This window comes from Rhinichthys klamathensis, unplaced genomic scaffold, assembly GCF_029890125.1.
Source record: "Rhinichthys klamathensis goyatoka isolate OS25496 unplaced genomic scaffold, OSU_Roscu_1.1 h1tg000206l_1, whole genome shotgun sequence".
Taxonomy (NCBI): Eukaryota; Metazoa; Chordata; class Actinopteri; order Cypriniformes; family Leuciscidae; genus Rhinichthys; species Rhinichthys klamathensis.
In genome coordinates, this window is record NW_026606731.1 from 367,749 (window position 1) to 428,696 (window position 60,948).

At 39.7% G+C, this 60,948-nt stretch overlaps 3 protein-coding genes across 13 annotated transcripts in view; all 3 read right to left on the reverse strand.

The window, feature by feature from the left end:
* Window positions 1-4,726, reverse strand: part of tpst1 (tyrosylprotein sulfotransferase 1) — a 361,312-nt gene extending 356,586 nt beyond the window's left edge. For all 6 annotated transcript variants that reach the window (XM_056263309.1, XM_056263312.1, XM_056263310.1 and 3 more), the window contains exon 1: window positions 4,385-4,726. The gene's annotated coding sequence lies outside the window, so the exon portion shown is untranslated. The remainder of the gene's footprint in view (window positions 1-4,384) is intronic.
* Window positions 4,727-36,393: 31,667 nt separating this feature from the next.
* Window positions 36,394-53,920, reverse strand: aldh3a1 (aldehyde dehydrogenase 3 family, member A1). 5 transcript variants are annotated; one of them, XM_056263301.1, is made up of 11 exons: window positions 53,827-53,918; window positions 44,625-44,800; window positions 44,295-44,526; window positions 43,540-43,625; window positions 43,241-43,449; window positions 42,791-42,908; window positions 42,562-42,703; window positions 42,299-42,465; window positions 42,107-42,206; window positions 41,447-41,706; window positions 36,394-36,589 (listed from the first exon to the last, which is right to left on the reverse strand). In XM_056263301.1, exons 2-11 carry the CDS (start codon window positions 44,778-44,780, stop codon window positions 36,578-36,580), a joined length of 1,482 nt encoding a protein of 493 aa, XP_056119276.1. In that variant the 5' UTR covers window positions 44,781-44,800; window positions 53,827-53,918; the 3' UTR covers window positions 36,394-36,577. The 5 variants fall into 5 exon arrangements, 2 of the variants coding, with proteins under 2 accessions (XP_056119276.1, XP_056119275.1); XM_056263300.1 differs by having other exon boundaries at window positions 36,394-36,592; XR_008808216.1 differs by lacking the exon at window positions 36,394-36,589 and adding an exon at window positions 36,879-37,000 and having other exon boundaries at window positions 41,062-41,706; window positions 44,625-44,806; window positions 53,827-53,920.
* Window positions 53,921-54,309: 389 nt separating this feature from the next.
* aldh3a2a (aldehyde dehydrogenase 3 family, member A2a) lies at window positions 54,310-60,526 on the reverse strand. Of its 2 annotated transcripts, XM_056263304.1 has the most exons (11): window positions 60,223-60,526; window positions 59,870-60,063; window positions 59,561-59,792; window positions 59,219-59,301; window positions 58,921-59,129; window positions 58,631-58,748; window positions 57,956-58,097; window positions 55,690-55,856; window positions 55,521-55,620; window positions 55,196-55,434; window positions 54,310-54,439 (listed from the first exon to the last, which is right to left on the reverse strand). In XM_056263304.1, exons 2-11 carry the CDS (start codon window positions 60,029-60,031, stop codon window positions 54,425-54,427), a joined length of 1,467 nt encoding a protein of 488 aa, XP_056119279.1. In that variant the 5' UTR covers window positions 60,032-60,063; window positions 60,223-60,526; the 3' UTR covers window positions 54,310-54,424. The 2 variants fall into 2 exon arrangements, with proteins under 2 accessions (XP_056119279.1, XP_056119278.1); XM_056263303.1 differs by lacking the exon at window positions 60,223-60,526 and having other exon boundaries at window positions 59,870-60,188.
* Between the last annotated feature and the right edge of the window lie 422 nt (window positions 60,527-60,948).

Consider the following 60,948-nt stretch of genomic DNA (forward strand, 5'->3'; position numbering starts at 1 on the left):
AGGCCTTTATTAACACCATGGAGCCGTATGGATTACTTTTATGATGGATGGATGCACTTTTTGGGCTTCAAAATCTGAAGGTACCATTCACTCCCATTTTAAAGCTTGGAAGAGCCAGGATATTTTTAAATAACTCCGAATGTGTTTGGCTGAAAAAAGAAAGTAATATACTGGCTTGAGGGTGAGTAAATTATGGGATCATTTAATTTTGGGGTGAACTATCCCTTTAATACTTTTATTTAGCAAGGACGCATTAAATAGGTCGAAAATGACTGTAAAGACACTTATAATGTTACAAAAGGTATCTATTTCAAATAAATGCTGTTCTTTTGAACTTTCTACTCATAAAAAGAATGCTGAAAAATATATTGCTGTTTCCACAAAAGAATATGTAGTAGACAACTGTTTTCAACATTGATAATGGTTAGAAATGTTTCTTGAGCAGCAAATCAGCATATGAGAATGATTTCTGAAGGATCATGTGACAGTGACACTGAAGAAGACAAAGGAATTCAATAAGTGAAGCCAACAAAGGAATAAATTACATTTTAAAATATATCAATAGAGATTTTTTTTATATTACACTTAATAATATTTTATATTTTTGACAGTTTTTTCTCAAATAAATGACACCTTATTGAGTATGAGACTTTCTATAAAATAAAAAATAGAAATTTTACCAACCCCAAACAGTAAATGTATCAGCTATCAACCATATTAGAGATTAACTTAAATGCAATTGTTTTTTTTATTATTATTATTAATTATAAAAAAAAAATTGTATTTTATTTTTTCTACACAAAATACTAGTATATCATTTTGATGTTTATTGCTCATCGGCCACAACATGAAAATAATTAATTATTGGCTTATAGGTTTCACTCACAAATATCGGTGGCGGTGCATCCCTAAATCTTTTCCCTTTAAAAACAAAATTGGATGTTTAGAAAGCCTGAGAAAAGGGGTTTCTTAGACTAAAGAAGGTCTAAAAATTCAGACATGAGAAAAGATCAAACTCAGTAATATTCCCTTTCATACAACTCTGATCCTTCCTAAGAAGGTTCAGTCTGGGCCACTTGAACAAAACCCTTCAGAAAAGAAACCTCTGGAAATTAAATTCAGCACCAGTGAATGAGCAACAGACAAAGTGAGCCGGATACTTTTCATTTTAGATATGAAGGCTTTCTGTTCAAAGAGCGAGGAGAGAATGCAACATTTGATGAAAAAAGTGCTCCATGAGCAGATCCACGCTATCATTCTTGAATTTGACAGCCGTGTGTTGATGGCATTTCTGAGCGATTACAAAAGACACAAAAGGAGTGCTCCGGTCACGTGTCAACCATTCCTTAACAATCAAGCACCTGCTGTCTCACCTGTTCAATGCAATTCGCCTTTGGCTAAGCCACACCCTAGAATGTAGATTGACCAATCACAGCGCAGACAAGAACGAGCTCCCACAGTGGTCCGACACTTTTTTTCACAACGCTCCATTGCTTTAACACAGGCGTCTCATATTTTTGGTCTCGGCAGGCTATTACCGTCGTAGTTTTATCAAAAATATGGTTAAACGTTGTGCCTGGGGCATTTGTAACACAGATACGCGTTTCCCAGAGAGGTTGGAGGGGGGTGTCCGTTTTTTCCCCTTCCCAAACCGAAGTCAAATCCTGAGAAGTGTCGTCTAGCACATGCTGCTAATAAATACAACGTTATACTCGCGTAGTCGGTTTGCTTTGTAATAACGATTATAGAAGTGAATAGAGACCTAGTAGTACCCAGCTTTGCATGAACAGTTGCTCCATGATATTGTTAGTCCCAGCCTCCGTCTCGATTAGTAGGATATGCGGTCGTTCATTTTTTGACTGTGACCGGTATGCTTTTGCCTCTATTTGAATGCCTTGTTGTTCCTTGCGTTTCACCTGTATGTCGTGAATATAGCCTTCGAACGTATATTGCAGCCCCTTTTGCCTACTTCTATCGGACACTTTATTTGCTGCTTTATAAAAGTTTGATAAAATTTCAGCAGGAAGAGCTGTCACAGCATAAGCCATGTTGATACCAGAGCCCAGATGAAGTTTGCTTGTCGGACGTAGCAGCAACAGTAACTAAGGGGGGCGGGGCTTAGCCAAAGGCGAATTATGCAACCATTTCAGTTTCCACAAAAAGCACTTAGAAATTACAATTTTAGGTGTAGTAGAAATGCACAATTTAACTGTACCATCTCGATAACTAGGTTTTTTTTTTTATATCAGTTGGTATCGGTATTCTTATTTAGATTATTTTTGTTACTAGCCATTATTTTTGTGTTACCACTAATGGTAGTTAGGCTCTTCATCTAACCCTCACTTAAAGCTAATCTTTAAAAACACTAATTATTTTTGTATACACAAAATAGTACAGAATTGTAATAACAGCCATAGCATCCAATTATCCACTTATTGGTATCAGAATTGTAATATCTGCACATCCCTAAAACATAGGAAATCCAAAGATGTTTCACTGAAACATGTTGGCCATTGGTTAAACCTGATTCTTCAGTCAAGGATGGGACACAGAGTGGCATTATGCCACTCGCTAATCTCTGATGGTCTTATTTCTTACGACCTCCGACCCCAAGGCATTCTGTAGAAAGCCTTTTAAGATCACATTACTTCATCCACATGTTGACAGCAATATTCTACATTTCGAGAGAAGCTTTTAGGTTCTTGAATGAGCTTGAATAAATCGTGCGATACCGAACACATTTTGCAGCACATTTAAAATGATCTATGACAATGTCGACTTGAGAACCAAGAGGCCTAATCTAATATTCAGATGTATACCATCTAGAGTGTTTCATCTAAGATGCCCAAAGTGCGGTGTTGCAGTGCTAAAACTGATCTGAAGTGGCAATCCAATCAGCTCACAAGCACAAAACCTCCAGAGTAATTTCTCCGTAGTTCAGAATTGGCTGACAATCTCGAAATAAAAATATCTCAATCCCCATTGCCTTCTAGTGGCTGGGTCAGAACTACAAAAGAAACACAAAATGAATCAGGATTTAAAATTTGGTCCGTCAATGTGGCCGTGAATGTAGGTTTTAGCCTCTTAAAAAAGGACACGACCTTTCTGCTTCCATGCATGTTGAAAGTCCATATTTCAGGTCTCTGTACATAATCATGATTGCGCAAAACGCAAGGACAGATCAATACACAAGTGCTTGTTAGATGAAACCACAAGAGAAGTTAGTGTCACAGCAGAAGTGTTATCAGAAAAAGACTGTCCATCAAACAGATATCAGTTGTTTAAGCAGACAGGGAACACTAGTACAATCCTAATCTAATGCTGAATTCTTGATAAAGAAAAAAGTACTTAACTATGAAATGTTAATGTTAATGTTCAGCCTATACAACTGAAATAAACATATTAAACAAATAAAAATACATTTGAAAAACTTTTCAACAGTCTATGAGACTAGTCAACTTCAGGGATCTCACAGATATGTTTACAGCAGTGATATGTCTAAAACTCAGTCGAGAACCCAGTGAAAAGTCAATAAACAGAGACACATATACATAAATATATACATACACAGACACACACACACACACATATATATATATATATATATAGCCTAGAGAGAGAGAGAGAGAGAGAGAGAGATCTGAATTTATGTGTCATGCATCACATCTAACGGTCAGTAGCCTACATCAGGTTCTCTCTCAGGTCTGACAAGAAATCACTCAGTCAGACTCAGTCATTCTCATTGGAATAATGCTTGGCCAAAGCACAACCTCATTTCAATGAAAGGTATTTCTATTGTCCAAAATAATCTTTTGAATCTCAAGGGGGCTGTCTGGCCATAAATTATTAATTTGTCTGAAGTGATTGCCAGGCCACGAGACTACAGACAGCTCTATTCAATAAAACCTAAAGAGAACATATTTAATTTTGTCACACTTAATAACATGTTATTCCTGTTCACGACAAAAATCAGCGAAAGAGCTTAGGCTATATAAAAACCACTACAAAATCTCGTGTCTAACTATAGCCGCATTATATATATTTTGTTTTTATTTCCTTTGACATCCACATCATCATCATCATCATCATCATCAGGGTTTGATAAAGACTAAGCAGATGAATGACAGCTGGACAGTCGTCCTAAACAGTTCAATTCATACGCTGGCACGTGCCAAGTCCGCATCATTTTCCCCCACTTCAAAACATACGAGAGGCAAGACCAGTTTTTTTAAAGACTCAAAAACTTAAGGCGGTCTACAATAAGGAAAAATAGTGTTTTTTGTTCTCGCCGAAGGAAAGTAGAATGATATGCGGTTGGTACGGGTGTTGTTGTAAATACATTGTAACGCTGCAACACTTTGGGGTTATATTTAAAGAAACGTACCTGGTTTGGTAGATCCGTCACAATAGACGATTACTGGGCTACACAAGAACTCTTTGTAGTCGGGGACCAACGCACAGACGAGCCATTCGCTTAAGCTGTTCCATTCACCGCTTAAAAATGCGACACTCTTGACGTCTCGACGCTGCACTCACCACAACTGTATCACATCGAAAGCTCGTCACCTTTACTGGGTTGCCAGATGCCCATTATATCGCTTTAACTTCACACAAAGATATTTATTTGTTCACTATATCAAACAAGCACGACCTGATTGTCGTTGGATTTTACTAGGCTAATATAAAAATGATACGATTATTTGGAATGTATTATTTTATATATAAATTACTGAGAGTAGGCTAGTAAATCTCCTCTCCGAATCTATACCACTGTCCTTCGTGAGGAGCTTTTATATCACAGGCAACACGATTACTGGTTCACCGTCTGAAGAAAAAAATTATAATAGCAACACTCTGATTGGCCCAGAGTCGATTTGACGTGAGTGTTTCGACGTCTGCTATAGGTTAATGCACTCAGTTTGCTTTAACCCCGCCCTCTTTGGTTGTGTTTTGCAAGGGAGCACCGTGGTGCTACGAGGTTCTTAAAGGGAAAGCGCATATGAAAAAGGATATGTGACAGAGAAACACTTTCCCCTGGAAAGTCGGTATTCCAGTAAATATCGCTGACATTAACAGAGTAAAATATTAAACACTTTAAATAAATTGTAGCCTAGTTATATAAAAAAAAAAAATGCATCTTTTATTTTAGAATTAGCCTATATATTTTTTCAAATAGACAAATTTGAACTGAAATAAAAGTTTAAAAGTTGCTCAAAAGTTACTGTTCATTATTATCTAAATAGTGCTTCCTGAGCACCACCATATTTGCATGACATCGAATTTCCTATTTCTGAGCCCTTTTCCAAGTTGTAAGTCCAGCTTCAGGTGACATTTTATTCCACTGTTCCTTGTAGAAATTTGGAAACTCGACTTCCCGAGTTGAAACCTGGTTGAAACGCATGCAGCATTACTGGCAAAATAAGCTTCATGCAGAATAAGTTGAATTTAACAGCCATTACTGCACTAATAGACCATAACATGAAAACAGAGCACTCAGCTTCTCCAGAGCCAAGATATTTTGAGCCCCTAAAAGCTCCCGTCACCATAGTTTCTCAGCCCATGTTTCATGTTTCCTACTAATGCGGTGGTCAAATGCGCTAGATGTGAAGCTGACATTCTTCAAAATAGGGACGTTTTTTTTTTTTTTTACATATTCAGCACCCATTTGTGCCACTAGTCTTGTATATACAGAAAAATACATATATTTTTATGCTACAACAGACAACTCTTTAATTTGAAATATATTATATTATATTATATTATATTATATTGTATTATATTATATTATATTATATTATTATGGACAGCACTTCAAGATGGATCATAGTCTTTTTCCTCTTGTCCCTTTAAAATCGATACATCACGGTCAGATCTCTTTAAACAGAGGCTCTTAAAAGGGAGATGTGTACCTGTGAGTGTAAATGATCTTGTATTGGTTATAAACTATAGACCCATTCAGATCTTGGTCACTTCAAAGGACTCGTAAACCGGTATCCAAAAAACACAGATGATCATTAGATCCCACAACTTGGAATTTACAAGCTTAATTATGATTTTTCCTTATGTTCACTTCAGTAGGAAGCTCTCAACAGTTCGGCGTTTTGTGAAAAATCATTCTCACCATCCTTTTCAGTGAGATGACAATCAAACAAAAGTCACATTCCCTCTGGGGGCCATTTTTCCTGGTCTGTAGCTCCGGCTATTCAAATATCATCTGTGAAAGATGACAAAAATATGGCCGCTATATAATGACTAACAAGCAGGTGGGTCAGAAATGGCATCTTTAACAATATGTCCCCGGAGAGTGGAATGGATGGTGCTGAGAAAGCACACCAAAGTGTGGGAACAGATGGGTCCTGAGAGAATGGCAGGAAATCACAGCCTGTATGGTGCAACATAGTGTGTCGCCGTGTGGGCCTGTTCAAATCTGCAGTGGGACAGGCTCCGGGGCCACCCCCAAGTGTGAACTCATCTGTGCATTTTGCTTCATGTGGTTGCTTGCATAAACACTCGCTGCATTCTAAACACATACTTTCATGGAATGAATCTTTGCACTAGAGAAAGACACTGAACCCCTAGATGTTCAAATGTGATGTACTCTGTAATTTGCACATAAACTGAAAACTGAAAGCTGCCTTGAATTTAAAAGCATTTGCTAAATAAACACCCTGGGGGAAAAAACCATTAGGAGGATTGAATAAATAAAAAAATAAATATATGGCTTGCTGTCATTTACCACAGAAACTAATTGACTAATTTAAATTGAGGGATATGTTTTAATTAAGTTAATTGTATGTACATTTTAAACTACTTTCTGTGGTTATTGACATCATGCAACCAATGCGGCCAGTACAGTTTAAAGCAGTGGTTCTCATTAGTGGTAACATAGCTTCAATTCCATGATATTTTTCGACCATACAATGGAAATCAATGGCAACAAAAGGAAACTGTTAAGTTACATTCTTCAAAATATCTCCTTTTGTGTTCTACAGAAGAAAGAAGCTCAAACAGGTTTGGAACGGTATGAGGGTGAGTAATTGATGACCGAATTATTATTTTTGGGGTGTACTATCCCTTTAAAAATAATTTATTAATGTAAAAACTTTGAAGTCATCTTGTGCCCCCCCTGGTTTTGAACCACTGCTTTAAAGTTCACTTAAAAAGGAAAATTCTGTCATTAGTTACTCACCCTCATGTCGTTTCAAACCTGCATGACTTTCTTTCTTCGGTGAAACACAAAAGAAGATATTTGTTTTGTCCATAAAATAAAAGTCATTTTGAATGTCATTTTGGACCCCATTGACTACCATTGTATGGGTAAAACAGTTTAACCTTCTATTCTACAATATATCTTCTTTTATGTTCCACAGAAAAAGATCAATAAATGATGACCGAATTTTTATTTTTATGTGAACTATCTCTTTAATTTCCAGAACCTCAAAATAATCTTTAAAAAGTTTTTGAGCTCTATTTAAAGTTTCTGACTTGACCATAAAATCTAAATTACTGTGCTAGCTGTTGTCAGAGAAACAAAAACACTGACTGCGGCTTAAGAAGATGAATCACAGCTTTTCTGTCAGGTCTGATCTTAGCAGCAGGTTGGAATCCACAGTCCCATTCAGATCCACAGTCATACCAGTGAACAAGTTTAAAAGCACAAGCACACAACCTCATTCTTAATTAAAACCATTACGTTGCCCATTGAGGTCTCCAAAAGAGGTTTGATGCAATAACGAAACTGGTTGGCTCTCGTTTACCAAGACGCATTGAAAGAAAAGGACCATGTGTCTGCAGACGTTAGCTTCAGGTTAGTGGCAATACTTAATTGGATACACATGTTACAAGAAACCACAGATTTGGAAGTATTTGGAACTATTTGGAAGTACATTGTGTAAAAAGTTTTGATTATTTTGTGATGTGCCCTGTAATTTCTGAAACAAAAGATTGGATGTGGATGAATGTGCATGCGTGAGCTTTCTGTCCTCGTCCTCCTCTCCTGCAATCAAATTCTTAATCAGTCACACAGTGTCTGGCTTGATTAGGTGAAAGCCTTCAAGCTCTGCCAAAAACAGAAGATTGGGGGACAAAGGGGAGGGTGATGAAGTGCTTGGCCCAGATAATGCGCCTGTTCATACTCAAGGGTACCCAGAATAAAAAAAATAAAAAACAGTTCTCTGTTTTACACCAATTATTTGATTAAACTGTCTCAGTTTGTGAGAGAGCACCGCTAACAGCCGTAGAAGTTTGTACAAATACATGGCCAAATGTACGCCAATTTGTCTTTGAACATTTATTTGCAGATCCGTGAGCATTAAAAGATGGTTACTCCAAATTCTGCTATGCTTCCACTTTTCTGTGAAGGCATTCCAGTAGACGCTGGAACACGGATGCTGGGATTTGCTGCCATTCAGACATAAAAATATCAGTGAGGTCAAGCTCTGATGTTGAGCGACAGGGTCTGGCTCACAGTCTGCATTTCAATTCATCCCAGAAGTGCCTAATAGGGTTCAGGTTGGAGTTTTGGGAAGGCTAGTCAAGTTTTTCCTCCAGATTCTGCGCATTTTTTTTTTTTTTTTGGATCTCACATGTTTGTTTGAATCTGTTCATTTCAACCAAAGATAAAGTTAAGCGTTAAACCTAATGTTTCATTATCCCTCGCACAATAAAATGACTGAAAATGTAAAATGTAATGTATATAACAATATACATCAATATTGATTGTTTTAATGTATGCACACAGTAAGCATAAAATAAATAAACATACTGTTCAAAAGTTTGGGGTCGGTAAGGTTTTTGAAAGAAGTCTGTTATACTGTAATTATTACAAAGAAGTGGTTTCTATTTTCTATTTTAACATTTTATTCCGGTATAACTGAAGTTTCAGCATCCTTACTCCAGTCTTCGGTGTCACATGATCCTTCAGAAATCAATATGCTGATTTCCTGCTCAAGAAATATTTCTTATTATTATCAATGTTGTGCTGCTTAATATTTTTGTGGAAACTATGATACATTTTTTCAGGATTTTTTTCTTTGATGAGTAGAAAGTTCAAAAGACCAGCATTTATTTGACATATTAAATATATTTATATATAAAAATATATTAATTTCTTTCTTTTTTTAACTTATTGACCCAAAACTTTTGAACAGTATTGTAAAGATACTAAACATGTGATTATAGACCAGGTTAAATTTGCAATACTCATACAGCATGTAACTGAAAGGGCTGTCCACATACTTTTGGTAATATAGTGTAGAAGCCAAAGAAAGAATAATGTGCGGCCTTGCTGCTAGATGTGGTTCCATAACTGTTTTAAAGCACTTATACCATTGTTTATTAAAAAACGGCTGCATCTAGTGCTCTAACACAATTTAGCAGTGATGTCCAGCTGGCCTGACTGTAAGCTAGTGTTTAGCTTGTGTATTGCTCAGTTGTGAATGTTATATGCACTGAATTAGCAGGCTTGTCCCCGCAGTTTAATTGAGGTGAATCGGGCTTGGCAGGGAGCCTGGTCTGATTTTTAACTAAGCTGATTTTCATTGGCCACTGTTTAGGGTTATGATCCTGAGGCAGATGGTACTGTATATCTAGTGGGATTTAGAGGTAAAGCAACATAGCCATAGACAGTTACAATGAATACAAACAGGCTTGTTGCGTACTGGATGCCTTGAGTAAGAGCTGTTAGCAGGAGCTGTGTTTCTTAAGTAAAGGATACCGCTTACATGGATGTTGTGTCATCAGGGCTTACTTACATGCTTTCACAGCTGGAATGATTTAGTCAGGGTCAATAGGTTGCATTGTAAACAAATTGTTGATAAAAGTTACTTAAAGAAACAAGGCAACTTGACATTTCTGCATTCTATAGCTCAAAAAGTAGAGCATGGTGCAAGGCAACGCCAAGGTTCAACTCCCAGGTAATGGAGGAAGAATGTATTAGTTTTATGCAGCAAGGATGCATTAAATTGATCAAAAGTGACAGTAAAGACATTAATAATGTTACAAAAGACTATTTCAAACAGATGCAGTTCTTTTGAACTTTACCTTATTGAACCTTATTCATCAAAGAATTCTGAAAAAAATATATCATGATTTATATCACAAGTCTTTTCAACAAATGCTTCTTGAGCAAATCAGCATATTATAATGATTTCTGAAGGATCATGTATTTAACACTGAAGACTGGAGTAATGATCATGAAAATTCAGCTTTGCCGTCTCATTTCAAAATATATTGAAATAGAATAGTTATTTTAAATTGCAATTGTATTTCCCAATATTTCTGTTTTACTGTATTAATGCAAGTCTTGGTGAGCATAAAGACTTATGCAAAAACATTTTAAAAAATCTTACCAAACCCAAACTTTTGAACAGTAGTGTTAGCAGACAGACGTTAGTTAGAGAGTTGATGTTTAGATAGCTGTGCTTGTGGTGTCAAATTACAATTTACATTGTGTGAGACGATCTTCAACAGACTGGACTCTCATTATTGACTTGTCCCACTGACGACCACTGTATAATTCACAAGCAACCGCAAAGCAAAGTTATTAGCAATAGTTCAACATGGACACGAATAAAGCTCAACCACAAACGCCTATTACGTTGACAAGTATAAACACACTGAGCAAAAAGATGAGCTCTTAACATCACTACACAACAAATAAATAATGTGATTGGCGACAATAACAGCATAAATCATCAAAATACAAAAGCCTATAATCTATGTGCTGCTGCAATGCATGCTGTAGCTCACAAATCTGCATTGTTCAATAGAAAGTTGTTTATTCGGATAACTGTTAAGCTAGTTGGAACAACATTCAGGGAAATATTGTTAGTCTAACATGTCTTTGATGTAGATTCAAAGTAATAATGAATATAATAATAATAAAATGTAATTGCTTTTTGTAGTGTGTACAAAAGTCCTATAAACTGGCAGACTGTCCTTCCTAATTTATCGCTCTAAAGCATTTCGTTTTCTGATGCCTTTAAGGGATTTAGCTTTTACCGGGAGCAGCAGCAGAGACTGGGCTCTCTAAGTGGGGGGTTAGTGGGACAGCGCATGCCGGACACGGCTGCAGGAAACGGCTGTATCCGGCCCATACAGCCAACTATGTGTGCAAAGGAGAAGAAAATTGGTCCTTCATTTGTTTAACATTCAGTCAGGCAGAAAAGTGAACAAATAGCCCTTCCGAGGTCACTGCCATAAGCACACACTGTACAGTGTCTGCTGATATGTTAATGTTTAGCAGGAGTTAATTGGGCTGAAATAAGTTGTCTGACAAAATTACGACCATGAAAAATAACGTTTTAGGTGATTCCTTTTCACATTGAGTCTTCAGCAACACATATAATGAGATCACAGCATGCAGGATCGGAAGACGTCGAAGAATGTTGCATTATTCAGCTTGTGTGGTAACACTACCTCACTGCATGACCATACATCTTAACCAGTTGGCGGTGGAACATATCTGAGGGTCAGGAGACCCGTGGCCTTACTACTGCATTGTGCATTCCACTGGGCCCTTCTGAAACTGAGAGGGCGTCCTTTCAAGAGCCATCCAGACACGGGACCTCTGACCTCCTTATACTTCTGCAGGGTTAGGAGCAGAGAGCACTTTAAAGGCAATAGACCAAAGATTTAGAGGAAGGTTTCATGTTACCAAAAAGGAGGAACATTTGCATCATACCACAACTTCCTGACTGTTCTCTGAAACCCTTCTCTGCAAATAAACTGTTTCGGAGACTAATTATTTCCAGTTACAAGGTGTATAATGTATGTGTGAATGTTCATTAGTTGCCAGCAAACAGACATTCCCTTGATATTCCCATATGGTTCCTCTTTGTTTTATTTTGTCCATTTTCATGTCATCATACCTAATTTGCTAAACAGCAACTCTTCCTGTCATATCTTTGAAATGGACAGTAGTAGGCTACTGCAGAACTTTTTGAGACAATTATCTGAGTGCTAACAAATCTGGGGCAAGACAATGATGTCATGGCAGCACCGGTTACCTGAGCACCCCATGCGCCATAGAAAAAGCGCAACAAGCCCCAAAACCTACATTAACAACTATCCTGAATTTTGGCATGAAAGGCTGCAGATTGGGAGGAAAAAAAAGTACAGTCTGTTTCACGCTTTTAAGAGCTTCTGAAAAGAAATCTGGTACAACATCTACTATAATATAATGAAATATTATATATTCAAGCAATATTACATGAACAAAAGTGCTGTTGTAGCTGCACAATTGTTTTTTCCCCCCCCAACAGTTAACTTATATTATAGACACGATATTGTGAGTTATTTTGTTTATTTTTACAGAATCATTTCCAAGCGATTGAATGAATCAGTGGTTTTGAACAAATTGGTTGATGGAAAAATTCAATGACTCACTCATAAGTCAATGGCTGCATCCGAAATCGCAAACTCTGTCGAGAAGGTAATTATTTTGAATAAATCAGTACTTCACAACCTACCACCTGTGTCGCTTAACTGCCATTCACAAATCCTCAGAATTCGGCCAATCAAATTCGAGGACTGTTCTCCTGTTGTATAGCTTAATGTTGCAACCAAATAATTGTATTTAAACAGAACGCTGATTTTCGATAGCTGTCAATGGAGAAAAATTATTGTTGCAGGCAAATGGTTTAGTTATGACATCTACCAAGGGGGACTAAAAGGCCATGTTAAAGGTACAATATGTAAGAATTTGTAATAAAATATCCAAAAATCACTTGCACAGTGTGATATATTTCCTGCAGTTGTGTACTTATCCCAAAAGTCTCCAAAGACTTTTTATTTCAGAGAAATTTCAATTTTAAATAAGTGGCCGTCCCGGAAAAAAATTACGCCTGTCAATGACGCAATAGCAATATCCGTGCTATCCTCGGTTTCCGTTCATACTGCCGCCCTTAGCCATGACGTAACCAAGGCGACAGACGTAGACAACTGCGTAGTGCGTAACGTTTAGCGGCACGCAGTTCTTGTTTCTTTCAAACATAGACTATGGCAAGCAGACTTTGGGAAAAACAAGGAGAACTAAAATGAGGATCAATCTCAGTGTGGCGTTTTTGAGATGCCGAGAGCTCCACGTCCGCGACTAACTTGGACTTGACAGAGCTTTACGAGTCACAACTTGATTAGACAGGTGAGCATATGTACATAAAACAAATCAATGTTATATAACCTTAGCTCAACATGATGAAATGTTGGTGAGTATGGTGAGTATGTTATTCTAATGTTGATCTAGCTTAATGCTAGTTTCGTATAGCAAACGAACTAACACGTAGTTTAACATTATAACTTTCAACACACATTTAAAATTGTTTAGTGTGATAGTGTAACGTTAGACCAAGTGAAGCAGCGCTGCGTTACAAGTGTAATTCATCTAATAAACTGTGAGTAGCCTAATCCAGCACTTGCGGGTAGTTCGGTAGAATTAAATGTCCTTATTCCTTTATATCCGCGGGACTCGCGTGTGATATCTGTTTTTTTAGCAATCGCGACCTGCTTCATACCACTGTAATGTTAAAAAACATGAATGTTTGCACTCATCCATAAACATAGATCCATCAACTTGACAGCAAGTCCCATCATTCAGCTCATTACTGCGTCATAAACCTACGCCTTTGTTATTGTTGGAAACTGCGCCTTCTTGTGGCGAAAAACCCCTACATATTGTGCCTTTAACCAGCCAAATCCTAACCCCTTGGTTTAAACATCAAATATGGTTTGATTTTCTTTTCTTGAAAACACAATAATGGGCACATTTAATTAAACTATACAGTACACATTTCCATTTAAAAATGCAGCTCAAGCCTGTGAAGGATGCCAGTGCAGAAATAGTAAATCAGTTAGGCTGACAGAGAAACCAACAACGGATATTCTCTGCGGCTCACAGTTCATAAAAAGATTTGGTGACCTTAGGTCTTGCAGAATAGACTCTCTGCATAGTCAAATAAAGCCTTACTTGTTATAGAGCAAATAAACGCCAAGTCTGGTTCATTAAAGTGAGCAGAGCTACAGTAATTCAAAGCTAATACCGCAGCTGGCAAGAGAGCGGCTGTCAGAGCCTCAGAGATATTCTTCATCTCCTTTCTTAGCTGTGCAACACACAAACAATGCATCTCAAACAGCAACCTCGTCATCCACCCACCATCCATCACTTTGTTTAAGCATCCCTTGTAAGTTGATGCAATGATTAAATACTGTATGGTGGGGTGTTATTTGACACTGTTTTATTGTCCAAAAACTATTGTTGAAAATAAAAAACTAATCTCATAAGCAACCTACTTGTGAATTTGTTTATATCCTTCCTTTAAGTTGGGTCATAGTCAGGACAAAGTCTGCTAATCTGACATTTAAAGAGGTCTGGGTTCAGTGCAAGTTAAGCTCAATCGACAATATTTGTGGAATAATGTGAAAAGCTTGCAAAAATGCTCTGATGCAGTGAGGAAATAGTTGTAGTTCAGACCAAATGGAAGTAAATAGGACCAATCCGTAAATTAAAAACAGACAAGACCTAAACAATATTATCATGTCTTTAGTCTGAAAAATTGTTCCTTTCTAACCTTTTTTTGTGTAAAGTTCTAAAATAAAATAAAAATAAAGAAAGATTTACAGCTCAAATAACATGTTTTAACAGAAGACATGCTTTTTCTTAAAATCAGCCCTATTCAATTTTATTATTATATCCTGACTGTAACCTAAATTAAGGCTGTTTTTTTTTTTTTTTGACAGGTCAAAATATTCTTTGTGGTAATCAACATTAGATTTCGCCACAAATGCTGTCAAATGAGCTTAACTGGAATTGAAGCTGGAAAATTCCTTTAAAAATCCCACGCAAACATCCTCAAATCACACGCATATAAGCTTGAATTAAACAGTCATTGCTTTTGTAGAATCAAACAAAAGCCAAACGCTTTTTACAAGCCTTGTGCAACATTTTGGCTCAAAGACTGCACATATGGTTATGGTGTCTATTATCCGGACACAGAAGAGGAGTGTGAAGTAGAAAACAGCACATACACACTCAAGATTTGTACTCCCAACGCTCTTTGCCTAAGCAAATAAAATGGAGTGCAAATGGAAATTTATCTGAAATCACATGCTGCAAACGCACTCTGCATTTGGCTAATGAAAAGCAAAAGATCTGTTCTTTAATAAGGTTTGACACTTAATTGTCTTTCTTCCTCAATTTATGAACGACCGAAGGATTCATTGCTTCGGCCGATGCCTGTGTGGCGAAATATGAGACCAATCAAGGGCCGAGACGGTTCTGGAGACTTCATAAATGTGCAAGGTCAGACATTCTGCTGGTCAGTATCGAGGACAATAGCACTCTCTCGTCTGGTATGTGCTATAGTATCTGCAGTCTCAGTGTCTGCTGTATCCACAATCCCCTGCTGTGCGGGGTCCTGCAGTCCCAGGCTCTATACCACCCAGGGAAAGGGGATTTGTCACTTTGTACAGAAGCCCATCATTGCTCTTCTCCAGTGGGCTCTGGTTACACTGTCTCAACGCCATCTGCACTCAGCGGCACAAAGTCAGTGGGGTCGTCCGGCTGCTGAGATGGCAGAAGTATGAATGAGTTAACATTAGTTTGGTTAATGCATTAGGTAATGAACTAACAATGAACAACATATAGAGCATTTAATCAATGTTAATGGAATGTTATATACTAACACATTTTAACCTTGGTACATCATTTATGCAAAGTTGCATACGTTAAAGTCCCCCTGTGGTGAAAATTACACTTTTAATATTGTTTATATGGTGTTTTTAATATACTTCAAGACAAACCATGTGTAAATTCATAAGTCAACACCATTGCTGAGTATTTCTCCTTAAAACGGCAGTGTCTTCAAAAACGAGGTTAAAAAATCACTGGTGTGTCAACGAGTATATAGCCTACAAATAATGTCATTTTGGTGATCAAAAATGAGTTTTAAGGGATAATATTATCTACTAGGGGGACTTTAAGTTCATATATAATGAACGAAACATGAATTAACACCCCACTGTTTAACTAGGTTTTTTTTTTTTTTTTTTAGTTTTGGCTTATTCAAATTCAGTTAATAATAATAATAATAATAATAATAATACAAATCTAGGGCCGAGTTTCTTCAGTGTGGCTGCTGAACTGTTTAGTTTAAAATGGAACTGGCCCAAAAACTGTTAACCACAGGGGATCTACAGTATCATCCACAAGATTCTCAAGAGGAAATAACTGCAGGCCTGGAATCTGACCTCAGTGAAATATTTTTTCTCCTTTCTGCTTCATGCTGCCTAAGGGGTCTTTGATGAAAGTTGGCATGGTTTTAATGAGGATGACTGCAACCCACACCGCTTCTGTCCATACACGTCCTAGTGATGCATGAACACTCATCTGTGTCTGCCTGAGTCTGCATTTTTGAACACCAACTCAATGAGGACATAAAAACAATGCCAGCGCATATACGTTTTCCCATATTTTTAACAGAGCAGTGTTAATGTACAACTTACTAAATCTGGAGCTGCCATGTGTCATGCTCTGGCTTGGATGCAATGACCAAACTGAAGTAAAACTCAAACAGGTAGGTTTATTTGCAGATATGGTAGGAACACAACGCATAAACAGGTAAGTGTTGATCCTGGAGACAGTTAGCAGATGAAATAGACTTCAAATGGTGAGAGTCTTTGGCTTAGAGAACTGTTAGAGAGCACAAACACACACATACAAAAGGGATGACTGGAAGATGACTTGGATGAACAGCAGTGGTTAGCAAGGAAAATTAAGCAGGAAAGTAACAAGGTAGTCTGTAGCATAAGATGAGGTCAGACAACGGCCAAAATCGCATACTCGCTTGAGTAGCTATAGGCTACTTATTTTGAATAAGTAATTACTTCACGATTGCTAAAAAGTATATGAATGTAGTGTGAATGTAACCCGAACATACTGCATTCGCCATGCTGTCATTATCACGTGACCAGTGTCAGTTACGTCACTTCACTGCCATTCATAAATCCTCTCCTATGACCTCATGGGTTGCCGTCGCATCATCCAGGTGGATGCTGCACAATAGTGGTGGTTGAGGAGATTACCGCTTCCATGTAAAGTGCTTTGAGTGCCCAGAAAAGTGCACTATATAAATGTAACGAATTGTTATTATTAAAGTCTCTATCGTATGCAGAATCTCGCTGGAAATAGTAGTTCAACCAGGTACTTTATGCCTACTCTGAGTACTGTGAATTCAGACATACTCCTTTTGTCACAGACTGTTTTTCGCCTACAATATAGCAGGAAAGTATGCAATTTCGGATGCAGCCAATGACTGAGGGAGTGTGTGTGCTCTATAATAATATAAAGTGCTGGTGATGAGGGCTAGATGAGTTCCAGGTGTGCTTGGTTAGGTAGGGAAGATGATGGGAGATGTAGAGTATGACACGCTACTCTAGTCTTGACCATATAGTATCGAAACGCCGTATTGAAAAATACACCCACCCAGCTATATGATTTGTGTTATGATTCTTCATAGGAACATATATGATGCATGCAAAACCCATTTGATGCAGTTTTACTTATCGCCTGTGGTTCCGACTCATGACAGGGATCTTTTAAAGCGGGGACCGCTCCATCTTTCAGTTTCAAACGATCTGCAAATCCACATGTTTATAAAACATTCATCACCGAAATTCCGGGAACAAACAAACACACTTGCACAACTCTGTTGCTGCCCGGAAATAACAAACTGCATCCACTGTTCCCTTAATGCTGGGTTCTTTGGGAAGCTGGACAAGGTTATCTTTCCCTCACAGTCACAACCAATACAATTCTGTATTTGACACAGAAATACTCCTTCATACGTCCAACTCTGGGTTGTTTTAACTGTGGTAAAAATTCACAGGAAATTGTGGGTTTTTTTTATGTAGTTTCGGTGTTCAAAGATGAGTTATAAGGGATAAAATGATTGACTACAGGGGGATTTTAAGGGCCAAACAGACATACAGAGATATAAAAAAAGAGACGCAAAGGAAGATGTCTGAGGATTCAGAGGCTTACAGCAGTCATTTATGATGACAGGTTGACCTCACAAGGTTGACAATAAAGGATAAATGCACCTCATTATTTTTCCTGCAACAGCACATATGACTGAGACTCAAAGGTTGAAAGACACTGAAATATACAGGCGTCTCCACAGTATTACATGCCCCTTTATTGCTTTTGGTCTTTGACAGACAGTACTAAAAAACTATGGAAGAACATGAGAGGTTAATTTTCATATTGTAATATCAGTGAAACCACTATGTATTTAGACAGCTGCTCTGTTTAAATGCTTTTATTTCATTCTGAGAATCTCACAGTTTACCCATTGATATCATCCCTCAAGGCTCATTTCTGTTTGAACAAGGGTAGAAATTAGTTAGACGTAATGGAAACATCATTGTTTACAGCCTATAGGAAAGGTAATCAAGCACTTAGATAAACAGAAAGCACAAATGGCTCCTTCTCGCATTGATAATATTACGTAAATGGACACCCCCAGTTGGAAACTATAGATCAATACTGTCTGGAAATATCAACATGTGAGTTTGGGCATAATTGCGGTGGTGAAAGGTGCTTACTTATCTGAAATCCATATTTCCATCTCAACATTGACATTAAGCCTGAGATGGCACCAGAAAAAGGAAATGCTCAATGAAAACAAATGACAACAGAAACCAAAGTGGAAAGTGGGGCTGGAGCAATATATCTAAATATTTGAACTTCTGTGCCAGATCAAACTGAAGCCAGATGTCAGCTGGAAATGACCAAACGTTGAGGTTATTCCCTGAGATGATCATATCTGCTTCTAATTTAGCACAGCCATTTTGGGATTTCTCAAGAATTTATTCATTGCGTTTAAGCGAGGTTGACGCAAGGTTGACCTCAAAAATACAATATCTCTATTTCAGCCTTCGTCTATCAGAATCAGGTTTAATGTTTCCTGCAAGAATATCCAGCTAAAGATGCTTTGGAACATTGTAGCTGCTTAGAACAGAAACCAGCTACCATGTTCCAAAACAAAGCTACAGGTTTAAAGGCCATTTACTAGGCAATTTTCAGTCATAAGCCTAATTTAGATAGTTGCTAGAGGCTTATCTCATTAAATCTACGGATTGACCTCTGTATCCCGATCTAAATCATAATGTTGAGTGAAAGATGGATTTTTCAGGGTGGTTAAAGGGAAATTTTACCCAAAAAATGTTATTCTACACACCCTCATGTCTCATGTCATGATCCAAACCCATACTGTACTGTAATTTTACTGAATTATGTAACAGCTTTTTTCTATAAAAATTAAATGCAGTACATTTCTTATTTCAATTTACAACATCAATATGGTTACTTTAAATTCACTCTTTTTTACATAGGCATAAAATAATGGGTTGAAACAATTAGATTGAAGATTCATTATTTAATTTATTTTAAATCTTTTTAAATTTTTTAGATGTATTACATTTAAAATAAATAAAAGATAAATGAAATAAGTAATGAATCTTTAATCCAATTATCAGAAGAACATTATTGTTCTGTGAGCTACACACATCGACTTAAAATACATTATATTGAACGATATATAAAACAAGCAATCACTTTAGAAAGGATATAAATCAAAATAAAGTTTTATTTAAAAGAGCAGTCAACATTCAACAAGGATTCTAAACCAAAAATAGATGACCCAGGTAAAAAACAGAAGAGAAGACAGATTTTAGCTAACAAATAAAAACAATGGCAATAAAAATAAATAAAGTATACCCCCTTACAACATGAAAACCTAAGACCTGAGATTAAATGGGTTTTTTTTGTTTTGTTTTTTAAATGCACTACTAAGAACATGTAACATGCAACAAATGTAACATTTTAGTGGGAAAAAAAAACATTTGTTTAGGGTTTTTTCCCCCACTTATTAAAAAACATATTCTAGTGAGAAGGCATGTACCTTCTAAAAGAGTCCTAGGTGAATGAAAATTGAATAATTTTACACCCAACCAACCATGATGAACATCACCTGGCTGCATGTTATCTCCTGATGTATTCCAGGGTACCACTGAACAGCAGCAAACAAAATGTTTATCAAAATAACTCTAGAATTAGTGCTTTATTAAGAATCTACCTGATCAGTTTCATCATCTCAGCATCCGGGATAGCTTAGATGAACTTGATATTGCAACAGAAACTTTTAACTCTCTCTTTTCCAGCACTTTAGACACAGTTGCTCCGTTGCGCTTAAAGAAGATTAAAGAAAATAGTCCAACGCCGTGGTACAACAAGCACACCCGGGCCCTTAAGAGAGCAGCCAGAAAAGATTTCAGATTTCATGGAAGGAGAGCTTGATTGCATACAGAGAGGCCTTAAAAGCTGCTAGATCTGCTTATTTTTCAACCCTATTAGAAGAAAATAAACATAATCCTAGGTATTTATTTGAAACAGTGGCTAAACTAACGAAAATGAAAGCATCAAGCCCAGAAGTTTCCAAGCAACACAGCAGTAATGACTTTATGAACTTCTTCACTTATAAGATCGATAATATCAGGGACAAAATTATAACTATGCAACCATCTACTACAGTATCGCATCAGGGAGTGCATTGTAATATCCCTGAGGAAAAATTTGACTCATTTGTTGCGATAGGAGAGGAAGAATTTTGCAAACTCGTTAAATCATCTAAATCGACAAGACCCTTTACCGAGTAAACTACTGAAAGAGATGCTTCCAGATGTCATAGATCCTCTTCTTAATATCATTAATTTGTCTTTGTCTCTAGGATACGTACCAAAAACCTTTAAACTGGCTATGATAAAACCGCTTGTTAAAAAAACGCAACTTGATCATACAAAATTAGTCAATTACAGGCCGATCTCGAATCTGCCTTTTCTGTCAAAGAAATTAGAAAAAGCAGTATCCTCACAACTGTGTTCCTTTCTTGAAAGAAATTATATCTGTGAGGATTTTCAGTCCAGATTTAGACCGTACCATAGTACTGAGACTGCTCTCATTAGAGTCACAAATGATTTGCTCTTATCATCCGATCATGGTTGTATCTCTTTATTAGTGTTACTTGATCTTAGTGCTGCATTTGTTACCATCAACCACAACATTCTTTTAAATAGACTAGAAAACTATGTTGGCATTAGTGGAATTGCACTAGCATGGTTTAAATCATACTTATCTGACCGTTATCAGTTTGTAGCAGTAAATGAAGAGATGTCTTCAAGTCACAAGTTCAGTATGGCGTACCACAAGGCTCAGTACTAGGACCGCTGCTGTTCACTCTATGCTACCATTAGGAGATATCATTAGGAAACATGGAATTAGCTTTCACTGTAACGAAACTTACCAATTCACAAAATTAACGGAATGCATAGCTGATATAAAAAAAATGGATGACTAGTACTTTTCTACTACTAAATTCTGAAAAAACAGAGATTCTAATTATTGGACAAAAAACTTCCTCACGTAATAACCTAGAATACTGTCTAACACTTGATAAGTCTTCGTCGTCGGTTAGGAACCTGGGTGTGCTCTTTGATACCAATCTTTCATTTGAAAGTCATGTGTCTAGTATCTGTAAAACCGCATTTTTCCATCTTAAAAATATATCTAAATTACGCCATATTCTCTCATTGACAAATGCGGAACAATTAGTTAATGCGTTCATGACCTCAAGGCTAGATTATTGTAATGCTCTACTGGGTGGTTGCCCTGCACGCTTAATAAACAAACTAGAGCTAGTTCAAAACGCAGCAGCTCAAGTTCTTACCAGAACCAGGAAGTATGACCATATTAGCCCGGTTCTATCAACACTGCATTGGCTGCCTATTAAACATCGTATAATTTTTTTAATATTGCTGATTACTTACAAAGCACTAAATGGTTTAGCTCCGCAGTACTTGAGCGAGCTCTTAACGCAGTATAGTCCTTCATGTCTATTGCGATCTCAAAGTTCCGGCCAGTTGATAAACTTTGGAACAGTCTTCCTGCATTGTCCGGGAAGCAGACACACTCTGTCAGTTCAAAGCTAGACTAAAAACACATCTCTTTGACCTAGCATTCACATAATACATTATCGACTTTTATAATTCAATGTTAGGCTGCATAGATTAGGTCAGCCGGAACTGGGAACACTTCCCTTAAATCCTGATGTACTCGTTACATCACAAGAAGAATGGCATCTACGATAATTTTAGTGTCTTTGTTTATCCCTAAGTTTTCCCGCAGCCTGCCGGATCCTGGCCGTTTCCAGATCTGACGAAGGACCTTCGCCTGGACCCGATGACAACGCAGTGCTTAAGTGCCAACTAGCCTCTCCCTATGGAGGATCCCTATACCACTCTACCTACCCCGAAGTGATAAAATAAAATAAAATTCTGTATCAAAATTTATAGGCAAGACAAGTAGTTTGTTTATAGGCATGGTTTGTAGGGAATTACAAACCTGTGCACATAATCAAACCCACATAACTATAGAATCAGTTCATAATGCGCATGTGAATGCCAACAGCACAGGTTCGCGTTTAAAGTCTGTTTAGAGAGAACGGTGTCGTCTTAGCGGCCCCTAATTTAATAACAAATGATCATTTCGACGGAAGTGAATCAATCAAAACTAACTTTAGCTGGAAAATAACATTATTCAAGAACCGCTATAAAACCAAACCAATCTCTGTTACCTTAAATTATATGTTTTTCTCTGTAAAGCTGCTTTGAAACAATCTACATGGTTAAAAGCGCTATATAAATGAGGATGACTTGACTTGACTAGAAATGTCAATGTAGGGCAGGCCTATAGTACAACCCAAATAACAAGATTAATAATTGTGTTGACCAACAAAACACTTCCTGCATGTCTCAAGTCAACTAATTTTTCCATAACACTAGCAAAAAAGTTTTTACATTGCAGCTCAACATTATTTCTTAAATGTTACCTTTTGTATAGATGGTAATGAAACTGGAAAACTAACTAACACCTGGACAGATATTCAGCTACAGTGCGAATCAACTGTGGTCGGTCTAATAATAATTGATTTAATTTAGCCTACATTTTTTGATTTTCATTCTTTAGACTCCTGAAACATTTTTTAAAAGTTGTATTGCTTTTGTTCTTTTTAGCACACTTTAAAAAATTTTTTAAAATAACTTGTTATCAATGTGTTAAAAAGCTATTACAACAGGCAACATATTAACTTGCAGTTATAGCAACAACCGCTACCAGTCTTCAAAATTTATAGATGATCTAAAACAAGCTGATAAAACCTGGTGACTGTAAAATGCGTGTAAATATAATTTTGATTTCTTTATTTATTTTAATTTCAGCGTTGAATAGACATTTTAAAACTGATAAAACCTGGTGACTGTAAAATGCGTGTATAAGTTATGTTTGAATGATTCACATTTCAGCGCTGAAGAGACATTTTTAAACAACATAGCCCACTTGCTCGACAGCTTGCTGAACATCGATTTCAAACATTACTTCATGGTAATTCTAACTGAAAATACTGACAAGGAATATAAGAAAATGTTTTAATTACCGTGTAATTTGTAGGTGCAGATGCAGGTCAATGGAGGATGCAAGACTTCGGATGGCAATTGGCGATGTAAAGCAGCTAGATGTCCTTTGAACGGGTGTTGGGGGGAAAAGTGCTTTACAAATGACGTTTGTGAAAAATTGTCATCAGTAGCCTGCCCGACTAAAAATGATTTTGGATGATCGAAAATTGAAAATTAACCTAACTGACAAAATAGTAACGCACTTTGACCAAACTTGTAATCGCACTCCAACACCAAATTAAAAAATACTGCATGGTAGCCTACTGTAATTTAACACAGCCCATAATGCATTGCAAAGAGTAAAATACCGTATTACTTAAATACAGTTGAGTAGGCTACTGTTAAAATTTGCTGTAGGCTAAATTAACAGCAATTTCTTAATTAGCAAAATAATGTCCAGAATGCAATGTTTTCTACAGTACATTGCTCTTTTAATGGAAAACAGTATTTTACTGTCAGATTTTGGCCGTTTTTTAATAGCAATTTTTTACAGTGATAGATTATCTGAAAGTGCTCATACCCAACTTTGTTAATAAAAGAGACATTTCTGAGAAATTTCTCAAAATGTCTTCTTTTATGTTTGACTGAAAAAATAAAGTCACACAGAGTTTGAATGAAGTCATGGGTAATGACAGAATTTAAATTTTTGGGTGAATGATCCCTTTTAAGGTTTAAGTAGTGATGGAGACACTACACCACCAGGACCTGTTGAACTAAACAAGTGAATAAATAAATAAACAAGTGAATAAATATGTACATTTGACCCAGACCCTGCATGTGTCTATGAGCATCTGTGTTCAGTTTTGACTCAGCAAAATATGCAAAGAAGAAGTGTTTCAATATGAGTGTTGAAACTGGTAACTGTTTTTTCTCTGGTGGCCCCTGAGCAGTTTCTGGTCATACTGAATGAGGTCAAGAGTGTTTTGAGAAGCAGAGCACAGCAGTGAGACTATAAAACACCACTGTAACAGTGGCAGAACACTGCTGCTAACTGACAGGTTCAGAAAAGGGAGCACAACATACCCAGTGGGAAGAAGAAGATAGCATGCAAACACACAGACTTTAACAACCTTTTTTAAAGACACAGCTGAGCCCCATAGCACTGCGATTTAATTGAAAGCTTAAGTAAAGCAGTCATTTTAATCAAAAAAAGATATTTTAGCAACAGCATGGGAGTTATCAAAGATTTACTCTAGCGCTTATAATATAACGTTCTATTGAGTGTGTTGAGGTTGAAGTTATAGTAACTGACCCTTGGCTAATGCTGGTGTGTTCGAGTCTTCCTGGGAAGTTGGATTTTTCAAGGAAGACGTAATCACAACTGGTCTGTTGTGTTCAAGTCAGTTTGGTCGGAGCAAGTTGGCAATGCAAGATTTACAGCATACTACTTACAGCATAAGATTTTCAATACTACTTCTACACAAAGATGAATGAAGAATGAACTGAGGGTCTATTATCAACTTCAAATGCTGCATCCATCCGCAATGTTTTCTCACGGACATGCCCCCAACTTGAGGAAAATCAATGAATTTGTGATGCCGTTCAAGCACATTAAACTTGTAAATGCGCAATAGCCAACTCGTAAATACCCAATTTGCGTAGTATACACCCTAAATAGTATTTGAGATTAGTAATCTTGAATAATATTTAGGGTGGAAAGTATGTGGACGCGGTGTTATGTTATAGAAACATTATCGGAATAGTTCTTAGAGTTCCTCTGGGACATTCTAGAAAGCTTTTTTGAATTGGCAACCAAGATTAGCAAAGGGGATTTAGTTAGGTCTTATCTACTAAAAATCCCCCAAACTGTTAAGATGAAACATATTTAAATTTAAATAGATTTTTGCTAAGATGCGAGACTTCCGTTTTGAGACAGTTGCCATTTTGATTCTTGCAGTTTCACATTCAGTTTGTAGATGAGTGATCTTTCTCATCCTGTACTAATTCCGAGGAACAATTTTGGGCATTCTTTTAAATATCTGAAGAATAACAGTTCTGCTTGAGTCTAAATAGATAAACGCTTGATGTATCACAATGGCGACTATCTAAATTCTGCCATTTGTTTTTCTTCCTAATCAGTGAGAAAATGACTGTACTAAACCCATATTCTCTGTCTGACATCTTACATTAAAGCGCTGTTCATTGTCTAAAGCCTCAGTATCAAAAGCTATCTGAGGAGCGAACTGCACATGACTTGGCCTGGTAGAGGCCTCCTACTGAGCATCAACACAGCAACCTATTTTCAGCCTGACGAAAAAAAATCCCTCTCCCCCTGAAAACCTGCTCAGCACTGGTTAGATCTACCCCCCACCCCCTTGTCACTGGGACAGCGCAAAAAAACTGCTGCGCCTACACCCGTCAAAACAAAGCCCTCAACAATGATTTGAAGGCTTGAGAGGTAGCAAATTTGTGCAGAAATCCTTATAATTCAGGCAAAGGACAAGGGCCGCTCAATGCTTCCCTAACCTTTGTCAGCAGCCCTGAGAGCTCTTGCCATAGATTCTTCAATCGCTGCATCATGAAGCTAAAGGTCTGTTGTAGAGCGAGGGGTGAAATGCAGACAAGCATGAGAGAGGTTTTCTTACTTTTTGACCTTCTTGATCATCTTGAGGTGGAAAAATGATTTGAGGGACAAGTTTACAGTTTATGTCAAGTTAAGGTGCTTCTATATCAGTGTTATTCACTTATCACTTTCCTCTGATTTTAGGGATAACTTAGGTTTAGGGGTAGGGATATGGTTATGATTACATTTTCGGACAGGAATGTTGTTCCAGGATCAACAAAATATGTTGACCCAGACATGCAACAGCATACGTGAGAAGGTTTAGTGAACTACATGGCTTTCTGGAGTACTTTACTGTTCTACTGCTCAATTTTACTGTTTTACTGACATTCTGGTGTTACTCATTCCCTTTCTTTTCATATGCAAAAATGTGTGTCAAAACAGTAATCGTTAGCAAGGGTGTGTTCACACTTGTAGTTCGGTTCGCTTGTTCGTTTGGTCCGGACCAAAATAAAAATATTTAGTCCTGGTCCGCTTAGCTAACACAGAACCTAAAGGCATGGGGATACGTTCACAACCTGATTGGTCAGCTTTTTATCTTTTATTCTGACGCCTGTACCGAAATCATCTTTGATGAGAAAAAACAGGTATGCTTGAGCATTCTGTCCTTTTTAGGGTCGCATCATGTGACATCATCTCCTGTTTTTGGTTAGTTTACATGTCTTTGGTCTGTGTTGCATTCATATTTCAATCGAACCACCACACCATAGTTCGTTTGGAAGTGGACCGAGACCCATTCGAGACCTGTCCGCTTGTTTGGTGCGCACCAGGGTTCGGATGGTAGCGTTCACACTTATTCAAATGAAACGCACAAACAGAGCAATTGCAACAGGGTTCGTTTTAATCGAACCAAACCTGCCAAGTGTTTGTAGTGTTGTGATTGACCTCATAGCTGGTTGGCTTGGTGTATGGCTTTTAACTCTAATCAAGACTTTTTTTAATGGGAAAAACACATGGAAAAAATACTTCCTGAACCAGTGCTGCTGATAAAGACACTGTTGTACTCTATTGCTGTGATCTCATGTGAGTGACAGGTTGTCCTGTAACACCAATAAGCACATTAATTGAGAAGAGATGTCGCTGCAAGAGGGTAGGGAAGTTATTTTAATTAAAGATTGTGAGGGCACATGAATAATAAAAAAATAATAATGAGGTGCACGATAAATAATTTATAATAATAGCAATATTCAATTTTAAAAAATCACTTCATGGTGACTTTAAGTCAGGCATTATGGCGAAAACAAACCCTGAAAGGGTCATCAGGACCCAGACACGGAGCATCTATCCCTTGCGTAAAGCCTCCACAGAGCAGTGCAAGGTTAGTCAGAAGAACAAGATAGAGATTGAGATCGAGATACTGTAGGTTAGAGAAATACACTGGAGTTTTCACTAATTCCACATGAAAGTGATTTAAAGGACTAGGGAGGGAATGCTTTTGGACACAACTCCTCAAATACATTAAATTCCTGCTTGTTTACAGGGAAACTCAATCCTTAATTCTTTTAAATAAAGCTCTGCTTACATATTACAACAGGACTGCATTAGAAAGCAGCTTGCAGCAGGAAGAGATGAGGCGGAAGTAACCTGACCAGCTGGGCCTTCACAGCCGTCTAAGCAGCATGTGATTCCTCACAATAATAATCAAAGTAAGATGAAATTCTTCAGTCTGTCAGCTAAGGTGTTTTAATTGGGGGAAACAGCATTGGTACATACAAGACAGCAGGTCTGTTCTGAAGACCACAGTTGGGAAAATGTTAATGCATAGTTAGGAGGATAGCATTTTTTCAATGCCTTAATTCTAATTGTGTTCCTCTTTTGCATGTTTGGATTATGTTAGATGTATATGTCGAATGTAAAATCTGAGTACCTGAAGAGCGACCTGTTGATAAGCAACTGCATTGGAATATCTGGGATGCCAAAGGTCAGCTGAACTTGTGTGATGAAAACATTACATAGGCATAGCCTACAAGATTTTACATTTAGGGTCAGTCGATTAGTCATTTGGCTCCCAGCAATCTGTTGGTGGAGACGAGAAAGCAAACACAGAGGGTAAAAGTGCGTTTGAACGGAGTCGTGAATGGAAAAAAGCGGGCATGGCGTGGGAGGAACAGTCTCTTAGCGTTCACATTCATAGCCACCTAACATGCCAAGGTTAGGGGTTAATGTGTTTCCATGGAAACTGAAACACTGGAGCCGTGAGACTAAGGAGAGATTTGCCTTCGATTTCTTTCTTTCTTTTTTTCAGACGAGATGAGAGGACAGATGACAGAAAGTGATACAGATCCAGAAGAGGAGACATGATTGCTAAAACATAGCAACCTAGATGAGGATTTTGGCTTACAGGATTCTTTCCCTACTCAAGTAGATTCACTACCATTGGGGTTATTAAGATTTTTTTTTTTTTTTTTTTTAAAGAAGTCTCTTTCGCTCTGTATTTATTTGATCAAAAATACAGTAAAAATAGAGTAACACTTTTCATTTGTTCTACAAAACTGGTTCAGAATTTTTTGTTATTAGTCAATGGTAATTTAAATGTACACTATGCAACTTTCGGTCCTCTAGTGGTTAAAAAACAAACCTGCATGCATTTTGCAGAAAGAATGTTATTTTGGTTGTGCTTCGGCTCCGTGTAACTGTGCGGAGTAGGCTAATCCCTTCACAATAGATAATGCTTTACAAAGAACTGTTGGAGTAAAGCTACATATGGCATTTTATCTGGTAAATAAAAACGGGTAGGCCTATAATAAAATCTCCATCTCCACGTCGCATTTACAATTTCAAATCTCTCAGTTTGCACCATCGTTGATTCTTTTTTTTTTGTAGCAAGCTGTCGCATTCTCTTTTTGCCAGCAGACAAAACACTGCACTCTGTTCTGTGTTTTTTTTTAAACGGGTAAATTCCCCAGAGGTTCAAGATGTGCTCCATGTCAACATTTTGACAACTAACCTGCCACTCCCTCACCTTAAACGCTATTTACAGACATGACGAGACAGCATGGGCAAGTGACATGTACGCAATTTCTGCGAAAACCATACAACACGGTCTAAAATACCAAACACTTACAATAGGCTTAATAAGGGTAAGAAAAAAAATCATTACATAGTGTAGCCTACCTTTAAACATTTACTTATAGGCATACCTTTTTAAAATCCAAATTAATTGTATTTGATAACATTTTTACTAAAGGCAATTTCGGACAGGCTAACAATAGCAAGCTAGCTTTAAAAGCATAAGATCCCACCCTCCCTTCAGAGCGCTCTTTTTAACCTTTCCCCGCCAAACACAGAATTTTCCATTATTTGTAAGAAAAAGCTTCCTCACCCAACATAATTTTCCGTGTTTCCACTACCTAGGCCAATTCACACCTCACAGACAAACGCCAATGTTTGTGGGGTTTTGTATGATCAGTGTGTTCGGTGTCTGTAGGTTAGTCTGGTTTCCACCCGACTGAAAATGTTCAATTAGCGTCTGTTCAGTTGGGGCAGTGTGAACGTGACAGTTTTATTCATAATATTCTAAATCCAACAGCCAACTTTTTTGTTGGCGTTCGTCTGTGTGGTTTGAACTTTATACGCTAGGGGGCGCTATGACACATCTTCTGAAAGAGTCCGAAAGAGTAGGCTACTGATACTCCTGATCAAAGCACATGCGAAGAAGACGCAGAAACAAACGATCTCATTTATATAAAATAACGCGATCATCAGCATTAAACACCATATAAATCAAAACGGCCTAATGTTACTGAATGAAATGACGACCCAGGATGAGCTATTGTACAGTGCAAGCATTAGGGGTGTTGATAGACTCGATTTACTCCATGTTTTGATCATCTTTCTGAATCCGATAGGTAGCCTTTAACAGAAACGCGATTTTCTCAGCTTTTTGTTCAAAATGTTGCTTTTTTGTTAAACTTACCCACATTCAAGTGTTGACAAAAAAAGAATGCATGTAGCTAGAATAAAATTACAGATTTTTAAAAAAAAAAATTTAAGGAGGTCTTTGGGGCATGTTCGGGTTGAACATCATGTTAACGGCGTGCACCGGTGTGCAACGGGGTTTGAGATACGTTTTCTCTTGTTTGGTGGGTGTGTCAGAACTGCAGTCCAATCAGCAGCAACATGTATATAAAGCACGCGGTATTAAAGGGGTCATATAATGGTACATGCACTTTTACAAGTTGATTGTACTGAAATGTGTGTTGGCAGTGTCTGTACACAACCATCATATAATGATAAAAATCCATCCAGTGTTTTTGTTTTAATCTCCTTATATGTTTTCCCCTGCCTCAAATCGAGCCGTTCGAGCCTGTGACGTCACAAGCTCGCACGCCCCTCCCACGATTGTTGATTGAGGAGCGTTTCAACACAGACCCGCCCTCGCTCATGAGGGAGCTGTCAATCATAGTCTGCGCGGACCGGCGCGGTCATTGTTGATATGCTGGAGCACTGTCTATGAGCAGAATGGCGTCTAAGCGATTGTGGTGTTCTGTTCTTGGGTGTAATAACGAACACAGTCATTTTAATGTTCCTAAATCCGAACCGCTGAAGACGCAGTGGCTGAGTTTGTTTTCGAAGGGAATATTCCCCACGAGCAACGTCAATGCTCTCATGTTTGCGCGAATCATTTCACACACCAGACTGCTTTATAAAGGAGGATCAGTATAAAGCTGGATTTGCTAAGAAGCTGCTCATGAAAAAAGGATCGGTACCAGATATTCGTGTTCTGCTGAATCTCCAGAAGAACGGTGTGGTGCCGAATTCCGACCCCCGCCAAATTATTACCCTCCTAGTATTGGTAGGTTTAGGATTAGTTGTGGGGGAGGGGTTAGGATTAGGGGTGGGGTTAGGATTAGGCAATCAGGTACTGACTTCAATGAGGGGGGTAATAATTTGGCAGGGAGTCGAAATTCGGCACAACAACGGAAGTGAGTATAACGTTTTATTAAACTTTATATTAATATATTAATCTTTGCAAATCGCTATAGCTGCACGCTTCACAATGAATGCGTCTAAGGTTTACACTTAGGGTACATTATGGCATGTTTTCTATGTATGACGTTCTCAATATAATTCATAATCCCACGTTTATACTGAACAACGCGTTATGGTTATTGTGTTATTGAGTTACAAACGGTGTACACAGAACAGAGCGACGGGGTGAGCAAAGCTCATTATCATTTAAAGTCATATGCACTGGCGTGCTGAAAACAGAGCTGTTTTTGACCAGGTAAAATAAGTGTTTTCTTACAATACTAATGAGAATTTTTAATTAAAGTATATTACAAACTTTTAATTTAGACCCTAAAGAATCATATTAGCTTGTACAACAATGGCATTATATGACCCCTTTAAAGTGAACTCGCACAATGGGTTCAAGGAAAGTAATTTACAAATGTGTTCGATGCAGCTACAACTGTACGCAACAACTGAGGATATTAGAAGACATGTTTATCGTAAGTTTTATAGTACAAATATAGGATATCAACATGATGTAGTTGTTTATATTTTTAGCTTCATTGCAAGTGTATGACATTTGGTATAGAAATAAACAATCGTAATTAAGTGCTTTTCCTAAAAATGAGAAAGAAAATACAGGGTATTAAAACAGTATGAAGAACTACAAATAAAGTCCGTATGTGAGGCTAAATAGATGTGTTTTAGTCGGAATTAGGTAAGATGTGTGCTTCCATTTCAGTTTCCACAAATCCCTTCACTCCATTGGGATTCTCTTGTGTTCTGGGCGGCAAGTGCAGTGACTGTAACATCGGGCATATTTTGTAGTATTAAACACATATTTATACCGACTTCATCAGGCTCTGAAAATTCTTCACAAAGAACACAAAGAATGGCCTTCTCAGCTGCCATAGTTGCAACTCTTGCGTCATCAGAACAGTGTGTTCAACGCATCACCGTTTCTGTTTAAAAAACGTTGTACAACGTTTTGTCGGGGCTGAACGCAGCCCAGGTTGACAGGCAGGTACATGGTATCATTGCTTTCGGACCGAATGCAATGATTGGACGAACATTTTTTGATCCTGTGACTTCTAAAGAGTACATGTTTTAATATTTAGACCACTTATATTATTAATTTATATCAGAACGTGAAGAGAGTTTAAGCCCATAACAAAATGTGTTTACAAAGCAAATTGCATACCCTTCCTTTAAAGAGTTATAGATGCTTTAAAAACATATTGCTCATTGTTATTTTATGTTGGCCAATGCATTAATTAATGTTAACAAATGAGATCTTATTGTACAGTGTTACCAAAAACAGTAACATTGTGAAATATTATAAACATTTAAAATAACTGTTTTCTATTTTAATATATTTTATTATTCCTGCATGTTGAATTTTCAAGTCATAACTCCAGAAATCGTTCTTATATGCTGATTTGGTGATCAAGATACATTTATTATTATTATCAATATTGAAAACTGTTTAATAACAATCATTGGTAAGGGACCTGCTATAAATTAAGCTTATGTCGTTTTAGTTTCATATTGTTCATTATTAGTTTCATAGGTTGTTAAACCTAAGACGAACTCTTTCATATTGCGCTGCATTACTGTCAGTGTTGTTGACTATTACTGACGGTAAAGTTGCGCTGTTGACGCTCGCGCAGCCTCTCGAGGAGAAATCTACACACATGAGCGCAGCACACACACACACACACTCAGTTAACATACTGCCTATAAAAAATCTAAATGTGGAGTTTTTATATTTTTAACATATGTTAAGCAACCTCAATATTTTTCCTGAACACCATCACGATTGGAAATGTGACATTGATTCCCTGCTACAACAGTTCAATAAACAGTTAAAATTAAGTCACTTACATTTTAGATGCAATATTGCAATATTGGCTGTTTTTGTTCTGTTTCAGCAGCGAAAATAGTTCCAAACAAAAATCACAGCAGAACCACGGCGCATCTCACAGGAACACTCAACCTGTTTTCATTACTGAATGATTCAGCATTTTGAACGAATCGATTGAGTCAAAGATTCAATGACCCAAACATCTGTCTCATTCTTGAATGAATCAGCAGTTTGAACAAATCGTTTGAATGAATGAATCAGTGACTCACTCATTAAGATGGTCGCCTACAGGCGGTTTCGTGTTATGTTTAAAAGTAGATCATTCTTTCCAACGTTTCTTATTTGTAAATTTAAATCAATTTTATAACATTATTTAATGTTTATTTTATGCAATTGTAATTTTTCAGTGTAAATGATTTAATTTGATCAGCCCTATAGTGTCTTATTATTGGAAATAATTTAATTTATTGATCAAATTTGGGAATTTAAAATGAAAGATGAAGCATAATAATATTGGGGAAGGGGATGCCCTTTAAAGGTGCAAATATTACAATATGCCGATTTAAATATCAAAGCTGATTGAACACTGATGAGAAATATTGTTTCAGAATAAAAAAAAAATAAAAAAAAATAAATAAAAAAAAATCCGGACGAGAAACTTTTTACTCGGACAAGTGAATGACAGATTTACTTGTCCGAAGGACAAGCGTATGAAAAGGCTTAATGTCGACGTCGACCCCTGCCTATAGGAATGTCATCAGGAGATAAACATACACCGATAGGTGGCCCACCTTACCAGGTGCGATATTTTTTTTCACAGGATGGTAGGGGAAGACTCATGAATATTCATTAGGGAACTCATCCCCCTATGACCTACCCCCTAACCCCGCCCCTAAACCTACCCGTCACTGGGGGTCTGATGACCTACCCCGGTGACCACGTCATGGTCCACCAGAATTTATAGTTTACCCACCTCTTTTTTTACCACTACACCTCTGTTCTAAAGGGAATGCACACAGCTCACTGTTGGATTGCAGTCACGTAGGAATGCATACAGTACAGTGGGTTGATGACCTCCAACATTTAAATCTCTGTCATTGTGAACGCCCCTTCAGCCAGTAATGCATGGAATTTGTCATAAAACCTGGTCAGCCCTGCTAAATACAGTAAATCCTATTGTCACGCTATGTGGAATTTTGTTAATCTTAACATTCCTTCAACAGAAATAGTTTTATTTACTGAGAAATTCTGCCAATTCTAAGAAGTAATCCATCATCCAGCTTGACAAACTACAGCAGATGTGTATTTGCTGTCAGCTACAGTATGTGAATGAAATATGTATTAGCTTTAAGTCAGATAGATTGTGTAACAGCAAATGTAAAAAAAAAAAAAGGACACATGGAGGAATGCGTGTTGGCTTGACTCCTCAGGAAGAATGTCACACCAAACCTAAGGAAATACAGACTTGGGGTTGCATTATTATGTTTAAATAAAATAAAACTAGTAATTAGCTCATTCATTTAAAGAAGGGGGGGGAAAGCCCTAATTTCACAGAAAGTGTAATCCACTTGTGGTGCGTGTTGGACACTTTGCCATAGGTAGGCTAACATGTTCATTATGACTGCAAGGAAGAAGCATGTGGTGCAGCAGTATGACTAATAATAATCAGACTGATGAAAACGGCTTTGAATTGTTGATTTAATGAACCCAACATCTTTCTGGTGTAAAAATGCAGTCATCCTCTTGTTTTACAAGCGATGTTAAACTGTATGAGAGCGCCATCTGCTGAATATTGAAGACAATCGTATTGAAATCGAGTTGGAAAAAAATAGGCCAAATGTATCAGGCTGGATTAATGTTACTCATAAAATTAAATCAACATCAAATAGAAAAATAAATAATAATAAATCCACAAGATATAATAACTTTAAATGCTCTAATTATAAATAATTGGACATTCTCTATTTCACATTAACCAGAGATCATACCATCTACTATATGGTAGAATTTCGATATTCATTGTTTTAGACTAAACAGAGAAATATTATAATAAAATCTGAGGAATTCCCTTATATTCTAAACATACACTGCTTAACTGCTTTAGTCTTTATTCACACATAAAAAAAAAAAAAAAAATACAAAACTTTTATATTTCATGTATATTTCATGTTCTACTGTACATGAACATCTTGGATGACATGGGGGTGAGTAAATTATCAGGAAATTTCAATTCTGAAGTGAATTAATCCTGTTTAAGCCTGTTTAATGAGACAACAGGTATGTTTTGGTAGTGGGAAGCACAGTTTTTGTAACGTTCGAACGATATGTGACCCTGGACCACAAAACCAGTCACATGGGTCAATTTTTTGAAATTGAGATTTTTACTTCTGAAAGCTGAGTAAATAAGCTTTCCATTGATGTATGGTTTGTTAGGATATGAAAACATTTGGCCGAGATACAACTATTTGAAAATCTGGAATCTGAGGGTGCAAAAAAAAAAAATCGAAACATTGAGAAAATCGCCTTTAAAGTTGTCCACTTATGTTCGCGATGGTGCTGCATTCATTCACAAAAATAAATGTTTTATATATTTACGGTAGGAAATTTACAAAATATCTTCATGGAACATGATCTTTAGTTAATATCCTAATGATTTTTGGCATACATGAAAAATCGATCATTTTGACCCACAATGTATTGTTGGCTATTACCACAAATATACCCGTGCTACTTGTGACTGCTTTTGTGATCCAGGCTTTTGTGATCCAATGTGTGTGCTATATCTGCAAGGTTGGACTTCATGTGTTGCTGTGAACTTGAAAGAATGAGACGACACAGGAAGCTAATTGGAAGCAATGTTTATTCATTTGGAGCACAATAAAGAAAGACACTGTTTGCATCTTACATGTGTGCATGGAGTTTGTACGGGTCAAATACTTCTATACTACTAACTCCTGTTACCAATACCAGTGGCTTAGTGGAAAGCAGTAGCATTAGCAATAATCATTCATTGGCATTTTGCTCTGAGTTTTATTAAAGCCTGTTACATTTGTTCCAAGACTATAATAAAGCATTAAGAAAACAACTTTGCAACATCACTGAATCACATACAATCAACATTTTTGTTAATAAACAATCTTTTCTTTGTTGACATCATTATGAGTAAAAGCTTATTGAAATAAATAAACATGGAAGCTCATGTGCTAAAGCTCTCCATAACGTCCACTGCATAAAGAAGATAAGCTGGAGAACAACAAGAACAATGCAAGCATTGTACTGCTGCATGACAGAAATAATGCTAACTTGCCCATTTAGAAGATCCAACTGTGCAGATTCTGTACAATTCAGCAGTTCAACAGCACAAAATCTCAACAGAAGTAGGAAAAGCCATATAGACAAATCTCATTACTTATTTTAGAAGATTAAAATGTAGTTTGTGTTTTTAGAGTATGTTTGTTTAAAATGTTTGTTTAAATCGATTAGAAAGTAAATGTACATGTTAAATAATTTTGTATGAGAATGATACAAATATTCAATACTTGTACAAATGATAAAAACGATAAAAGTGTTCTATTAGATATCAAAATGATTCAGAAGTGACAAAATAAACAGCAGCGTATGCAGAGGGATCCGTTGCTTCAAACTGGAGTCTTCTGTGAAAGTAGAAAGGAACATTGATTATAAACAATGATGCATTGTTAGAGCAATGGAATAATATTCAGTAATTAAGCAAAGCGTGATCCAAACGGCAGTCTGTTGGAAAATAGGCTGCTCATTAACCGAATAGACAAACCGTGACAGAAAGTTCAATCACGTACCATTTCTGAACAAACTGTACAAAACCACAAAAATGCATGAATATGGAATAAACGACAATAGAAGATGACATATAGGCCTAATTAAATGGATACCCAAAATGGTGATGCAAAAAAAAATGTAACTATGGATGTCTATTAGATTTTCAATAATAAGGGTACATTTAGGCCTAGCCTACACAACAACGATGTACTAAAAAGTTTTCCTTTGCGTTTTTCGCTCACAGACGACAACGTTGTCCCCTCCTTGAACTGCCGCCTTAACGTGGTGGAGGGGTTTGAGTACCCGAATGACCCTAGGAGCTATGTTGTCTGGGGCTATATGCCCCTGGTAGGGTCTCCCAAGGCAAACAGGTCCTAGGCGACGGGTCAGACTAAGAGCGGTTCAAAAACCCCTTATGATGGACAACAATACAAGGACTGTGACGTCGCCCGGTATGGCGCAGCCGGGGCCCCACCCTGGAGCCAGGCCCGGGGTTGGGGCTCGTATGCGAGCGCCTGGTGGCCGGGCCTCTCCCCACGGGGTCCGGCCGGGCTCAGCCCGAAGGAGCGACGTGGGACCGCCTTCCCGTGGGCTCACCACCTGCAGGAAGAGCCGTAAGGGGCCGGTGCAGAGAGGATCGGGCGGCAGTCGAAGGCGGGGGCCTCGACGACCCGATCCCTGGACACGGAAACTAGCCTTAGGGACGTGGAACATCACCTCGCTGGCGGGGAAGGAGCCTGAGATCGTGCGTGAGGTTGAGAGGTTCCGACTAGAGATAGTTGGGATCACCTCTACGCATGGCTTGGGCTCTGGAACCACACTCCTTGAGAGAGGATGGACTCTTCACCACTCTGGAGTTGCCCATGGTGAGAGGCGACGGGCTGGTGTGGGTTTGCTTATAGTCCCCCAGCTCAGCCGCCATGTGCTGGAGTTTACCCCGGTGAACGAGAGGGTCGTTTCCCTGCGCCTACGGGTCGGGGATAGGTCTCTCACTGTCGTGTGTGCCTACGGGCCGAACGGCAGTGCAGAGTACCCGGCCTTCTTGGGGTCTCTGGGAGGAGTGCTGGAAAGTGCTCCGACTGGGGACTCCGTCGTTCTACTGGGGGACTTCAACGCTCACGTGGGCCGCGACAGTGACACCTGGAGGGGCGTGATTGGGAGGAACGGCCCCCCCGACCTGAACCCGAGCGGTGTTCAGTTATTGGACTTCTGTGCTAGTTACAGTTTGTCCATAACGAACACCATGTTCAAGCATAAGGGTGTCCATCAGTGCACGTGGCACCAGGACACCCTAGGTCGTAGGTCGATGATCGACTTTGTGGTCGTTTCATCTGACCTGCGGCCGTATGTCTTGGACACTCGGGTGAAGAGAGGGGCGGAGCTGTCAACTGATCACCACCTGGTGGTGAGTTGGATCCGATGGCGGGGGAGGAAGCTGGACAGACACGGCAGACCCCAGCGTACTGTAAGGGTTTGCTGGGAACGTTTGGCCGAATCTCCTGTCAGAGAGATCTTCAACTCCCACCTCCGGCAGAGCCACGACCGGATCCCGAGGGAGGCTGGAGATATTGAGTCTGAGTGGACCATGTTCTCCGCCTCCATTGTCGAAGCGGCGGCTCGGAGCTGTGGCCGTAAGGTCTCCGGTGCCTGTCGAGGCGGCAATCCCCGAACCCGGTGGTGGACACCGGAAGTAAAGGATGCCGTCAAGCTGAAGAAGGAGTCCTATCGGGCCTGGTTGGCTTGTGGGACTCCTGAGGCAGCTGACAGGTACCGGCAGGCCAAGCGGACTGCAGCCCGGGTGGTTGTGGAGGCAAAAACTCGGGCCTGGGAGGATTTCGGTGAGGCCATGGAGAAGGACTATCGGCTGGCCTCGAAGAGATTCTGGCAAACTGTCCGGCGCCTCAGGAGAGGGAAACAGTGCCCTACCAACGCTGTTTACAGTGGAGGTGGCCAGCTGTTGACCTCAACTGGGGATGACGTCGGACGGTGGAAGGAATACTTCGAGGATCTCCTCAATCCCGCCGTCACGTCTTCTATTGAGGAAGCAGAGGCTGGGGGCTCAGAGGTGGACTCGTCCATCACCCTAGCTGAGGTCACCGAGGTAGTCAAGAAACTCCTCGGTGGCAAGGCACCGGGGGTGGATGAGATCCGCCCTGAGTACCTCAAGTCTCTGGATGTTGTGGGGCTGTCTTGGCTGACACGCCTCTGCAGCATCGCGTGGCGGTCGGGGACAGTGCCTCTGGGATGGCAGACCGGGGTGGTGGTCCCTCTTTTTAAGAAGGGGGACCGGAGGGTGTGTTCCAACTACAGGGGGATCACACTTCTCAGCCTCCCTGGGAAAGTCTATGCCAGGGTACTGGAGAGGAGAATACGGCCGATAGTGGAACCTCGGATTCAGGAGGAACAGTGCGGTTTTCGTCCAGGCCGTGGAACACTGGACCAGCTCTATACCCTCTACAGGGTGCTGGAGGGTTCATGGGAGTTTGCCCAACCAGTCCACATGTGCTTTGTGGATTTGGAGAAGGCATTCGACTGTGTCCCCCGAGGCGGCCTGTGGAGGGTGCTCCGGGAGTATGGGGTCCCGGGTCCTTTGCTAAGGGCTGTCCGGTCCCTGTATGACCGAAGCAGGAGCTTGGTTCGCATTGCCGGTAGTAAGTCAGACTTCTTCCCGGTGCATGTTGGACTCCGGCAGAGCTGCCCTTTGTCGCCGGTTCTGTTCATAATTTTTATGGACAGAATTTCTAGGCGCAGCCAGGGGCCGGAGGGTGTCAGGTTTGGGGACCACGCGATTTCGTCTCTGCTCTTTGCGGATGATGTTGTCGTGTTGGCCCCCTCACACCAGGACCTTCAGCATGCACTGGGACAGTTTGCAGCCGAGTGTGAAGCGGCTGGGATGAGAATCAGCGCCTCCAAATCCGAGGCCATGGTCCTCAGTCGGAAAAGGGCGGCTTGCTCACTTCAGGTTGGTGGAGAGATCCTTCCTCAAGTGGAGGAGTTTAAGTATCTTGGGGTTTTGTTCACGAGTGAGGGAAGGATGGAACGGGAGATTGATAGACGGATTGGTGGAGCTTCTGCAGTAATGCGGTCGATGTACCGGTCTGTTGTGGTGAAGAAAGAGCTGAGCCGTAAGGCAAAGCTCTCGATTTACCGGTCAATCTACGTTCCTGCTCTCACCTATGGTCATGAGCTTTGGGTCATGACCGAAAGGACAAGATCCCGGATACAGGCGGCCGAAATGAGCTTTCTCCGCAGGGAGGCTGGGCGATCCCTTAGAGATAGGGTGAGAAGCTCGGTCACTCGGGAGGAGCTCAGAGTAGAGCCGCTGCTCCTCCACATCGAGAGGGGTCAGCTGAGGTGGCTCGGGCATCTGTTTCGGATGCCTCCTGGACGCCTTCCCGGGGAGGTGTTCCGGGCACGTCCCACTGGGAGGAGACCCCGGGGAAGACCTAGGACACGCTGGAGAGACTATGTCTCCCGGCTGGCCTGGGAACGCCTCGGTGTCCCCCCGGAAGAGCTGGAGGAAGTGTCCAGGGAGAGGGAAGTCTGGGCATCTCTGCTTACTGTGCGTTCACACCGCCGGCGGCGAGAGCGTCAAAGTGGCCGGAAGTCATTCATTTTCAATGAGAGCCGGCGGCGAGCCCCGGCGAGGGCGGCGCGGCGCGTCTTGGACGGTGAGAGCGGCGAGGAGCGGCGAGAAGAAGTTGAAATCAGCTCAACTTTAGGGAAATGAGCTATGACGCGGTTCGGCGGCAACCAATCGGAATGTAGATGTGCTCCGTTTGAGAGGATTCCAGAGAACGCAGTCAAGTAACTTTGGTTCCGACCACATTAGTTCCCAAGCAAAATAGAGGAGAGGTTGATCATTTGAATTTCATTAGAAGGCGCGCAACACTATTTATAGGCAAGATATTCGTGCAAGAACGCTTGTTTTTCAGCGGGAATGCAAATTAGAATAGCATTTAACTATGAACACAAAAGCCACACCAAACAAATGGCTTTTAATTTGTTTATTTCGTTAGCAAACATGTCACTATAATTGTTAAGTTCTTTCCATCGATACATTTTCTGCAAACATAACGATCGACATGCTTGTTTGCTTCGCGGCCCCTTTAAATAAAGTTTTAAAAAAGACCAAGCATTCGATCTACGTCAGAGCATCAGAGCGTCCACGAATCTTTCCACGGCGTCGCTGACAGGGCGGCGAGAGCGAATTTTGCCGCTCTCGCCGGCGGCGGTGTGAACGTACGGTTAGACTGCTGCCCCCGCGACCCGGCCCCGGATAAGCGGAAGAAGATGGATGGATGGACGACAACGTTGTCAAAACGATCTAGCGTTCACACGGATCGGCGAAAATGACTAATTATTCTGCCAGGCCAGTAGTTGGCGATGTCAATTTGTAAAGAAACACCACGCACTTATAGACTGAACACGCCCTGTAATACGCATGCGCACAAATTCATGTTTTTTTTTGTAGTTTACACAGAGACGAGAACGGTATCATTGACAAAAACTTGCACTTTTGAATCCCGTTTTCCAAAGTTTGCGTTTTCAGGCCTCCAACCTCCCCTGAATAAATATCTAATTGCTTAGAAATGCTTCTAATATAATGTAGGTGTAATTCAAACAGTAATGAACACCCGTGAACGTGTGTTAACATATAAGAATCAAGAATTCAACAATGCCATGGTACAAGCAGTAAAACCTTTTACCTGAATCAGCACAACTATTAAGCCAACAAGCAGACCAATTGCCAATATGGTGGCGATGACAGCCCACACACACACGCCACTACAACTGCACAAGTGATGCTGCATGAAAAACTTGGCCTTGCTCAGTCGGGCTGCTGTTAGTGGAGGGTAACGGGCGTCATTTAAACTCTCCATAGCAAAAGACTTGATGAGGCAGGAACGATGGTGACTCAGCTGGTCAAACGTGTGTCTCCCATGATATCTGCCCATTCCACTGTTTCCTTGCAGAGAAAGAGTGAGAAAAATGGAGAGGTTGAGACAAACAGGTCAATATATCATCCGAAAGAAATTAAACTATATATGTATACTGTATATATAGTTTCTTTAAATAATTAAATAGTTGTGTATTACATTGATGTTTATCCAAAATTGAGTGATATAAGTGATTTCTAATTTCTTATATTCTTATATCTTAGTGATTTCTTATACATACAGATATAATCACTTAATATTTAAAACATTAAGATATAAGAAAAGAAAAATGTATTATCTTATCACTTAATTATATATAAAATATAATTTAAATGATGGTTTCTAAATCAAAAGTTGTATATTCAAAATTCATCCCCACCATTTTACCATTATTACTTTTCTTGAATGATTTGTAATTGGTTTGCTTACCCACACCTCCAAAAGGCAAGGTATCGACAGTATAATGCATCAAGACATCATTAACAGTAACTCCTCCACTGGTGGTTTCTGTTAACATTCGTTTGATCACCTAAATGGGATAAAGATTAACTTAAATATAATCAAATTGACTTGAAATTTGAATGTCTGCCTTCCAAAAAACATTGGTAATCAAAATAATACCGTTTTATCAGAGGAAAACACATAGAGCGCCAAAGGCTTTTCCCTTGTGTTGATAAAATTGATGGCCTCACTCAAGCCATTAACAGTGAGAATTGGCAGCAGCGGTCCAAAGATTTCTTCTTGCATGATTTTGAAATGGGGCAAAACATCCTTTAGGACTGTAGGACCTGGTGGGGAAGAAAAAAAATACAAATTTAGCTTGATCAAAGTCAACTTATAAGTAATCTCACTCTTTTATTATTGACAATAAAAGTTGCCCTTACCTATGTAACACTCTGAGCGATCACTCTTTCCTCCAAGAGCAATTGTACATTCGTTCATCAGAGCTAATACTCTGTCAAAGTGACGTGTGTTAATGATTCTGCAATAATCTGGAGAGCTTTTAGGGTCCTCTTGGTAGAACTCCTGAAATGAGTTAAGATTTTAGATCATGTCACAGTACCATTGTGGGAATGTAACACAATTTAATACAAAAGAAAGAAAAGTACACACCTGCAGTGTTTTTTGAATCTCTTTAACTATCCTATCCTGGATGCTTGGCTCACACAGAATGTAGTCAGGTGCAATGCATGTCTGACCACAATTTGCAAACTTCCCCCAGGTTATTCGTCTGATATAAAGGTTGGACATTTGGAAAGTTGTTATTTTAACTGATTTTCTGTTTCCCAAAAGCTTTAAATTACTTAGAATTTAAAGAGTTAGTAAAAATGAAAATTCTGTCATCATTTACTCACCCTCGTGAAGAATTCAAATGAAAGTCAATAGGGTCCAAAACAAAACTAGACCCCATTGACATTGACAACACAGACATTTTTCAAAATATTTTGTATTGAACAGAATAGACACAACAATTCAAACAGGTTTAGAATGACATGAAGGTGACTAAATGACAGAATTTTTATTTTTGCTGAACTATTCCTTTAACATAAAACTGTATAATACCGGCATGCCACGGCAATGTCACAGTTCTTGTCAATATAACAAGGGCTTTTCCCACCCAGTTCTAGAGTCACTGGTGTGAGATGATGAGCTGCTGCTTCCATAACCAGTTTCCCCACAGCGCTGCTTCCAGTGTAGAAGATGTGGTCGAAACGCTGCTTCAGCAGCTCCTGGGTCTCTGGAACCCCTCCTGTCACCACTTGATACATCTCCTAAAATGATTCAAAAGTTTGTCATGCTGTTCTTAAAGAACTTACAGCAAACATGAGACTGAATTATAAAAACAAAATGAGTTCAAGAACCTTATCTAGATAAAGAGGAAGCAGTTCTTTCATAAGTCTAGCAGAGTGCTCACTCAGCTCTGATGGTTTCACCACAGCGGCATTGCCTAAATAACAAGAAGAAGTGGAAAACTGTGTAGGGGGTGAAATCTCATTTGGTGTTGGTGATTCTTCTCAATGAGCTAAAAGAGATTAAAAGTCGACATGAAATCAAAACTGACACCATTTACTTTCTAACTGCACATGCATAGTCTTGAATCTTCCTTCGAAATGTAATACTGTAACTTGCTCCAGTCTCTCTTTCCCATCTATGCAACCTTTTTGATTTCTGTCCCGACCTCGTCCAGCTCAGTATTGTGGCCATAAAAATTTTCTTTAGCCCTCCTCCTCTCCAGAACCACCTGTCTAGATGTGTAATGGGGGGTTCTGCCTACTTTACCTTGCTGCAGCAAAAGGATGTAGACTAATCCCTGTAATTCTGGGTAAGTTTCAGCAGTAAACTTAGCTCATACCAGTAGCAACATAGCAGATCTAATCCCCCAAGATCAATCCTACCTCCATTCTTATCAATAAAAGTTGTCATGACTGAACTTTCTTTATCAGCTATAATTCACCTCCTACTATATTTATTAACCTTTTATATTCCAATCAATTCTCAATAGACAAAATCTCGACTCAAAAAAGTCTCGCCCAACATTTTTCTGGTTTACATTGTGGAAGTAGCACGGCTGAACACAAAGTTTCACGTTGGCTGTAATAAGAATAGATCGTAGTACCAGCTGCAATGGCTCCGACGAGGGGCTGCAGGATCATGGCCCAAGGGTAGTTCCAGGTTCCTATTATCAGCACAACACCCAAAGGTTCAGGCTTTATGTAAACATCATCAAGTGCGCTGTTGAGATTCTTCTTCACGTGCCGAGGAGCTGCCCAGTCTGCCATGTCACTCTCTGCCAACTTGATGTCACTCTCAATGCCGATCAGCTCAAAGAGTGAAGTGTTATACGAACTCTGTTTGATGACAGTGACAATAAGGATTAAAAGTGTTCCTAAAAGGGATGATTTTTATAGTTTAAAGAAACATTGATAATTCAGGATGGCTGCCGTACCCTGTTGAGGTCTTGTTTTAGAGATTGTTCAATGTCTGCTTGGTGTTCAGTGATGAGCCTGTGCAGGGCTCTGAGCTGCTGTTTCCTGTACTGCAGGGGTCTGGATCTGCCCGACTGGAAGACCTCCCTCAACCCATCCACAACCTGCTTCTCCATTTGTACAGGCCTGAATTATACTTTTCCTATAGGTTTGAGCAGAATAAAAATATTTTTTTAAGTCAACTAAATTACAATGGGAAAAGAGAATAAATATGATTTTCATTATAGAGGATAGCCAATTCTGATAATCTATATAAAGCAGTGTCTGGAGTCTTCCAAAGCTGATAAAAGTGTCAACATAATAATTATTTCAGTTTTTTTTTTTTTTTTTTATGGGCCATTTCAGTACAGAAATAAAGGTATTTTACTCCTCAGATACACTTACTGGCAAAATAATCACCATTGGTTAGTATCTTCTACAGGGGCTGTGTGGAAGGCTGCAAAAGATCTGTGGTTTCAAGAGGACTTTGAGAAGTGGTTGTAAAGTAAGAAAAAACCTATCCCAGAGGTTCAAAAGGGGAGCACCGAAGAAAGATGACACTTTGTGTAAAAGGGCCTTATAACACCTCAGAGAAAGCATTAGGTCACAGAGTGCACAAATTGTACTTCAGAAGCTCACTTCATCAGCCAGCTGTACTAACCACTGTGGAACATCAGATGTTTTAATATGAAGAGGCGTATATATATATCTCTGTACTTCACACTGATGCAAATGACACTGTAAAATAGGGTTTTATATACACTCACCTAAAGGATTATTAGGAACACCATACTAATACTGTGTTTGACCCCCTTTCGCCTTCAGAAATGCCTTAATTCTACGTGGCATTGATTCAACAAGGTGCTGAAAGCATTCTTTAGAAATGTTGGCCCATATTGATAGGATAGCATCTTGCAGTTGATGGAGATTTGTGGGATGCACATCCAGGGCACGAAGCTCCCGTTCCACCACATCCCAAAGATGCTCTATTGGGTTGAGATTTGGTGGCTGTGGGGGCCATTTTAGTACAGTGAACTCATTGTCCTGCTGGAAGTAGCCATCAGAGGATGGGTACATGGTGGCCATAAAGGGATGGACATGGTCAAAAACAATGCTCAGGTAGGCCGTGGCATTTAAATGGTAAATGGACTGCATTTATATAGCGCTTTCACAGACCCAATGGCCATCAAAGCGCTTTACATTTTGCCTCACATTCACCCATTCACTCATTCACACACCGACGGCGGTGTCAGCCATACAAGGCGCCATCCAGCTCGTCGGGAACAGCTGGGGTTAGGTGTCTTGCTCATGGCCTTGACAGGTTGTCAGGTGTGCCGTGAAAAAAATGATCACATTGCCAAAAATTATTAAAAACAAATGATACAATAAGATTATATCATTGCGCTGTTAGGCCGAATCATTAATCTCTCCAGCCTATATTTTATAATTTCTTAATAAAATTAATGCTATTGGTCATCCTTTACGTCTGTATGTGGGTTTTACAAATATTTAACCAATAAAAAGCATTTAAAAGAGGTTGTGAGTTGTGACTAAACCATTGGCTCCTCAAACTTTCAGTCAAACTAACTCCACCCCGCCTCCAATTAGAATGTATCGCGCACAGTTTCACGAGTTCACACTTACAAATGATCAGAGAATAGATGGTTATGCGTATTTGGCGTGCTGTCCGGGGGGAGGGCTCCGAGCTCGGAAATTGGGCCCGAACCCAGAGTACTCCCCCCGTATCTCTGTTTAGGAAGATAACTAGGCAAGTGTGAGGAGATGGGGTGGTGGAGGGATGCTGAAAACTGTCGAGGAATATGGGTGAGTCGACTGAGTATATTTATAGGCTTTACTCGTGCTGATTGAGTGGACCTGTTGATTACTGATTGCTGACAGCTGGCTGGAATGACTTGATTGTTTGATCATTAGAACGTGTTCCTCCCGAACCTTGTTAATAAAACATCAATTCACGAGTTCACACTTACAAATGATCAGAGAATAGATGGTTATGCGTATTTGGCGTGCTGTCCGGGGGGAGGGCTCCGAGCTCGGAAATTGGGCCCGAACCCAGAGTACTCCCCATAAAGCAAAGTGAATAAAGGACAGCCGGCTGCTTAAAGACCCCCCGAAAAGAGCGCAGAGATTGGCGGGCTGGCATTTCAAGGAGAGCCTGGTTGTTTGGCTGGGAGAGCTCTCGCAGCGTCCGACGGGAGTTCAATGCTTACGGTGTCGGACGGGTAAGTATGGACGTTCGAACGGGAGGGTTCTTGTGGCAATGGTCACGGCATCGGAAAGGGTAAGCCTCATCAGTCAGGAAAGAGAAAAACATAGATGCTTGACTGGGAGGGTTTGGCTACGTCCTCTGGGAGATCAATACTCGCTAGACGGAGGAGGAGGAGATGAAGATGCTTGACCTGGGGAACTCTCGCTGTGTCCGCTGGGAGATCAATACTCGCTGGACAGAGAAAGAGAAGATATAAATACTCGACCGGGAAGGCTGTCTCTGGGTCCGCTGGGAGATCAATACTCGCTGGACGGAAAAAGAGAAGAAATAAATACTCGACCGGGAAGGCTCTCGCTGTGTCCGCTGGGAGATCAATACTCGCTGGACGGAGAAAAGAGAAGACATGGATGCTTGACCTGGAAGGCTCTCGCTGTGTCCGCTGGGAGATCAATACTCGCTGGACGGAGAAAGAGAAGACATGGATGCTCGACCGGGAAGGCTCTCGCTGTGTCCGCTGGGAGATCAATACTCGCTGGACGGAGAAAGAGAAGACATGGATGCTCGACCGGGAAGGCTCTCGCTGTGTCCGCTGGGAGATCAATACTCACTGGACGGAGAAAAGAGAAGACATGGACGCTTGACCTGGAAGGCTCTCGCTGTGTCCGCTGGGAGATCAATACTCGCTGGATGGAGAAAGAGAAGACATGGATACTCGGAATTATTTTTTTTATTTTTTTATTTTTTTACCGATGAGGATTTGGTGGGCTTTTTTGATATGGAAACGATTAGTTCTGATGTAGGTTTGGTCCGCGTCTGAGGACCATCTTCCAAGCGCTTGGATCTGCTGTTGGGAGAGCCCTTTTTGGGCTGCTGAGGTTGCTGCCCCGATGCGGAAGGAATGGCTGGAGAAATTCTCTGCTGGGATGCCTGATAGTTGGAGAACAGATTTTAGGTGTTTTTGGAACCAAAAGCGTGTCACGGGTTTGTTAGAGTCGTCTATGAACAGGGGTTCGAGATGGGATTTAGCATGAGAGTTTCTCAGTTGGAGGTATGCTAGTATAGTTTGGAAAGGTTGAATTGGTGACGAGAGGTTGAAAATATATATGGAGTGGCCTTTTTTGGTTTGGTCTGTTTTGCTTTGTTTGATCAGAAAAGAGATAGTTTCGCTGTCAAGCACTGAAAGATCTGAGATGTTTGGGTGGATTTTTGGGTCGAATCTGGAAGTGATAGCCAGTTCAGAGCATCTTAGGAAACCAAAAAAAAGCTAGAATAAACATGGCGTCGAGTGTGCGAGAGGTATTAAGGGATCGGTAGCCTGAGCGGAGGGTATGAATGCATTTAGTAAGAATATCTAACGTTATGGGTTGTCTGGTGTCCGGGCGGGTGGGCTGGGATCGTTGGATGCCTTTAATTAAGAGGGAGGTTTGTGAATTATTTATCTCCGGTGAGGGGGCGCCGTGAATCAATTTGTGAAAAAATTGGATGCCGCTTAAGTAACTTTTGATGGACCCGACTTGGAGGCTCTTAACGCTGTTAAGGTAAGAGATGAAGGAGGTAATTGTAAGGAGGGAAAAATCAGGGAATGGCGTGTTGTAAGAAAGGTGGAAGGCTTTAAAACATCTCCACGCGGTCACATAGGATTGGAGAGTTCTGGGGGAAACTGCTTGGAGAATGGTGTCGAGCGATATGTTGAGGAGGGATTTTTGCGGGTGGGTTATGGGAATATTAATTCCGAATAATGAGGTACTGGAGTTGGTAGCTTGTCTGCCTCTGGAGCCAGCATCCTGAATTTCTGAAACATAAAGCGAGACAGAGAGTCAGCAATTTGGTTTTTTGACCCGGGGATGTGTTTAGCAATTAAGATAAATTGATCACATGCTGAAATCCAGATTAGACGTCTTAGAAGTGGCATCAGTGCGGGTGAATGGGAACAGCCTTTATTAATGCACTGGACTGTAGCTTCATTGTCACAATGCACTATGATACTGCTAGCAGTCCATTCTTTCCCCCACAGGAAGGCTGCTACTACGAGAGGGTAGAGCTCGAATAATGCGGAGGACTGTAGCGTGTCCTGTATTTGGGGGGGCCACGTAGACGCGAACCAGCGTCCTTGGCAGAACCCCCCAAAGCCGACTGAGGGGGCTGCATCTGTGAACAGCTGGATGTCGATGGGGGAGGAAATTAGATCCTTATAGAAAAATGATAGGCCGTTCCACTGTTTAAGAAAAGTTATCCATAGCCTGAGTTCGTCGTGGCATGCTGGAGTTAGGGAAATGAGATCCTCTAGTGCGTGAACTGAAGACGCGAGAGAGAGGAGATGAGAAATGAAAGGGCGGCCTTGTGGAATAATGCGCATGGCGAAGTTTAAGTGGCCGAGCATGGATAGGAGTTCGCGTTTGGAACACTTTGAACTGTCTACGAGGGTAGATGAGATGAGGATTATTCTATCGATTTTTTCCTTGGGCAGGGAGGCCTGGTATTTAACTGAATCTTAATGCCAAGGAACTCGATGGATGTGGCGGGACCCATGGTTTTTTCCTGGGCGATGGGAATTCCGAGCTCGGCAAATACTCTTTGAACTGTGAGGATCTGGGCTGCTGGAATGGCGCCGGGAGGCGAAATTATTAGAAAATCGTCCAGCAGGTGAATGAGGTGAGGAATTGCGTAATTGTTTGACAAGATCCAGCAAATGGCTTCAGATAGCATGTCAAAAATTTTGGGGCTGCTTTTGCATCCAAAAATTAAGCGTACGGCGAAATAGAATTTCCCATGCCAGCGCACTCCGAATAAGTGCCATGAATCCGGGTGGATGGGCATCACTTTAAAAGCCGAAGTGATGTCAATTTTTTGCGAGCCAGGCACCCCGACCCACGATTATTATGAGGTCGACTGCGTGATCTACGTCGTGATATTTGAGAGAAAATTCGTCGAGTGGGATCAGGCTGTTAATGCTTGGGAACAGGGATTTATGTGGAGCTGACAGATCGACTATGAGGCGTTTCTTACCTGAAAACTTTCTCGTAGCCACTCCAATGGGGCTAATGCGAAAAACTTTGAAAGGAGGCTCGTCAAAAGGGCCAATCATGAAGCCTGACTCGACTTCTTTTTTAATCAGGTTGTCTACCACGTTGGGCTCGGCGAGAGCCGATTGGAGATTATCGCAGATTATGTTTTGGGAGAGCGGACAAACCACTCCCGGTTTAAAACCGTGTTGTAGGCCAGACAGCAGATATTCAGTGAAGTCAGAGTCCGGGTGGTGAGCTAGTTCGATAGAAAGGCGAGAAATATTCACGGGAGTCGATAAATAATTTTTAGATTTTTTATTGACATCTTTAAAGACAGGGCATACAGGACGGGCATGAGCACCGCCACAGAAGCTGCATATGTGCAAGTACCGACAACGCTGCCTGGTGCACTTGCCGATATTAAAATTGTTGCAAGGCTGTTTGCTGTCCGTAAGTGCTCTGGAGCGGAAATTAGCCTCGTGTGGATATGGGTTGCTAGTCGCCGGTCTTGGTGTGTAGCTGGTGGATTTGACTGGTCCCGTTTCCGGGCATGGAGGAACGGAGGGGTTAACTTGAGGGCACGATATTGTGGAATGTGCCACTGACCTGCAGACCGCGCAAGAAATATTCCTGCAGCCAAGGAAAACTCTGCTGTGCAGGTCAGTGTCTAGTGCTCCCCAGTATGGGCATTGGTTCCACTGTGAAACCCTAACAGCGCATTTTGCTGAGAAGAGTTTGTGATATGTGTAAAAGTGCCCTCCCCCGTAGGACAACGCGAGCTCGGCTATCAGCGCTAAATAGTCGTTCAGTTCGCGTCGCCTATGAGGGAAGGCTGAACAAATGATTTCTGTGAAGTGGCTGAAAGCGATTGAAAACTCCGAAAAAGAAAGTAAACTTGATGAATGTGTATTCTGGTTTTTTAAAGTGACTGAAAAATCCCCGCAGTCTAACTGACGGTTAGAATCGGATACGGGAAGCAGAGAAAGTAAATGTGAAAGGTCTACATCCGCACCTGCCAGAATCTGTGCTCGGATGTTTTGAGTCACTGGGGGAGGCTCCAGAGCGACAGCGTTTGGTGGGACTGGCATCGGGGTAGCTGTGAAAAGAGAATATTGTGATTTGGCATTTAAGAGAGAGCTGTAAGGGAGAGAAGCCTGGGCTGCGACTATCGGCGGAGGCAGCCTCACGCTTAAGTCGGCCTGTGGGGCTTGAGAAGGAAAATTGAGAAAAGCATAAGGGGGAAAAGGAGGAAATAAATGAGATGCCTGAGCCTGTGTTGCAGGCGGAGGCGGTCTCGCACTTGCTTGAGCTGCAGGCCACTGAAAATGGGAGGGGTTAGCAGTAGTCGCGGGAAGGTGGTGGAAAGTTTGAGCCTGCACCGCTAGCGGAGGCAGCCTCACGCTAGCGTCTGCTATGGGAGCCGGAAGCCACTGCAGAGGAAAAGAGTTAGAAACAGCAGGAGGAAAACACTGGGAGGCAGAGGGTGACCTGGCGGGCCCAGCTGTGTATGGCACTGCGGCGGGAAGCGCCGTGCTGAAAAGCTCAGCTGAAGCGGGAGGCGAGTGAGGTCTCGTGGCGGTGGAATCTGGAGCGCGACCCAGGCTCCAGATTCCGCTTTATAGTTGCGCTTTAGTCATCCTGCGCGAGGGCTGAATATCAGAGTTTATCAGCGCTTGTCTCAGACTCAAGACTGTCCACTTCCCAATAGGCGGAATCGTTGGTACGGCCGAACGATAGGAGGATGCCGGGGAGGAAGCTGGAGTCCTCGCCGGTGGAGGTGAGGGTAAACCTCGGCGTCTTGGCGTGCGAGGGGTTGCTTGCGCAGACCGGCGCCCGCGAGATGAAACGTGGGGCTCGGAGGCGGTATCCGGTGGAGAGGTTGTCCTGGGGCCAGCTGATGGCGGCGGAGGAACCGGAGCATGGTTAAGCTCGTCATCGGATGGTGAAAACTGCATTTGGGACATCGTAGCAAAGCGGTAAACCAAATGCTGAAAACTGTCGAGGAATATGGGTGAGTCGACTGAGTATATTTATAGGCTTTACTCGTGCTGATTGAGTGGACCTGTTGATTACTGATTGCTGACAGCTGGCTGGAATGACTTGATTGTTTGATCATTAGAACGTGTTCCTCCCGAACCTTGTTAATAAAACATCAATTAGAGAGATCTCTGCTTGTTTGCGATGCAAATGAAAATAAAGTACTGATGTTTGCGTAAGCACAGCGTTTTATTTACTCAAGAAACACTGACCATAAAGGCTAACGTTTTTTGTATTTGAAGAGCGGAGAATAGTCGCAAATTGTGTTTTAAATATCTTGTGCATAGCGCTTCATCTTTTGTATCACCAACAACATCATACTTATTGTGTTCCATACCTGACGTAAGCTTTCACATTAAATGTGAGCACTTCCTTTAAAGCATAATATGTAGATTTATGTCATTTGAAGCAATGGATGTTTGTGCAATTTTGTCATATTTCTATATAGTGGTGTGCCGTTGGCAAAAAACAAAACAAAAAGGTTGGGAAACACTGTTAGTCACTTTACTTCAGCTAATCCCATCCTGCCTCTTTGCCCATTTTCGGTTATCTGGGAGTGACGTGCAGTGACGCGCTGCCAAGATGGCGATTGACGGCTCTGCCCGCTCTGCCCACTTCAAAAATGCTCTTCAGAAACCTACAGGTGACGTCACGGACACTATGTCCATATATTTTTTACAGCCTATGGTCTTGACTGAGGTTGTTAGATGTTCTGCAGGCATCTTGGCTTTCTTGTCTCCACCAATAAACTATTTTTGCATCTGGAACTCCGTGATTTGAGTGACTTTTTGCATGACATACACCATAAAGTTTTCGTGCACTATATTCCAAGACGTCTAAGCCATTCAGCTTAATGTGAAGTAATGAATATTTAAATCGTTAAGTTAAAGTTAATGGAAACTTATCTCTCCTCAGTCATTCTCCATTCAGCATCCAAACAGCATTTGGTTATGACAGTAACACGATGAAACTCATTTCAAGATCAATGTTCCCATTATTATACTTTATTTGTAGATAAAGGTCTATGCATAAAAGGACTGGAGTTTATTGCACATTTTTTAGCCAGGAGATTTTCTAATGATAGTATATTATATTTCATTTCCTGCAGCTTATCCTTTAAATCATGTTTATATATGCAGTTTTTGAGAACATGTTCAATTTTTTCTGGTTCATTACACTTATTGCACTTCCCTGTTGGATGTTTATTGATTTTATGTAAGTTGGTATTTAATGCTGTGTATGCAAAGTCTAAAAATGAATGATTATTATTTCCTTCTTAATATTGAAACCCAATCTCCTTTTCCCACTTTTTATCGGCTAACAACGTCCTTCAGCCATGACCTATTCGATACAGCACAGCAATAAGTTACTATTGCTTACTTATTCACCCAAGTTTACATATAAAAAATGTGAGGACTTTGCCTCATTTTAAAACACCATCGATAATATATGTGTGTGTATAGCAACAATGATGGTTCACAAGCGTACGACAAGCGCATAACTTATTTTCTTCTGTATTGTGAACCTGATTGACACAGTTATTCTTAATAAAAGAGCCTTTAAGTAGGCTAAGTTTTGTAGTATGACATGCTTTATGGAGCTTTTACAAATCGTTAGCAAACAGCTCTGGTCATGTTAGGGTTAACACCTCTTTTTAGACTCCTCAAACTCATAAGTAGCCTAAAGTTAGTCACAAATGTTACCGGTGGAATTAAAAGGGTTTAAAGTTCGCTGCTTGTTTACGGAGATACATAAACTCGTTCATGCCACGAGACTAAAGCATCTTTTTTCATATTTATACAGTCGATCGCGTGCATACAGTAGCTAAATGTATAAAACATTAGATAATCTGTTTGTAAAGGTCATGCACCCATTCGGGAAAGATAAACCAACTTATATCTGTCTAATACTTACATAAAATCGTTCGTAAAGAAGGTGCTGAATCTGTAACGGCTCCGGTGCAGTGACGTCGAGGGAGACTAGGTCACATTAACAAAACCACCGCATTTATCAATGTTCATCACATCAGAGGGCGGCGCGTCGGTCCACGCTACACACGTCCACTTACGAGGGAAGAATCACCACCTCTTTTAAAGAATGGCTACAAACGTGGTTGTAACGCATTCAATTGTGCTTATTCAATATGATGCACAAAATTGTACTATTAATAGGAGAACGTGGCGCAATATATTGTAACTTTAATGATTAAAAATGTAAATAATTCAGATTACATAGCATAGAACTCAGATTTAAGCTTTTTCCTTTATTACATAATGCTAATCACCAAAGCTAGTATAAAACACTGACAAGAGTATTTTACACCATTATGATTGCTTACTTATTAACAGAACTCCAAGTAAGAATCATCTGAAAGGTTGTACATTCAAGATCAATATGCTCTTCTGTCTTAATTGTGAATGATGGACATATTAACATCTTTAATATGCATGGAAAAATGTAATTATCAACAGCCCTGGGTCAAAAAGACAATCTTTAGGTTGTCCTTCGTTGGTCATCTCAAGAACCTCTGGAAAGCACAAAACAAATTAAATAATTTCACATAAAATGTTTTACAATAAGAAGACCATTCAAGGCACGACATTCATGACTAAAGAGCAAATGTCTCTATTTTACAATCTGCTTACTAACAATAAAACAGATATTTCAAGGCACACTAACTAATAGCAGAATTTCCCATTCTGAGTCTTCTAGCTATTAGGGAAGCAAAAGGTAACTATGCTGCAATTTTCTTTTTTAACTTTTTATTCATCAAATACTCCTGAAAAAAAGTATCACAGGTTATAAAAAAATATTAAGCAGCACAACTGTTTCCAACATTGATAATAAATCAGCATATTAGAATGATTTCTGAAGGATCGTGTGACACTGAAGACTGAAGTAATGGCTGATGACAATTCAGCTTTGCATCACAGAAATAAATTAAATTTTAAAGTAGGCTACATTCAAATTGAAAACCATTATTTTAAATTGTAAAAAATATTTTACAATATTACATTATATATATATAAAATGGATTAAAACCTTTCATCAAAGTTATACATGAATTTTGAACAATACCCGTTCTCATCTTTAATTAACTTTTTTGATCCACTTCAAATGTTGACTACTGTTTCTATATATATATATATATATATATATATATATATATATATAGATAGATAGAGAGAGAGAGAGAGAGAGAGAGAGAGAGAGAGAGAGAGAGAGAGAGAGAGAGAGAGAGAGAGAGAGAGAGAGAGAGAGAGAGAGAGAGAGAGCATCTCACCTTCACCACAAAGGCCGCCAGCACAGCAAGCATAGCAACCTGCGCCATCTGACGCCACCGAGCCAGATTTACTTGCTTTAAGAGAAAAACACGGGCCCAGCGTAACTTCTCCGTTGTATGGGGTGGGTAGCGCATCTGATTCACTCCCTCCATGTTCAGCTTCTTAATAAGACAGCTACGAAGGTGACTCAGCTGATCAAAACCATATTTGCCATGGTAACGACCAGTTCCACTATTCCCTGTTACAATTACACAATAAATCCATTGCCTGTATACATTTTTACAGCTGACTTAGAAAACCATGAAAATGAATAAAGATACTCACCAACCCCACCAAAAGGCAAATCACTTATGGTAAAATGCACCAGACAGTCATTGGCTAAGAGCGCTCCACTAGACGTCTCTGATATCATCTGTTTGATGACCTGTGAGAAAATAGAAATTGTTAGTTTGCCGTTTTACAGGAGGTGGAAATAATGCATTACTCTACCTACCTTACTACTGGAGGAGAAAACGTAGAGTGCTAGTGGCTTTTCTCGTTCGTTGATGAACTGAATGGCTTCATTTAAGCCATGGACAGTGATGACGGGCAGAATTGGCCCAAAGATCTCTTCCTGCATCACTTTGGATCCTGATGCCACATCCCTCAAAACAGTAGGAGCTGAAGCACACAGGAAAAATAAACGCATGGTCATGACAGGTCATGACAGAAATATAACATATTTCGGTAACGCTTTAGATTACAGCCCGGAAAGTACTGCATAATTAAGATGAATTTACAGCGTAACTTTAGGTAATTATAGTGTACCTATAAAGTACGTACATGTAAGTATAAGGGAACAATATGTAAAGTTTGGGGAATAAAGGGAAAACAACCAGGAGAATTAAAATATGATTTATACTGTAAGTATTATAGAACTAAGGGGTACTTATTCTACTATTATGATACAACAATCTTACTTTTTTTTTATGTTTCAAGGCAAATAAAGCTAAAACGATTGTAATTTTTTGTAAAAAACTGGGAAATATACTCTTGTTCCATGTAAGTGGTGCTTGTTACCCTCTTGTTTCATGTAGTTACAGGGTAAGTGTGACATTGCGGGCCGTAAATTAAAGTGGTGCTTGTTACCCTCTTCTTCCATGTAGTTACTGGGTAAGTACAATAAAAATACATACACAATCTTATATCACTGGGAAACCTTATTTTGAAAAACAACTTAATTCAAAACAGATGGACATGGTAACTACATGGAACAAGAGGGTAACAAGCACCACTACATGAAACAAGAGTAACTTTTCCCAATATTTAAGCAAAAATTGCAATAGGTTTAGGTTTCAGTGCACTTTTGTTAAAGGGGTCATATAATGGTACATGCACTTTTACAAGTTGATTGTACTGAAATGTCTGTTGGCAGTGCCTGTACACAACCATCATATAATGATAAAAATCCATCCAGTGTTTTTGTTTTAATCTCCTTATATGTTTTCCCATGCCTCAAATTGAGCCGTTCGATTTTGTGACGTCACACGCTCGGAAGCCCCTCCCACGAGTGTTGATTGACAGCATCGTTTCAACACAGACCCGCCCAGCTGTCAGCTGTCAATCATAGTCTGCGCGGACCGGCGCGGTCATTGTTGATATGCTGGAGCACTGTCTATGAGCAGAATGGCGTCTAAGCAATTGTGGTGTTCTGTTCTTGTTTGTAATAACGAACACAGCAGTCATTTTAATGTTCCTAAATCCGAACCGCTGAAGACGCAGTGGCTGAGTTTGTTTTCGACGAGCAACGTCAATGCTTTCATGTTTGCGCGAATCATTTCACACACCAGACTGCTTTATAAACGAGGATCAGTATAAAGCTGGTTTTGCTAAGAAGCTGCTCATGAAAAAAGGATAGGTACCAGCTATTCGTGTTCCTGCTGAACCTCTAGAACAACTGAAGTGAGTGTAATGTTTTATTAAACTTTATATTAATATTTATATTAATCTTTGCAAATCGCTAGCTGCACGCTTCACAATGAATGCGTCTAAGGTTTACACTTAGGGTACATTACGGCATGTTTTCTATGTATGATGTTCTCAATATAATTCATAATCCCACGTTTATACTGAACAACACGTTATGGTTATTGTGTTATTGTGTTACAAACGGTGTACGCACAGAACAGAGGGGCGAGGTGAGCAAAGCTCATTATCATTTAAAGTCATATGCACTGAAACAGCGTGCTGAAAACAGAGCTGTTTTTGACCAGGTAAAATAAGTGTTTTCTTACAATACTAATGAGAATTTTTAATTAAAGTATATTACAAACTTTTAATTTAGACCCTAAAGAATCATACTAGCTTGTACAAAAATGGCATTATATGACCCCTTTAAAAAGATTACTGTATAAATGCATAGATATGTACCCTGTAATTTTTAAAAAAAGCCTATACAGTATGTATTGGTTCACCATTATTACAAAAAGGTATGTTCTTGCTAAATTGCTCTCAAATGTAAGATTGTTGTATCATAATAGTAGAATAAGTACCCCATAGTTCTATAATACTTACAGTAAAAACATATTTTTTATTCTCATGGCTGTTACCCCTTTATTCCCCAAACTTTACATATTGTTCCCACATACTTACATGTACATACTTTATAGGTATACTATAATTACCAAAAGTTACACTGTAAAATCGTTTTAATTACGCAGTACTTTTTCCGGGCTGTAATCTAAAGCGTTACCCATATTTCCTTAACTTCTGCAACATACCGATATAACATTCCGATTCATCACTGTCTCCTCCAATTGCCATTGTGCTACCCTCAAGAAGTGCCATTATCCTCTTAAAATGCCGTTGATTAATAATCCGTCCATAGTCTGCAAAGCTCTTGGGGTCTTTCGTATAAAACTCCTGTTAAGTGAATAAATGAGACCGTAGTTACGTTTACATGCAGCCAAATAATCCGGTAGTAATCACTCAGTAGCAATTTTCTCAATCAGATTCAACTGTGCAGTGATGTTTACGTACGTTTACATACGTTTTTACATCTTACGAACGTGCAAATGTTTATTTCCTCCTTCGTTTTATGAATTGGTCAGTGGAGATTGAAGACTGAATTTACTAAAAAATTTGCTAAAAAAGCTTTTCTAACACAAATGTCATCAAGGCAAAAATGACAATTATGCTCACGGTATCTCCGGTGACATTATCGCGACGGATTTTTCCAGTTCTGAACGCTATGACTGGGCACTGCGCATGTGCGGAAGTTTTGTTTGAAATACATGTAATGCACATGTAAACGAATATGAGTTTATCAAAGTTTAGGGCTCATATAAACAGCTTTGAGAATCTGATATCAGATTGGATTCCTTCGGACTGACAAAAATTTGTGCATGTAAACATACATAACATTGTCAAAAGAGCAATAACATCTAAATACATACCTGGATGCATTTTTGGATCTCATTAATCACTTTGTCTTGGATAGTGGGTTCACAGAGGATGTAATCCGGTGCAATGCAGGTCTGACCACAGTTCATATACTTTCCCCAAGTAATGCGACTAATGGTGTAAGAACATTGTTGAATAAATTTTGTTGATTATTATTTCTTAATTAGTTATCACATACACCAAGTAGGGATCAAACTTGATTATTCTCGAGCTCACCTGGGCTTTTTCTAAACTACTATATAACTACTTAGCTTTAGGTTTATATAACTCATGGGAAACTCACCGGCAGGCAATTCTGATGTCACAGTTCTTGTCAATATAACAAGGGCTTTTCCCACCCAGTTCTAGAGTCACTGGTGTGAGATGATGAGCTGCTGCTTCCATAACCAGTTTCCCCACAGTGCTGTTCCCAGTGTAGAAGATGTGGTCGAAACGCTGCTTCAGCAGCTCCTGGGTCTCTGAAACCCCTCCTGTCACCACCTGATACATCTCCTGAACACATTAATAGAGATAGTAAATGGATTAAGGAAGTAAAATAATTTTATTTTTTTATTTTAAGGAGTCACTGAATGAAGCATTACAGGGTCCAGATAGAGAGGCAAGAGCTCCATAACTTTGGCTGTGTGAGAGCTCACTTCTGATGGTTTCACCACTGCAGCATTACCTACAGAATCAAACATTTCAGAGGCAGTTTACAGATCCGATGAGAAAGAGAATATTAGTGAATGTTTGGGTCTGATCTCTACACAGCATATGATAAGCTAATGACAATAGAAGAAAAACCTTATTCCCCATTCAATATGACTACACACGATAATAATAATAGAATCTATAGAGCTTTTATTTTGATGGAAAACTACAGGGAGACCACTAATCACATGACACTGAAGATGATGTCAACAAAAGGTGGATTTATGCTTTACCTGCAGCAATGGCACCCACAAGAGGTTGCAGGGTGACTGCTATTGGATAGTTCCATGCCCCAATGATGAGCACGACACCAAGAGGTTCTGGCTGTATGTACACATCATCTGAGATGGTGAGAAGGTTTTTATCCACAGGACGAGGAGCTGCCCACTCAGCCAGATTGCTGACAGCCAGATTGATTTCTCCCTCCAAGCCAAGGATCTCAAACATCTGTGTTGCATTTTCACTCTATGAAAACACAGCCATTATGTTCAATACAAAGATTCATCCAAATAAAACAAGCAGAGATTGCAATTTTGATTCACCTTATAGAGGTCTTTTCTCAGGGCATTAGTAATGTCCGTTGCTCTTTCTGTAATGAATCGATTTAGGTTTTTAAGTTGCTTAATTCTGTACTCCAGGGGTTTAGATCCTCCAGTCAAGAAAGCCTTCCTGGCCTGCTGAACGGCCAGCTGTTCTCGAGACATTCTAGAAAGTCAGTGCAGTCTAGATTGTGAGTCTATGAGTATGAGCAGAAATAATTCACAAAAAAAGTTGAACAGGTTAAAAGCAAGAATTTGGGACAGAATAGTGAAAAAAAGGAAAACGTTTTAAAACCCTTTTAAAACGTTTGCACATTTATGACTTTGTTTACATTAGGCATTCCTATGAAATTTACCTGAAAGATTTCAATGTCACGCCAGTTACTTTTGATAGCTGATGCCAAGGGTTGTATAGATTTGTAGCTATAGTTTATACGTTTGGGAACGTTTTACTTTACTCAAGTACTATAGTTCACTTTGTAGGTTATCATTATTTTAAAAATACTTAACAAATTAAACATACATAGCACATTGGGCTGACTCTGAGGTAATTACCAGAGAACAGAATATAGCCTTTGTCTGCCAAATGCATTTAGGGTAATACACTGACAACAGAAGCCATGCACAGGCAAGAAAGCCGGATCTTAAGTAATTCCTGTAGGTGGGTAATTGTTTGCAGTGCTAGTTAACGTTATGATTCTGATTCACCACGATGACTCCTCCAATCTTTTGAATCAGTTTTACCTCGGTTTTGTCAACTGCTGGGCATGACTTCAATTCCAGCAATAGAATAAACATGACAACTAGCCTAGCCTAGCCTGACTAATAGTTCATAGTAGTGAACTAATAGTTCATCTGATGTACAGCTTTACATAACCAGCACATTAAGAAAATTATGATTAAACATGTTAACCTGCTGCTTTACAAAGTTATGTGCATCAAAGAGAAATGTCTAAATCTTTTTGTAAAGCTAGGAAACACTTGAGTTCAAAAGCAAATCAATTTGATACGTTTTTTTTACTATAGGCCTAAAAGTTGGAAAATACATTTATTCTTCTGTAAAGTTTTGACACAACCACACT

Excerpts from the sequence above, each read along its gene's own strand:
- aldh3a2a (XM_056263304.1), bottom strand. The coding sequence starts at position 60,031 with ATGTCTCGAGAACAGCTGGCCGTTCAGCAGGCCAGGAAGGCTTTCTTG. Across the intron at positions 59,302-59,560 it reads TGTGGGTGCCATTGCTGCAG|GTAATGCTGCAGTGGTGAAA; the intron begins GTAAAGCATAAA and ends TTGATTCTGTAG. Across the intron at positions 55,435-55,520 it reads TTTGCCTTTTGGTGGGGTTG|GGAATAGTGGAACTGGTCGT; the intron begins GTGAGTATCTTT and ends TAATTGTAACAG.
- aldh3a1 (XM_056263300.1), bottom strand. The coding sequence starts at position 44,780 with ATGGAGAAGCAGGTTGTGGATGGGTTGAGGGAGGTCTTCCAGTCGGGC. Across the intron at positions 42,909-43,240 it reads GACATTGCCGTGGCATGCCG|ACGAATAACCTGGGGGAAGT; the intron begins GTATTATACAGT and ends CCTTTATATCAG. Across the intron at positions 42,704-42,790 it reads AGATTCAAAAAACACTGCAG|GAGTTCTACCAAGAGGACCC; the intron begins GTGTGTACTTTT and ends AACTCATTTCAG.